General features: G+C 44.8%; 2 long non-coding RNA genes across 2 annotated transcripts; both read left to right on the forward strand.

Moving 5' to 3' along the window:
• Positions 1 to 10,002: 10,002 nt before the first annotated feature.
• Positions 10,003 to 11,597, forward strand: LOC146871049 (uncharacterized). The gene is made up of 3 exons (XR_014959493.1): positions 10,003 to 10,119; positions 10,476 to 10,631; positions 11,220 to 11,597. It is a non-coding gene; the product is annotated as an uncharacterized LOC146871049 (long non-coding RNA).
• A 12,781-nt stretch (positions 11,598 to 24,378) lies between these two features.
• LOC146871050 (uncharacterized) lies at positions 24,379 to 37,249 on the forward strand. Its single transcript, XR_014959494.1, has 3 exons — positions 24,379 to 24,671; positions 36,039 to 36,158; positions 36,715 to 37,249. It is a non-coding gene; the product is annotated as an uncharacterized LOC146871050 (long non-coding RNA).
• The last annotated feature ends 34,840 nt before the right edge of the window (positions 37,250 to 72,089 follow it).

A 72,089-nucleotide genomic window follows, 5' to 3' on the forward strand; every position in this document is an offset into this window, starting at 1 on the left:
GAATAAATGAAGTTTTCTTCTACTCTGCTGTCAAGTGCTTATCCGAATGCAGAGCCTTTGAACCAAATATATATATATATATATATATATATATATATATATATATATATATATATATATATATATATATATATATAATGTAATGAGTTTCGCCTTTCCTGGAAGCTCCGCCCGTGGATCGGTGGCGCGTGAAGCCAGTAAGGCACAGCTGGCAATTTCAGATGAGGTCCGCAAAGCAATAAAGACGCGCTCTCAGGACTCCAAGGAGGATATTTATTGCAGGTACAGGTTACGCGTTTCGGAAGACAAGCTTCCTTGGTCACACGAAGAGCCAAATACACACACCCCTTACATAGTGAGAAAGTACTAAACATAGACATAGGACAGTGTTGCAAAAAGTCAACTTCCGTGATGGAAGTGTGTCGGCCATCTTGTAAGGTCCACAGGTACAACACGTCTATACGAAACTTAGCAAGTAAACAAGTAATTGCATAGTGCACACGACAAGCATGGAAAGTGTCCTAGCTCGTATTCGCCCAGTACAGACAAATACTAATACCTCATAGTGAGAAATAGGGAAAATAACTGCCAAGTGACTCGACGCTACTAAGTGAGAACCCTCAATCTATGCCAATAATGTACCGGGAAGTGGAGTAAGCACAAAAATGGGATTCAAAAGAAAAGCAAATAGCCCATACTAGCGCCAAGTGGCATAATGCTACAGCTGGGGGGGGGAAAAAGTAATCCCAAATGGGTTATAACACTCATACTGCTATTGAGACAATAGAGATAATGCAATGTATAAATGAATCCAGGGCTAGCATTATACTCCATGCAGAAAAAACACTGTCCAATATGATATAAAATAGTGAAAAGAAGAGCTTATCTATACGTGATGATATTCTCTTCAGAGGATAGTGAAGAAAAGGGTAGGTGACCCGTGACGTGCACAGAATACCCAAAGGGCCCCTTCCTTTCCTCCTGTAAAGAAAAGAAAGAGAACATAGTTTAGAATAATAAAATTAAAACATTGCAATTACAGTTATTTGTACATAGATATGCATGCTATATGCAACATTTACGCTTACATGAATATCAGAACATCAAAAACCATTTAATTATGCTCCTAAACAGGAAAGACCCAAAACACAATACTCTCATATCTCAGGGTTCCATGAGATGTGTTGATAACTCCTCATCTATATTGTGTCCTAGCGGGTACTTTGTCTCGAGATTAAGAATCCATTTAGATTCTCTCTTTCTGAGTACCAGCTCCCTGTTACCACCTCTAACACTGCTCAATACCTGTTCAATCACAAAGTACTTCAGTAACGAACTGTTGGATAAATGGTACTCAGCGAAGTGTCTAGCAACTGGATAATGAGAATCTTTGTTGTTAATAGCCCTATGGCAGTTATTTTCCCTATTTCTCACTATGAGGTATTAGTATTTGTCTGTACTGGGCGAATACGAGCTAGGACACTTTCCATGCTTGTCGTGTGCACTATGCAATTACTTGTTTACTTGCTAAGTTTCGTATAGACGTGTTGTACCTGTGGACCTTACAAGATGGCCGACACACTTCCATCACGGAAGTTGACTTTTTGCAACACTGTCCTATGTCTATGTTTAGTACTTTCTCACTATGTAAGGGGTGTGTGTATTTGGCTCTTCGTGTGACCAAGGAAGCTTGTCTTCCGAAACGCGTAACCTGTACCTGCAATAAATATCCTCCTTGGAGTCCTGAGAGCGCGTCTTTATTGCTTTGCGGACCTCATATATATATATATATATATATAGATATATATATATAATCTACTAGCGGTCGCCAGTAGATAGTTATAGTTAGGATCGTGTTTCCATAGGAAATCCGCAACATTCTATTTGGAATAACTTTGGCGCCGATTGAGGAATCCTCGCGAAATTTTCAAAATAGGTGGGGCGCTCCGCTCCGCTCCTTCCCTGAAAGTCTCGGGGGGATTCGTCAAGCGGGGGCTGAGAAAAAGGGGGGGTCCCAAAACGCGTTTTCCCCATGCATTTTTCCATAGGACCTTTAGTCCAAGCTACAGCCCGAACGGCTGAACAGAATTACTTGAAATTTGGCAGAGAGGTAGTCCTCAGGTCAGGGATGTGCCTTTTGCAGGTCTGGTGTAAATCTGTTCAGTATTTCCTGAGAAAATAGCATTTAAAAGCATATATATATCTATAAGCGCGCACCGTGCGCGTACGGTAAAACTTACCGTACGCGCATGCTGCCGTGCGCTAGCGCGATTCTGATTGGTTGTTAGATCTTAGTAAACATTCGAATCGGTCGAAACCAGGAAGTGTCGGCCGCCATTTTGTCTCTCGCAGTCTGAGGGGGGAAAAACAAAGGTGGAGAACGTGAAAAGGGGGCAGGGTGGACAGTTCCTGACCCCCTAGCCTTTGTCAGGGGGTCCCAGAAGGACCCCCAAGGGCCAAAATTTCCTTTAATTTTTTTGCGAAAAATCGCGGAGTACGCGTAGCGTGCGCGTACGGTAGAAACTGAAAAATTCCGCGAACTGCGTAACGTGGGCGCGTGGTGCGAGAAGCGCACCGTGCGCCCACAGCGCGTGCACGGTGCGCGAAGCGCACCGTGCGCGTACGGTACGCGCACGGTGAAAAACCTTAAAAAAAAAAAATATATATATAACTTAGCATTTAAAAAACCGTACAAATTCACTGAAAAAAACCATAGGTTTCACACACTTTATAGTTAGGAATTAGCATTTAAAAAACCTTGCAAATTCACTTAAAAAACTATAGGTTTCACACATGTTATAGTTAGCTGGACATTTCACTTGTGAAAAACCATCGAAATTCCCCCGTTATAGTTAGTGCAGGCAACTATAACTCACGCGACCGCAATCCTCTGCTGATGACGTCAGATATTACATCACTGATGACATATGTGCCTTTCTGAAAAAAAAATATTTGTAATATATGTATAGCTAAAAATTAATCGAAGAAGACATGGGTAAATAAGTGTCTAAATACAGTGATTTAATATCTGACGTCATCAGCAGAGGATTGCGGTCGCGTGAGTTATAGTTGCCTGCACTAACTATAACGGGGTAATTTCAATGGTTTTTCACGAGTGAAATGTCCAGCTAACTATAACATGTGTGAAACCTATGGTTTTTTAAGTGAATATATATATGTATTCATAAAATCAAGATAGCAGTAGGAATTATAACTAATGAACACTGCGGACAACATGAAATTTTACATTGCATTATATTCTAAGAACAAACTACCTCTAGCACAAACTGCACTGCAGGATTAGTGAAACTCCATAAGCAAATGTTCGCAAAATGCAGTTCTGCCATTTCATCATGCAGCTAATTTAATCGTTTCATTTAACTGCATGTTTGGATAAAGGAAATTTCTGTAAAAGTCCATGTAGCTTATTTACAAGCCTCTTGCGCCACTTTTGCGTCATTTTTAACGTGGGAAAAGTGACACAAAAGTGGCGCAAGGGGCTTGTAAATAAGCCCCCATGTATATTGAATTGACTTTTCCATAATACGAGCATGAACAGAAAAGCATCATTCTAGTCTACCCCCACTCACACTTCAGTTTTCTACAAAAGCCAGACCTACCGAGTTTGTCAGTACTTGTTTCGGAATCTACACAGCAACGCGAGGTTGAGACCGACCCGTTGATGGCTGGGTAATTCCTCCACACCTCATTTCCCATTCACTCCCACTCTCATTTGAATTTTACCTCTGGGCATCTCATTGTAGGGTGTAAACACACAAGTGACCAGCTCTGCTCCTTCGCCTTGCAGCGCACAGCCTCCTTTCAGCGCATCTGTCATGCTCAGGACTGAACAAAGCAGCACTGAAAACGCGCTGTGAATTTCCACCATGTCTATGCGCGTGGGAGGTGGGAAAGTTGAAGGGTCAGGATGCTCATAGTCATCAGCCGAACCCAGGGGTGTAACAGAGGCCCCCGCAGCCCCCGTGGAATGGACAAAACTCCTCAATCTTAAAAAGAAATCCAAACGAACCGAAGCTCATGCAGACTTCATGTTGGAATATCTTAAAGCTGGCACCATCCCCATTGGTCTAAGAGTCCGAAACATCCCTGGTCTCTTCATTGAACTGAGACACTTTCTGCAAAAATGGGCGCTAATCTCGAACAGGTGTTCCAGAGATTGGATGATGCTAATTGTTGAAACTACGAGGGAAGTCTTAGCCATTTTAAACAGAGAAATAGAGGAAATTGAAGATAAACTAAAAAAAGAGAATTCAGTTGAAATAGGGAAAAGAAAGCTGGAAGAAATTTCCTTACATCTAGACTCGTTCTCTGAATACCTTCTTAAAAGGAAGACTGATAAATTCAGAAAGGACATCAGGCTCTTCTCTCAGGAGCGGGCCTACCCCTACCTTACACCTAATTTTTATACTACCGCGGAGGATGTTAATTCAGGCTACTCCAACTATGCCGCCCCCGCCCGATGGTGTAATAGGCGCATTGTTACCTTTTCAGACACCACGGACTCAGACAGTGAAGACCCTTCTAATTACAACCCTAACTATAACCATACCTATCAGCCCAGACAGGAAATATTTGAGAGGACCACCACCCAAATCGTTTTTAGGGAACCGCAGAGGGAACTTTCGTCCCAGGAACCGGAACCCCAGACAGAGGGATTTCCGTCAGGATCAAAGTCAACCCCAGATGTATATACAAACAAGACAGCAACAGTACTGGAAAACCTAAATACTATTCCAGTGTTTAATCTATCCGCCATTACCATTAATTTGGAAACGACCACCCTGTTATCCAGGGGCTTATCTTTTGTCCCCTCTGCGAACTTTAATAAATTTTAATTCATGAAGGAACTTCATTCCTTCTTTCGAAAAATAAGACTTAAACATTTTTTCCTAACCAGACCTTTCCCTGAGACCACCAACAACCGGTCTGGATTAAGACCCCCCTCCGAATTCACTCCCACCTTCGATTCATTAGGACCAGAAGTCCAAATCTTTGAGAAGGCAGTACTCTCTAGAATTCAAAAAACTCTAAAATATGTCCCTAAACCTGTTTGTAACCTTCCTAAAGAAGAAAATAATGCCCTCAATCTACTGAGAGACAATGAACGACTCACTATAAAACCATGTGACAAGGGAGGGGGTATTGTCATCTCTGATACCCCGCTATATATTGAAAAAATGGAGAATCTATTATTGGCTACTAGACACTACAGGCGCATTACCATGAATCCTGAACCTGCATTAAAACATCAAATTTTGACTATGGTGCGAACGGCTGTTGATGACGGATTTTTATGCCCTAAGGAAGCTGAATTTCTTACACCTTCCTATACCAGACTACCCATTATCTATGGGGTTCCTAAGACCCACAAAAATGTTTTGGACCCCCGATTAAGACCTATTGTATCCACTATTGGTTCGGCCACTGAGCCGTTATCCAAATATGTGGACCAATTTTTAAAACCCCTTGTATGCAACCTGGAGTCGTATGTCAAATACACTGGCCATTTTATCTCTAAGATTGAGAAGATGCCCTACTTGAGTGATAGGGAACTCCTAGTCACTCTGGACGTGGAATCCCTATACACCAACCACCCCAGGAGGGAGCTATGTCTGCACTTCAAGAAATCTTACTCTCTGAACCTGATATCACCAATTCTACCTTTATTCTTCAATGTCTTAAGGTTATACTAATGGAGAACTATTTTGAGTTCAATAATAGATATTTTCAACAAATCCAGGGAGTTAGCATGGGGGCCGCATGTACCCCGAGTGTAGCTTGCCTATACATGGGCACATTTGAGAAAATCATCATCTACAATTAAATGACCCCCTTCTATGAGAATGTCTGTGCCTGGTCCCGCTTCATTGATGATATTTTTTTCATTTGGAAGGGGGACCAGAAATCTCTAAATGATTTCATCCAATGGATCAATCTGGCTGATGAGAACCTCAAATTTACTGTCCATTCCAGCAACTGCAAGCTTGAATTTCTCGATGTATGGATTGAGCACAAAGATAACAAACTGTTTGTCTCCCTATACACTAAACCTACTGCGAGAAATATCTTGCTTCAATTTGAAAGCTATCACCCCCGCTGTCAAAGGGAAGGCATACCCTTCAGCCAAATCCTCCATCTCCGGAGAAATTGTTCTGAGATGAAGGACTTCCTCATACAGGCGGATATTCTGAAGGACAAGCTCCTAAATAGGGGGTATCCACCTAAACTGGTCAAGAGTTCCTTTAAGATGGCTAGGTATAATAATCGTGAGTCTATGTTCTTGCAGAAGGAGGAAAAGCATCTGGATCGCTTGGTCTGTGTGACCAAGCACTCCAATATCAATCACAAAATACGGCAAACCATAAACTCACTTTGGTACCTATTGAACATTGATGATGACAACAAATTGTCCAAACCCCTCTTTGCCTTTAGAAGGAACAAAAACCTTAAAAATCATCTGTTTAGAGGAAAAATTACAAGCAATCCCCCTCCCCGCCAAATCTCTATCACTGGACTTTCACCTATTAAAGGTAACCACCGCTGTGGTTCCTGTCAAGCCTGCCCCAATGCTATTGTAGGGGACACCATTAACATCAATAAACGAGCCATTAACCTGACTGAAATGACCAATTACCGTACCTCCAATATCATCTATGCCATCCTCTGCCCCTGTGATCTGGTTTATATTGGTGAATCGGGCAGAGAATGTAGAATTAGAGTGGGAGAGCATAAATCCAATATTCGTATTAATAAACTTTCGGCCACCCTTGTCTTCCATTGGACTGAATGTGGCCACACAGAGTATGATCTTAAATGGTCCATGTAGGAAGGTGGATATCTGACTATGGTTACCCCCAACTTTTTGCCTAGTGTCTAGCTGGTTTTTCGACTTAGTTGGCCTGAGATCCTGCCATTCAGGGTCTCAGGCTGTCTGCTCTCTCTTTAAAATGGACTCCATGTACCCTAGGTACATAACCAATTGGTAAGGATCACCTTATTGGACCCTGTACAGTGTACCCTAGGTACCCAGGGCATAGGTGTACCCTAGGCCTCCCAGGGGCTGCAGCATGTATTATGCCACCCCTGGTCTGGCCTTCCAATCAGACACAACTGGCTGATCACTCAGCTGGGGCAAGGTTGTGTAATCACCCCTTGCTTAGATATAGTATGCCTATATCTACCCTTATATATAGACACATGTGTACCTATCAGTCACTCCTATGGCAGGCCTTAACAATCCTGGAGGCAGAGTGCTTGGTAACATGTGAGATGGTGCTCTAGCATGAGCTGAGCCTGTCTGCAGCTTTCGGAACCAAGTCCTTATAGCTGTTCTATGATATAGCCTACCATATACTCTTAAAGTGCCTTATAATCTTAAACGGTTATGGTAACTATGGTTTGGCTTTATCAAAACATGTCGTGTAAGGTGTCTAACACTTTGGAATAATACCCCCATACCATTTCTGGTGATGAGGATATTATTCCTCCCTTCTAGAGGGAGAGACATGTTAAAATCCTACTTTGCTGTTGAACTCTAACCAAAGCCTCAGCATCACAAAATGGATGCTGCTGCCACAGACACAATTCTGACCTCCTGCTGCTTCGAGTGATCCCAGCCAGGGAGGCCTGGACAATAGGTTTCCTGCTTGGGGAGGTGCTAGCACCTCCCCAGACAGCCTTTAGTGTATTGGGGCAGGGTGGGCTGAAAGGAATGAGACATGCCTGGGGCACACAAGGTGTTCCTTGCATAGTCCAGTTCAAACCGGCGCTGGGGCACTCCAGCCCCAGCTCTGGCGCGAAACTGGACAAAGGGAAGTGGGTGTAACCACCCCCTCCCAGGTCCCACCCATAAGGCGTGACCTAGCAGGTATCCCAGCCCCCCAGATTAGTATAAGAGTGGGAGTTGGGCCTCAAGACTTTAGATTATCCTGAACCTGCAAAACTGAACAGAAACTCTGGACCTTCGACATTCGACGAAAGAAGAAGACTGAAGAATCTCCCTTGTAGCCAAGGAGTGGCTACCCTGTGCAAACAGGCACCATCAAGAGACTACCCTTTGCTTTTCCCACGTTCTACGAGGAACCGACTGCAGAGCCTGACCAGAGCCTTGACTTCCAGACTTCTCCGACCCTGATCCACATCGACAGCAAAGCTGAGATCCGTGGAGGCGACGAGCGACGTGGGACCGGCTACCTGGAAAAAGTGGCTAGTAACTTAAAGCGCAGCTTCTGAGGTACCCTCAAAGTTGTGCACCGGGGATTGAGAAGCCCCAACCCCAAGCACCATCTGCACCGAAGATCAGCCCCCCACACTCCACGAGTCCTGCGTGGGGCCCTTCAGCATTTTCCTGCTTGCCGCGTCTGTCCGGTTGCTTGCCCGCTGGCTAGTGGCCTTTGTGACGACGCACCCTGAAATCTTCTACGCTGGTTTGGCTCCTCCAGACTGGCTCCCACTTCTCTGCAAAGAAGAAGCACCCCAGACCTTCCTGGTCTGCACCAGAAGCAAGTCCTTCGTTCTTCGTGGGTTCCGCTTGCCAAGGCTTGGTGAGTCCTAGTCCAACTTCGACGCCGCCGACAGCAAGAGCCTTCGTGGGACAGCTCGCCTCCTGGTCCTGGTCGTCTTCGACGCTTCCTGGTCCTCCTGGCTGCAGCGACAAGCTTCACCTTCACCTGCAATCTTCACGACATCGCCTGGTTCCTTCCTGGTTCCACGTGGTCACTGGCTAGTGACCTTGACTCTGTCCCTTCTGCTTGCAGGTTTCTTCTCTTCTTGATCCCAGCCTTGGGATCCACCGGACACTCTTCACTGACTGCCTGTCAGCATCTTTCTTCAGGCATCCATAGGAGTCGACGACGAAAACGACGCATCTTCACCCCTATGCACCCGCAGCCTGTGGGCTAGGTAACTTGGGTACTCCGGTGCTCATCAGGATAGTGACTATCCTAGTGTCTAGTTTTCAAGTCTCAACTTCCTAGCTACTCCGGAAGTGTCCTAAATCTACCGTTTTCTAAACTGTACTATTGCTATTGACTTTTACGCATTACGCGTGAGTGTTTCCACTCTGCACACGAATCCCGTGGGCCTCCCACTTCCTAACTAACGCTAGTGTAGGGTAGCCCCAGCGATTCCCTAGGCCTAGGCCTATTCTATTTCCGTGACAGTGGTTCTTATACCACTTATTTAGTATATGGTTTGCGTGGCCCCTAGGGCCTAACTGTATTACTTACCTGTGTGACTTACTGTATGCATTAATAAGACTGTGTTGTACTTACCTCGAATCTCATAAAGAGTGCTGAGGGTTTGCTTAGAATAAATACACTTTATTTTATATATATATCTGTTGTGGTGTCCTTTCATTTGGTATTCAAGGGATTATATATGGTATCACAGCTGGCTTCACATGCCATTCAGAGTTTAGCCTAAGACTGCTCTTGTCCATGCTACCACTAGGATAGCTGGTCTATAAGGTTGACTTTACAACCAATCACCATAAGGGTATTTGGACTGATATAAGGTGTACACTAGAACTAGTGACATCATACATCAGGCCAACTTCTCACAGTCCATTTTGGAAAATACATACCCCTACTGGTAAGGACCCTACCATCATCAGAAAAAAGAGGGAAGTCTTCTGGATTTACTTTCTAAATGCGGTAGCCCAAGGTCTTAATGAAATCTGCCCCTGGGAAAACGCCATTATTTGAACTCATTACATATTTTGTAATGATTCCTATTTCTCTTCTGACTAGATCGATTTTGGCCATATTTGGCTAATAAACTCTGTTGTTCACCGGTGATTTTGATGCCTCTCCTTTAACTTAGGATATCTTCCCCTTTATCTCCTATGATCAGCCCTTTTTGGTTTTCTTTTCCAATATGGCCGCCGCCTCTCTTTTCATCAGGCGCGCGGAATGGATGCCCTATCTCTATTTTTGTTTCGCGTTACCAACAAGCTCTCGCGAGACCCTCCATCGTACTTATTAAGGACGTAAAGTAGTCCTTAACTGTTGGTGTCCGGTGATGTGTACACGAAAGTACTAGTTCCTGACCTGGTGATCCGGCCCCTCTATCCTTCGCTATGATCTAAGATGACTAAAGGTAAGACCCTTTGCCTTTACGATCTGGCCATTTGTGCTGACTTCCCGGGTTGGCTTTGTCTTTTTCGCTGTCCATCCAACCCTCTATATATGCTTCTCAGTTAATCAAGTGCCAGGGATGCCGGCTTAATTATTCTAGTACATGCAGTCGGCTCGCTAGGTAACTGTTTTGCACGTGTCTCAGTTTATCATAAACTCATATCATTTCTTCGCGCAATCTATATTCTAGACCTGTTGACCCCAGCAGTTTGTCAGGCCAAAACATGTATTTATGTAACTATGCAATCTTTTATCTTTTTTCTTCTTTTTTCTTTATCCTTCCTCATTACCTTATTTCACCATTTCCGTGCTGTATAGGAATCAGCTAAATACTAACTGATCGGCGGATTTGACACGCCCGTTGAAACTTTTCATCGGAGATGTATCTCGACGTTTCCCTCTTATCCTTTATGCGCAACCTGGCCCTCTATATGTTGAACGAGCTATAAGCCTGCTGCATTATCAATCCTCTGGGTAAGCAATATTCAATAATACACCTATCACGATATATATCTTTCCCTATGATTCCCATCCCTGATTTCCTCCTATTTGTATTGTTACCACTGCTATAGAACCCTATTCCTACGAGCCTCCTGAGGCCCTGACTCCCTCTTTAATTAGAGGTTGATATTAAGGCCCTACATCCTATCAAGCTATTAATTCTCCTCTCCATCTGGGTTAGTTGGAACCTACTTTATCATCCTATGTTCTTATCTGGTCTTTCCTGCACCCTTTGTTATTATTGTTTTTCCTATGTATCACGGGTGTTGCGTTGAATTCTATACTTTTATCACATCTTGGCTTTTTATTCACGTGAAGGTCACTGTTGGTGCACTTCGTTCTATTAATTATGGGTTAATCCCCCCCCTATCATCTCTTCGTATTTGGACCCCACCTCGACTGACACTGGTTTTAAATAATTATAACAAAGCCTTTTGGATTACTAGTTTATCAATGTAACTACTGTTTGATATGCTAGACAGTGACTAGTGATTCATCAAAGTACATATACAGTTAATGTGTTATCTAAGTTTTCCTTTTCTATACTTTTATTGTTTTTAGGTGCTATTTGTGTGTCCCACACGATTGTAACATCTACTGCCCTGATGAAGGTGTAGCCCCCGTGGGCTCAACACCGAAATGTGCGTTGGCCTTCACTGTCTCGTGTATATTTGGAGACCCTGTCTCCCCATACTACTGGGAGAACACGAGTATTGGAACTGTTATCCCTTGGATCTCGATTGTTTTTAACCTATCTATGAACCAATTTGTTTTGATTATGTGTTTGTTGAATATATGAGTATGCTGTGGGAATGAATGTAAGTATGACTGTTTTGTTTAGTGTGGGACTTATATATTTCTATTTTTGTGAAATTAATGATTTCTATTGATCATTATCCTGATTTGTCATATGAAAATAAATTGATACTGTGTATTTCACAGAGGCTCTTTTCTAATCCCCTATTGTCAGTCTTGGTGTGTGGTTGCATATTTAACCTTGACCCATTTTTTGGCTTATCTATATCCCTATGCTGTAGGCAGCTGGTATCTTTTGTTGATATTGTGGTAAACACACAAGTGACCAGCTCTGCTCCTTCACCCTGCAGCGCACAGCCTCCTTTCAGCGCATCTGTCATGCTCAGGACCGAACAAAGCAGCACTGAAAACGCGCTGTGAATTTCCACCAAGTCTATGCGCGTGGGAGGTGGGAAAGTTGAAGGGTCAGGATGCTGATAGTCATCAGCCGAACCCAGGGGCATAACAGAGGCCCCCGCAGCCCCCGTGGTGCGGGGGGCCCCTGCACCCTAGAGGTCAGAGGGGCCCCCCTATAGATCCAGCTGGAAAAAAAAAGCTACAGAGGCTGGCTGGGGGTCTATCATTAGTGGCAGAGGTGAATAGAAAAAAAACAAGCATTGGCATATCCAATAGGTCTCACTTTTGGGACCTTATACGTTTTTAGTTATGCAGCACAATATCCTTGGTGCAACAACAACTGTTGCATGGCAAAACACTTATAAGGTCCCAAAGGCGAGACCTATTGGCTATGCCAATGCTTGTTGCTGTTTTTGTGGTACTGCAATATATAGGGATGTTATTTGTCACAGTTTACAGTTTGGATTAGATCATTGATGACACTATTGTTCATAGGATCACGATGTCTCCAGTGACAACTTCTTGCTGCCCAGGTCGTGCCAAGGGGTTCCTTTTCCGGTGGTTCTGCTGTCCTGATCGAGCCGAAGTTCCTGCTGCAGTTGTCTCCTCCCTTTGTGTGTGTGGTTGTGGTTGTGTGTGTGGTTGTGTTTGTGTGTGTGGTTGTGTGTGTGGTTGTGGGTGTGGGTGTGACTGTGGGTGTGGGTGTGGTTGTGGGTGTGGGTGTGGTTGTGTGTGGTTGCGTGTGTGGTTGTGTGTGGTTGTGTGTGTATGTGTTGTTGTGTGTGTGTGAGTGTGTGTGGTTGTGTGTGTGGTTGTGTGTGTGGTTGTGTGTGTGTGTGGTTGTGTGGTTGTGTGATTGTGTGTGTGGTTGTGTGTGTGGTTGTGTGTGTGTGTGGTTTTGTGTGTGGTTGTGTGTGTGGTTGTGTGTGTGTGGTTGTGTGTGTGGTTGTGTGTGTGTGGTTGAGTATGTGTGTGGTTGAGTGTGTGTGTGGTTGAGTGTGTGTGTGGTTGAGTGTGTGTGTTGTTGTGGGTGTGTGGTTTTGTGTGTGGTTGTGTGTGTGGTTGTGTGTGTGTGGTTGTGTGTGTGTGTGGTTGTGTGTGGTTGTGTGTGTGTGGTTGTGTGTGTGGTTGTGTGTTTGGTTGTGTGTGCTTGTGGTTGTGTGTGTGGTTGTGTGTGTGGTTGTGTGTGTGGTTGGGTGGTTGGTTGTGGTTGTCTGTGTGTATGTGGTTGTGTGTGTGTGTGTGTGTGGTTGTGTGTGTGGTTGTGTGTGTGTGTTTTGGTTGTTTGGGTTTGGTTGGGTGTGGTTGTGGTTGTGTGTTTGCAAAACGTAAACCGGCAATCATAACCTTTTTTGACATCTTAGCTCATAAAGACTCTCAAGCTTTGTGCTGCTCTACACACATCTTACCCTCCTCCATCGCTCAAGTCGGTCCGTTTTCCTTTCCCTAGCCTTAGTGCTCCCTGCGACTGTGAGCAACGTAGGATGCCTATGGCGTTGCCATAGTCACATTACAGCGGCCTCTTACCCGAAAGTGGAAAACGTGACGTCCCGGCAAGGTTGCTAAATCTGGAGGGGGCGGATTCTGCCGGCATGGGAACCCGTGGCAGATAAGCACATGGAAGTTTGTGATAGAAGTCTGCAATGGAAAGAGCGTAGGTGGGCAGCAAGGTAACAGCTTAGCAGTCTGTAAGTGTGACTACCCCAGCGGCAGGCTGTTATGTAGCCTCGGCGACAAAGTTATCCTCTTTGTTTGTAACCAATTGAAGAAAGCTCCTCCCATTCGCTTACGTAGTGGATCCCAGTCCTTGGCAACCTACGTAAGGAGGAAGCTGTTTTTGGCACTTTTATATAGCGTGAACTCGATCTGGATGTATTGAGGCGCTTTACATGATATTACATTTTCTCTACACTATCCCAATGTAGGATAAGTGATGATTGATGTTTGTTTTATTTGCCCCGCTTTAACATTTGGACCAGTTATTTTTGTATACGGTTTTGTACAGCAATGTGACATCTTACGGCCTCCCATAGTAAAAATAGCATTTAGGAAATCAGTGCATAGGGTTCCTGCGTCACAGTGCCCCTGGGTTGCTAGAACGTATGTATCAGGGACCCATGCGTCAGGAAGTATCTAGGTCGTAGTCTATATTCGCCAATCATAGTCTCCGAGGAGATGTTTCCTGACATGTAGCAGCCCCACAACATGACTGTTTTCATGACTGACCACTGTGGCATTTGTCTGTCCGTGAACAATATTCCCCCAGGAAGAAGGATCGCCAGTTGCAGTGCCGAGGCATCTAATGGCAATTATGTTGTACGTACATATTGCCAAGTTTTTTGATTCCTTATATAGCATTTCAATGTTTTTAATGTACTTATGAGTGACAATCATACTGCAAAATTTGTTGACACTTAGAATGACTCTTTCTAAACAGTAAAACCAATCAATGACCTGCACGGGAGATGAATATCAGAAATTAAACTTTTTTAAGCAATGTGAAGCTTTATAAATATCTTGAAAATGCAGCTAACCCGTGAAATGGAAGTTCACTTGCCTAATGCCTCTTTTCAGGATGACCATCCACGGCAGCCTCTCTTCTACTATGTGCAGTACATTTTTAAAACAATGGCATACATATTTACAGAGCTTTCAGTTACAGAGTGAGACCTCGTAGCACTATAATACAGAAGGCATTATTCCCCACTGCACCAACCAGGACTTCATTTTGTTTTTCCGAGGTAATGCACAAAACATCTGCAGTGATTGCATTAACCAACTGAGGTTTCAAAACGTAAGAGAGTGCATTTTCCAAGCTGAGAGCTTTAAAGCTGCATGGAACAGAAAATTCCCACACATCATTCATAAAGAATTGCTATTACATATGATTCACTCCCTGCGTGTGGATGGAGTAAGATAACCTATCCCCCAGTATTTTTGTGTCACACTGTCTGAAATATAAATTGGAAACAAGCGCGCGCAAAAAGCATGCCGCGGGGCCAAAGCGAAAGTGATCGCGGGGCAAAATGCTTCCGCCGGCCACTGCTTGCAGTGCAGGTGCGTGAGTGGTGCGTGCGCAGCAGTAATCACGCCATATGGCGCCTCTGCTCAAGCGTGCGCCCGCGCACATGCACTGCATGCTGTAGCCGGCGGTAGCATTTTTTGAAACCCTCACTTAAAGTCTCGGCCAGACCAGCGCAAGCGCTGGGTCAGGCGAGACCTAAAAATCACTGAAGAGTGCCTTTCATTCGAAAGCGAGGGGCTCTTGGTGGGTTAAAATGTTCACTCTTTTCCTGCTGCACATACAGGGCCTCTGCATCTTTAAGACAGGTCAGATGACGGGAGACAAAGCAGCCTGTGAAGATCTTTGTGTGCCCCAAATTTTTCAAGGCACAATAATAACAGAAAGCTAACTCTACTGAATAATATACTTGCTGGATACAACAGTTTTTTGTCTAGTCGTGGTTTTGGCTTATTAAGTACCACAGAAGGGTTAATGAGCCTGCTGCAATTGTGTAACAAGCAGATCACAGATTAGAATTTTGTGGTCATAGCTCAGTAGGCTACTGCTTTTCTCACAGAGAATGTTTTGGTACTTGCAGTTCCTAAGCTATAATCCTCATAATATAGCACAGTGAGCTATGTACCATTATCAAAGAGCTGCATGCAAACTGTAAGGCATAACCCTAGAACCTTATTTTTTTCTCAAACTTTTGTTATTGTAAGGTTGCTAAAAAGGGTTCCTTTGAGTAGTAAAAAACTTCTCATTGATATATACAACCCCAACCACTGTTACATTTTAAATTCTGAGTTTGTGTTTCTCCCGAGAAATCACTCTTAGCATATAGGGCCACATGTAGCATAATTTCAACCAGCAATTACCTAATTGCGATTCTCTGCGAATCGCAATTAGGCAACCGCTATTTGAATGAGTGAAACTCCATGAGTTTCATTTAGTGTTTCCTAAAGGGTCGCAAATCGACCTACCTCATTGATATTAATGAGGCAGGTTGCAATGTGCGACCCATTAAGAATTTAAAAAATCAAAGGGGTGGTGGCCTGCTGGGGTTAGTGATGCTTTCCGTAAAGGAAAACGGGTTGCGTTTAAAAAAGAAAAATGAAAAGTTTTCTTTACATATTTTTAAGAACAGGTATTGGTCCGTGGGACCCCTGCCTGCTCTTAAAAACATTTTTACGAACATTCACAAAGAAGGACATTTGCGAATGGGTTAAAACCTACTTGAAGTAGATGGTAAAATGAGAATGTTTTGCAACTGGATTTCAGTCGCTAACCATTCATACATACCACTGCGATTTAATATTAGGAAGGGACACCCTGAACACGCCACTTACTAAAACTGAATCAGTATGTATTTGCTATTCCAAATTGCGATTCGGTAACATGTTACTGAAGCGCAAATTGGAATTCATACATACCATAAAGCATTTTACTGGTCTCAAACAGCCCGATTCTGTGGATCGGGCCATTTGTGACAGGTAGAATGCATGATACATGTGGCCTATAATGCCTATCAGTGAGGATGACATGATTCTTACATCTTGCTGCTAACATTGTCTTATGTAACATTTCCTAACATTGATTTATACATACATGTCATACTGGGTGCCTCTAATGCGAAACCCAGCCCTGGGAGTTTTTGTAATCTGCCCTGGATTCAGAAAGTGAGACACAGTGCCAATCACCCATCCATATTTCATTTTCCATGGTGCAGAATCCCCTGACTTACCTCTTTACTTAGATCATTATGAACTCTCCAAACTAAGTTTTTTCATGTTCATTTAAAAATGGCCTGAACGGCTGAAAATAATATACAGATAGCAAAAAACACATAGTGAAATGGAACCCAGGCACACCCCATAAGGTAAATTGGAACCATTGGTAAAATAAAAATACATTATCTTTAAAAAGCATATTTGATCCTGCAGGTATCTCTAAAACCTATATATTATAACTCTGAAAGTTACAAGACTTTAAAAAAATGCTTCTTAAATGCATAACCCAAATGCACCTGATATTACACTGAGGTTGTATATTTAATCACATTTTATGATTCATACCTAGCAAATTTGACATAGTGGTGTGTACGCTTTCACTTACACCCACACTTTCCTGCCATCATATGAGAAACCTCAGCTGGTTCTAGCTTTTTATCCAAGATCACTGTGCATTCTGGAACTTGTAATTTTGTGTTTATCTTGGGATCAGAAATCCTTTTTTGCACTTTGCTTTTGGAAAATATGCCAGGAATGACTGCCGGCGCCGCATGTGACATGTTGGCACCTGTGCACACCTATCCCTTCATACTTCATCACATGTTTTGTCACATAGGCTTGCTCTGCTGCTGTGGTGTTTTACCTGTTTGGGTGAGAGATGCTTGCACAGCTGCTGCCACTACAGTACCACTCTAATGAAGGTGGCTGTCATTGCTACGAGTTTCCCATAGTGTATCGCTCTTGTAAGGGATGTTTGCAGTACTCATGTTTCCTGTGCTGTATTTGTTTCTTGAGAGAGACCTCTACAGCTCATGCTCATATTTTTCATGTTTAGTGCGCGAGAAACTTTCGCATCTGCTGTCCATGCTGGACCTGTTTTTCTAGGGAGGCTTGCACTAATGCTCACAGTAACGCATTGATGTGATAGCGATTTGAATGCTGATGTCCACGCTGTACCTTTTCTGTGCGAGAAAAGTTTGCAGTGTTGTTGCTCGTGGCATGCCTGTTCTTTGTGTGAAGGAAGATTGCACTGAAGTTGCCTCTGGTATGCCTATTTTGCATCAGGAAAGCTTGTAGTACATTGCTGTGCTATTTGTCTTTTGTGTGAAGAAAACTTACAGCGGTGCTGCTTGTGCATAACCTGCATGAGGACATTTTCCTCTCCTTTGCAATGCTGCTACCTGCATAGTACCCGCTGTGGGTGTGTGAATGAAGGTTGCACTGCTGCTACCCATGGACAGCTTTTTGTGTGTGTGTGTGTGAGAAACCTGAACTACTCCTGTTGATGCTGTACCTGTTGTTTGAGTAAGAATGTTGCTCTAATGCAGCTTTGGCCATTGAATTCTATTCCAAGTTTTGAAAATAATCCTATACACTTAGGCTGAGGGTCATAAATACCCAGTGTGGAGAAGTATGTGACAAAATTGAGGGTATAGTTTTAGGAGTCAAGCATGGTGACATAGAAATGCTAAGACAATAAGAGTTAAAAGAAAGAAGAGAGAAGAAAAGGAACAGTGAAGGAAAAGGAGCAATCAAGTGGAGGCAAAGGGAGAGACAATGAATGGGGAAATGAAAAGTGAGGGGTTGAAAAAAGAAAAAGAATGAAAAAAACCTCTATGGAAGAGAATGAAAGGAATGGGGATAACACATGAGAAAGAAATCATGTGATAAAGGAAAAGCAAAAGAGATATAAGAAATGGGGTAATAACTAAGAAAAACAAGATGAATAAGAAATCGGAAAGAAAAATGAAGGGGACAAAAATGCACATAAAGAAATGAACTGACAGAAAAAAAAGAGAGATGACACAAGTGTAGAATATGGAATTAAAAAGGGTAAGGAGTAGGGGAAGCTGAAGTTGAGTGAGCTGAAAGGAAAAATCTGAGTAATAAAATTAAGACAGAAACAAGAAGTAAGTAGGTGCATGGGAATGAGAGTGGTATCTATGAAGGAAACAAGTGTGATAGGAGTTTGGAAATAAGCGAAAGGGGTAACGAAGAAGATAGTTTGGAAACTGGGGATGCAGAAGCACGAAAATCAGAGACAGTTCTGAGAGTAACATTGAGAGGTGATAGTGAGAGAATGAGAACAATAAAGTGGAAAGTAAGAAATGAACTGAAGAGAGATATTTAGTGGTCTAAGGTCAAATAAAATGTGAGAGGGAGGGGTAATATAGATATTAGAGAATGTGGTGTGTGCAAGTTGAAGGTAAATATCTGGAAGGAGAGGAGGCTGGGCATAGGGTGGCAGTAAAACTGGGAAAGATAGAGGTGAGTGCGAAAAGTTAGAGGTATAGTTTAGAGAATGAGAGAATCAGAGTTGAAGGTAAGCAGCAAATCGGAAGAGCTAGAGTGAACTAATGAGAGACTGAGGTGCAAAGAAACCCAGGAGGAATAGAGCAGAGGGAGAAATTTTCAGAACAAGTAGGGGAAGTGTGAGGGATCATGACAGCAGCATGAGAATGAGGGACAGAATCTTGTGTTTGAAGAGGAAACTCAAAAAAATTGATGAAACAGGAAGACAGAAGTGGAATTAGGAGGACTGGGAGGGAGAACAGAACAGGAAGGGGGAGAGGGGAAACTGTGAATGATAGAAATAAGAATGGCAAAGGTAAATGACATCAGTGTTAGTGGGAGAGCAGCCTAATTATGCCAGAGAAGGGTAGCAGTGCTGGAAGAATAAGAAATCAGGTGAACTGTTCAAAGCAGAAAAGGTGATGAAAGAATGAGGGCTAAAGATGAGAGACTGACTGGGAAAGATTGAGCAAGAAATGTGAGAGATTAAAATGACCGGTAACATTGTCCATTGGTGCAATGCAAATGGAATGCTCAGTAGCACAAAGGCATCACTTTTGCTCACTACTAAATTTGAAATGCTCGTAGCCCTATGGCTGTGCCCTGGGATCCCTTCATGTCACCAAGCATTTCCCCTTTTTCCCCCTATAGCTCAATTTTGTAACTCAATAACACCAAAAAGCAGTTTTTATATACCCTAATGTCTCCCTGACTACAGAACTTGTTGATTTCCTTGAAGCCATTTGTATCAGTGAAAACCTTGCTGCTAGCTTTGAGGTAGGTTATGAGGGTGAGGTGCTTTAAACCAGCGGGTGGTAGACTGATCGAATAAGGGGGCCCCCTTGCAGTATATTGCAGGGGGGGGCCCTAAGGTTTTGTTATGCCGCAGGCCGAACCACTGACTGAGATGTATCTCAATGCAATAAGGACAGGTGACGGCCATGAATAGTCCTTTGGATTGCAAGGCGTTGTAATCCTTGGGCTCTCCCTATTCAAATGGAGAGGCGGACATGGGGAGGGCCCTGAGTGCCAGCAGTAATCTCTCCTCCCCCCTCCACCCCACACACACCCCTCGCCTCCCTTGGCAGTCACTTCTATAGCTTTCTATTAACATGTGAATCCTGGCGCCCTGCTTGGAAAGACCGAGCCTGGCCTACTTAAAGCAGGTCTCCGAGTTTTCCAATCATTTGATTCTGCATAACAGCTAAATAATGCCTCTCTGCTTGAATGTAAATTTCTTGAGCGCCAAGAAGAAGGGGCAGATGGCGCGCCCTCTCAAGGGTGCTGCTGCTGCCGAAAGCTACATCGCCAACATTTCCAAATTCCAGAACTTGTAAATATATGGAAATATCCCCACATACTGACACGCACCAGACTTTGTGCCAGAGCCTTGCTAGGAGCAGGCCTGTCTCTGTCTCATAAAGTATATTCCTCTTTTGACTTAGCATTAACAATCACTAAACTTTTCAGTTGTATATGAGCTAGAGTATTCCACTTTTCAGCACTAGGTTCTTTTCTCATTGCTTAACTGAGGCAAATGCCGTTATGATGAGAAACAAGCTGTCTCCGTGGTGCCGACGGGGGAGGGAAAGTCATTTACTGATGGATTAGCAAAGCCAAGTGATACGACTTGGCTTGAAAGTAGCATGCTGGGCTGGAGGAATGCTGCCGTTCTATCGCAAACACGGGGAGCGCGTCTGTCAAAATAAATTAACAAACGCGGCGTGAGAAACAGATGGAACACTGCAGGCAATTAAAACAAGTGCGAGTGGAGCAGACGAAAACTGTACTTAGGCGCCGCTGCTTCGGAACTACACGGAAGTAACTAGAGGATCAACAGCCAACTGAAAGCATGAAAACAAGATCAATGCCTCAGGTAAACCAATCACAAGCGGAAAAACAAATTAGACAAAGTTTCAGCCAACATACTGATTACTTTAGGTCTCGCTGAGACAACGTATGCGCTGCCAAGACGAGACCTAATAAAAATAACATATGACCACTATGCATGGATTGATATTGTTTCTGATGATTTCCAATTGGAAGTAATTAATTTAATAGTAATAGAGATAAGAAGATTAAAAAGTATAGACTGGGGCTCCAATAGGGTAAATGATAGTACGTAAGATTTACCAATAAGTATGTTGTGTAAGTTAGAGACTCAGAATTAGGAAGTATTTTAACAATGATATCCCAAACCTTTTTCCAGAATCTAGCTATTATATTACATTCAAAAAGCATATGTTTCAAAGTACCATCATAACATTTGCAGTTCCAACAAAGTGGTGAGTCTATAAGTTTAGCCTTAAACAATTTATAGGGAGTCCATAGACAATTGAACAAAATAAAGGCGTTGGTTTGGGATAATGATAAAGGAAACCATCCTGAAATATTGATGGCCCATATTTGTCTCCACTCTTCTAACGAAAGATTCAGGGAAAGTTCTGCATTCCAAAAAGTGGATAAAAAGATAAAGTTAGTAGCATTTGTACAATGATATTGTTTATAAAATTTAGAGACAGTATGTTGGGAAGCTGAAAATGTTTTAATACAACATACCGGATCTGGAGTCTTAATTTGGGGAAGCACATTTGGAAAGGTGTTAAGCAGTGTGTTACAAAGAAAGTTCATATTTAATGGCTTCGGTATTAGGTAACATTAATCTGGCGTGTAGTTCAGAAAAGGATAATAAAGCCATCTCTTCATAAATATCCTGGAGAAAGAAAATGCCAGCCGAAATCCATAATTTACAGAATGTGATTGTACAATTACATTTTAATGCAGGATTATGCCAAAGGGAGTTCATAGTAGAATCTGAAATTTGTGATGAAAAGGATGCGTCAACATCATTAATAATCAGTTTAGTGGATTCAATAATGGGGTAGGATTTAAAAAGTGTATTTGAATTAGACATGGACAAATGTGATGGGAGAGGAAATGGTGATACTAAATTGCGCTCAATCAATAACCATTTAGGATAATAGTTAGGGTCCAGGCACGAGAACCAAAGTTAACCTTGCTTTAAAATAAATGCTTTATGATATTTGAAAAAATCAGGCATACCAAATCCTCCATTCAGTTTAGACAGTTTAAGTTTACTGTAAGCAATACGAGGAGATTTGTGATTCCAAATAAATTTAGAAATAAGCTTATCAAATTTTTTGTAGACTGAGAGGGGCAATCTTATAGGGATCATAGACAAGGTATAGAAAATAATTGTAGCTAATACCATTTTGACGTTTCAAGTTTCCCCCAACATGATAAGTGTAAGGTGAACTATTGACAAAATATTTCTGCAATTTTGGTAAATAAAGAGTCACAGTTCAGAGTAACAGAGTGCTTTAAAGGAAGTGAAAAGACTATACCTAAATATTGAATTTCCTCTTTTTGCCAAATAATTTTAGTATTGTCCAGTATTGAGGGTGTACAGTGCACGTTCAGGGGACAAAATTCTGTTTTATGAGTATTCAAGATATAACCAGAAACAGTAGAATATTTGTGTATGACATTTAAAACAGCCAATAGAGATGTGGCCGGATTGCTAAAATATAATAGGACATCATCTGCATAGACAGATGTTTTAAGATTAACATTCGCTAACATAATTCCTTCAATATCAACAGAATTTTGAATGTGGGAGAGAAAGGGTTTGTTTGACAATAAAAAAAGAAGAGGTGACAATGGGCAGCCTTGCCGGGTATCTCTATAAAGAGAAAAGGGATTTGAAAATTGACCATTAATAAAAAGTCAGGCAGAAGGGGAGCCATATAGAGTTGATATCATTTTTGTAAGTTATTACCAAAATTAAAAGAAGAAAGTGTTCGAAAGAGAAATTGCCAGTGAACCTTTTCAAACTCTTTCTCCCCGTCTAAAGCTAGTAAGCCAGCAGGAGAAGTGAGGATAGAGGCCTTGTCAATAAAACTGTGTGGATTGGAGAAAAATGTGAATTCTTTCTGGGTGGGGAAATGTAATCCCCAGACATCAACCAATTTAGTGTTTTTAAATAACGTTCTGAGGGAATGAAATGCTTTAAGAGGAGTGTATTTGGTGGAAGATAATCTATCTAAAAGGGGGTCACAAATCAAATTAAAATCGCCCCCCAAAATTAAGCAAACTTTCCCAAGTTGAAGAATCTCAAGACCAAAAATTAGGGTCATCTGCTGTTGTTCCATTGATATTAATTAGGTGTAAAATCATATCTCCAATTTTAACTTTGACTAAAAGAAATCTACCATCTGAATCAGATTTTTTGTCAAGAACTTGCAGCTGAAGGGGTTTTGATAAAAGAATAGCAACGCCATTCTTTTTACCTCGCGCAGGGGAGGAGATAATCTGGCCAACCCACTTCTTTTATATATATGTTAAAATGGTGTAATCGATGTGGGTTTCTTGTAGAAAACACATATCAGCTTTTTGCCTATGTAAATTGTCTAAAATATTTAATCTATTAACTGGATGACGTAAACCTTTGACATTCAGTGAAACAACTTTAACTTTAGGAGAACTATTCATAGATTATGAGGTGAAAAAGAAGGAGAATAGAGAAAGAGAGGAAGAATGACAATATACAACAGGAGTAGTATAAGAGACCTGAGAAGTAGCCAATGGACATGGAGGACATAAAAACAAAAAGACAAATATAAATACAAAGTAGGAAAACATACATATACAAAGATGGGACACACACGTGCATCCAAGAGGAGATAAAGGAGGAGGGCGGTACACCCGTACTAAAAGGACTATCATAATAATACCAGGAGCATTACTAGTTGGATTTCAAATATGCCTATGAGTTATCACAGCAATAAGAAAGCATAAGAAGTAGCACCAATAGAATAACTTCAAGTTGGAGAAACATGTGTATCCATTGATAGAGGAGAATGGTTGTCAAGAAAAGCTTGAAGGTCAACTCAACGCTCAACGCTGCAAAATCTCTTCGCACCACAACCGTTTCCTTGGCAAAGTCCTGATGGATGAAAATCTTCAAGCCATTAACTAGAAGAGAAGGAATCTCACGACTTTCCTTCCTGATAAGGACGAGGTGATGATGGCGTAGAACCTTGAAGATGAATTGCCTGGGTTTAGTTTGACCTGGTTTAGGGTGAGATGGAATACGATGTGCTTTATCCATCTCAAATTTTTCTGAGAACTTCACATTCAATAAATTAGGAAGCAGATTCTCTAAATATCGCTTACAATCATTCCCTTCAATATCTTCAAGCAAATTAAAAATACGTAAGTTATATTGCCTATTCCTTTTCTCTAACTCAAGCAATCTGGTACTTATGAAAGGGATTTTTGTAACCATTGGATAAATCTGATCTGTTTTCGTTATAACGTCATGCAGCTTGATCTCATTATCTGCAACCTTCATTGAAAGACTGGCCAAGTCTTTGCGTAAATTTTTAATTTCTATGGCAATATTGTCAGTGTTTGATCTAACTGTCTTTAATTCCTCCAGAATAGTAATAAGAGAAGGTTCCGATGAGTCAACTATTTTTGACTTCAAAGGAGGAGGAGAAACCGTTTGTTTACATTTATTTGCTGTAACCTTGCTTTCCATTCTCAAGAAAATAAAGAAAACCAGGTAAAAGTTGTCAAAATTGCAGTAGAAATAAAGATAAATAATTCAAACTGGTGCAGCAGCTAAAATTGGCTGTGGGAGGAAACCAAGGTCGAAGCTGCGCCCTCTCTTGGTGTAGAACTTCGCCATCCTGACAGGAACCCCGGAGCAAGCTAAAGGGAGCCTCGGTGGAGAAGAGCCTGCAGCTGGAGGTGATCTAGAAATTGACAAAATCGCAGAAAAAAGCCAAAGAAATGCTCTCCTTTGAGCAGGTAAGATGTGCTAATAGCAGGAAATGCTTATATCCTGCAATTCCAGCTTAATTAACCTTGTCGTATGGATGAGTGAGTCAGAGCTTATTTCTGAGCGGCCATCTTGTTTTGCGCGCTCACGCGTCTCCATATTTAAATGTTTCTAATATCTGCAACACATATCTAACATGTTTTTGATGTGTTCAATTTTGCACTAGAGGTTATATTTGTATTCTTCATGTTTGCAAACGCTCTAGCTCTTTCATGTGAAAGAGCTTATCAACAAGGTTTTAAATGGTTTGTGGGAAAGGTGATGGTGTGACCATGTATTATATGGGATAACATACCCCTTAGAGAACATGATAAGAATATTGCATGTTACCTTGGAGGTCTATAACCTTGTAAAGGAACTTGGCCTTCAGCCTCATTCCTCTATATGGTTATGGATCTCTTCCATAACTTGCAATATCCTTGTAATTTAAGGCAGGGGATACTTTATCACTGTTATATATCTGGATGCGCAAGAAACAAAAACTCAGAGAGGATCCAAAATACAGTGTGGGTGGTACACTATGGGAGTTACAGAAATGTTTATGTGGTTAATGCACACCCTGAATTACATAGGTTGTGTCTCTATTAGAGACACCCCACACCACTTTTACTATCCCTCTTACAGTTCTGATACAGACTCATGTTTCTGATAGAGGTGTTGCCGCTGCACTGGCCCAACTCAGTTTAAAAGTGACTGGAGCATTCAGTTGTTGTCATTATCAGTCCCAGAGTCATCCAGAGAGCAACTCTGTGCTGGTGATGAGAATCTCGTAATTATCATGGCATCGAAGTGCTGTAGGCTCATCTTCTGCTCCAGATTCCATCTATCAACCCTGAGGAGGCTGACTGCAATGAGGGTTGTACATACTTCTGTGCTGGTCCATTCCCTGCAAGGGATGGGTGTTATCATCGAGCCCAAGGCAGGGATGGGGAAAACTGTGTTTACAACGCTGCCGGTACAACGCGGTTCCTTTACAACACGGTTGTTACAACGTTTCAACGACTTGCTGTAGGGGGCGCGCTGGTGTTGGATTTACAATCCAACACCTTCCCTGCTATTGCACAAACTGGAGTAGGAATAGTAAATAATACTATTCCTAAGTCCAGCGTGCCCCCTACAGCAAGTCGTTGAAACTACTTGTGATGTAATGGTTCGCGTTGAAACAACACGGTTGTTGTAACGACCACGTTGTAATGGAATAGCTGAAAAGCGCATTTGTTTTAAAGAGTCCTATTCCAGGGATGTCACACGTCAGCTGGTTTCATACATGTTTGCTGCCATCACTGGTCTGGGAGGCTCCTGGAGAGGTGTGGCCTCTGTACACACGATGTGGATGGGACTTTTCTAGGGACCAAGCCACTTGGATCATGGTGGAGGCACTGCTACTCTGCCACCTACAGTTTTTTTTGCAGCAGCAGCACAGTGGTTCGTGCTGATCTTTCACAACAGAGCACTAGTGAGATGAGATGCTGCCCACGTGTACCAGTGCACGAGGGTGGCTGCTGCATCCTCATGTGTGACTGCAGCCACTCGGGGGTAGTAGGTTGGTTGTTGTCTTTTGCTCAAAGAAAAGTCAAAGTGAACTAGCGTTAATGCTGAATTTTCGATTCCTTGATTTCACTTCACTGTCTTTAGGGGGGGCTTCTGGAGTGGGGTTTCAGATTGGCTCCTATCAGTTAGCAGAGTCTGACTGTACAGACTAATAAGACAAACTGCCAATTTTGGATCAGGAGAACAGAACCAAGGGGCATATATACAAGCCCCTATCGTCACCACAACGCCACCACAACATCACTTGTACTGAAAGTGGCTTAACGCTGCCTTGTAAATAAGGCACCAGCGTGAATGGGGCGCGCAATGGGTGTTGTGGAGGGCGTTCCACTGCAACACTTATTGATTTTGACGCTGCCCCCTATTTACAAAAGCAGCGTAAATAGGAAGCAGCACCAAAATTAAGACCAGGGAAAACCTGGTCTTAAACAGGCGAAACAAGGAGAAATACATTATTTCTCCTCGTTTTTGCTGTTTCCATGTGTGCTGCCTTTTGCAGCACACATGGAACCAACAAATTGCCATTGGTTGTTTATGCACAGGAAGGTGACCCTTCCTGCACATAAACAAATAAAAAAAAGATGTTTTGCAACTTCAATGTGTGCTGCATTAAGAGATTGTATTTACATAGTGATGATATATTGATGATTGAATGCATGTTTGTGCACTGGAAATCCTTGGGAAAATAAAATATAACAAGCATTTCTAAGTACACCGCAAATCACCCTCTCCTGTCCTGTTGATGTTTCGAAACACTTGGTATATGACTGAAACATATTGAACTAGTATGGCTGAAATCATTAAAAGTTTGTCAGCATCTGTAGGCGCATGTGTACTCGATTTTGTAACATATAATCTTTGTTACAAATTTACAATCAGATATTTTCTGTTTAATATGTATTATATTGTGAACACTGTATTTGTATGTTACACTATTGCAGCACTTATAATATAGAACCATATGCTTATGTTTTTTTCTAGGTGGGCAAAATAAAAATCCCTATTTATTTAGATCAGTTTCAGATTACATTTGCTATACTGCAGATATTAACTACTCTGAGAAGTTATCTTAAACAGAACAATTGATTAACCCCAGGAACCCATAGTGCATAAATATACAGCTGCTGCTTGGGGCTCAGGCTCTTTGCCAGTATCACTGGAAGGGGAAGGGAATTGTACACTGTCCAGTCTAGCAAGGCCACTAATGACAAGAGCTTATTAGCTGATTTTTTGCACTACACATGAAAAAAATGAAATCTGATCCATTTTCGGGAGCCCAGGCCTAACCCAGCCCTCAGTCAGGTTCAAAACGTTATTTTCCTCTACACATTCATCCACAGCTATCAGCAGAATTCAGCAGCAGATCTTAAAGTGTCTGTCAAATATTCGTATTGGCCTATGATGTATCACGTGTTTGTGAGAGCATTTTTTGTATAGTGAACCACTAAGCTGGTGTTCCATGAAGCTGGGAACTATCGTAAAAGATGGAACATTTCCGGAACCATTAGACGAAAGCAGGTGACCACCAATCTGTAAAATATCTTTAAAATTAATAGGTTTATACTGTCATACCTGGTGGCTTGACTTTACAGGCTCCTCGGTAAAAAGACAACAACTTTTAATTGGTACAGTCTGGAAATGTAATTTTAGAAAGCAATCTAATCTAACAAAAGCTCCAAAATTAATCCCACCAAAGTGGAGACTCACGGAAGATTCTGCTGTAGTGGTCCATACAATACACTTATATATTTACTTCCATGGACTCATTTGTGGTCCCTACAGAACCTGACACACATTTCCACAGGTATATGTGATTCTTACTCTCCCTGTTTACACCATTTGTTTCCATCTTTCTTCATAAAACGATTACAGTTTTGCAGACTGGTAATATCACCATAGAATGCAATGTCTTCGCTAACTGAAATGATCGTTCTCGTTTTTTGAGAGCGTGTTTACTGTTCAATTCGTTTAAAAAGTCCTCTGCATTATTGAATTTCTTTTCTGGTCAGGTTTTCTCCTCTTTTACCAGAGACCCAAGCTAGGGCATTATCTTCATAAGTGTAAGGTGGACCATTTTCCTTTCAATTCAATTCAAATAAAACTTTATTTCTGTCAGTATGGCCTTAAAAGTGCAAATGACAATACATACAGATTTTTTCAGAGCTAAATAAAACAAAAAGACGTTGAAATAAAAGACAGTTGATAAAACAAGAGTGCACATAACTTGGCACACATATTTGTTGATAAAGATTGCCTAACACAGTTTTAAGATATCCTCTACTCAGTTTACTTCACCAGAAAAAATGATCGCTTCGAGTATGGCAGTGGATTGGTCAGGACAGGAGGCAGTGCTCACATTTGAAAGTGCATAGTGCGAAATGAATAAATAATTTAAAATATCAATTTATCCTAAAACATAGTCTCAGATACTGCACAAAAAGGATTTAATTAAAACAGTTATGGGCATTATATGTGGCAAATGTTTGTAAAAAAAGTATTGCCTGCCATCATTCTGAGGTGCCCTCATTTCGGGTTATTTCACCAAGAAATAATCACATCTGGTATGACAATAAATTAATCAGGGCGAAAAACAGTACTGGCATTTAAAAGTGCATAATGCATGGTAGATAAATAGTTAAAACAAATGATTGATTAAAAAGTCAGTTTCTCCAGACACGTGATATCAAACACTGATTACGTAACTCATGTACAGCTAGTGATTGGACAATAGGGCCTAGGGGCAGAATGGGTCCATAGATGCGTACTTTTTACAGATGGCCGGTAATATAAGGGGGTCCTAAGAAGAAACCCCATTTCCTTTGTGCAGAGCCATGGTCTGTACTATTTAAGATACTTTTAAAAGTGCTCTGCGGGTACTCCACATGGAAAAAAGGAATCCTGCTACTGAGTATACTATCGGGGTGCTACAGTCATGTTTCAGAATCCTGACGACCTCAGAGCAGCTCCAGGTTCCCAAGTTTCTGCAAATCTGTACCAACCAGCGCTTTCTTGCCTTATGATATACGGGGCAACTAAAAAACACGTGAAGGACTGTCTCCGCGGGGCAGTCGCATGCCGGGCATTTCAAAGCTTGGAAAAAAGGAATCCTGCTACTGAGTATACTATCGGGGTGCTACAGTCATGTTTCAGAATCCTGACGACCTCAGAGCAGCTCCTGGTTCCCAAGTTTCTGCAAATCTGTACCAACCAGCGCTTTCTTGCCTTATGATATACGGGGCAACTAAAAAACACGTGAAGGACTGTCTCCGCGGGGCAGTCGCATGCCGGGCATTTCAAAGCTTGCAGACCCCTCCATTTGTGTGTAAAAGAGAGAAGAGGCAGGGACCCATATCTAAATTGTAGAAAAAGCTTTCTTGCAGCTGCCGGCTTGATATCATCCAAGGCCGGCTCAAAGCTATATCTATCGTTAATTTCTACAAAAGCTGAGGTCAACTTGCCTATTAGGGGGTTACGGTGGAGCTGTGCTAGATTGAACTCCCCGTAGTGGACCTTTAATGCTTTCCTTGAAAGTGAGGAGCAGGCGAGCTCCGGGTCGCCCCAGAGGTCATCCCGCCCCAAATTAGCTGTCATGTGCTGTATGTACGCAAGCCACGGGAGCTTACCCCCTCCCCGTAAATTCATCACCTCTTTTAGTTCCTCCCTGTATACAGCAAGTTCTGGAGTGACCCACAGGCGCCGCCAATATAAAAGAGGTCTAAGATTAGATTCTTCGGCGATTGCCCTTACACCCAGATCTAATCGGAGCGGGGTGAGAGGGGTGCTCTGTGGGAGGTTGAATAACTGTCTAAGAAAGTTGTTTGCTATCCGGGTGAGGCTCTTAGAGCTACAATGGCCGCATAATTCAGCACCATATAACACCCTCCCATTGCTTGAACCTTATATATTTCGATAGCAGGGCTCACCGGTTTGTGGCTGGACTTGCGGAAAACCTTCATTAGGCCGCCCGACGATTGTGCCAATTTCAGAGTTGATTTTTTAATTTGCGCCCCCCAATCCATGGTCTCTGTAATGGTGAGGCCGAGATAATCGAAAGAGGAAACTCTCTCGAGGGGTATCCCGTTTAGAGTAGGATTTGCTCGGGTACTTTTAGTGATGTTAAATGCCATAAATTTGATTTTCTGTAGATTGATTTCTAATCCTCTCTCACTCCAGAACACTTCAAATTTATTGAGTACCCTCTGGATCCCCATAGGTGATTTGGAGACTAATAAGGTATCGTCGGCAAACATCATTGCAGGGATTTTGCGTGATGCCAACTTAGGGGCATCAAGATCTTTCTCTGCAAGCAGAAACTCTACTAGACCATTAATATAGAGGCTAAAAAGAATGGGGGCCAGCACACAACCCTGTCGAACGCCACGGTTTATCGGGATGGGAGCTGTTAACTTTCCCTCCCTGCCAAACCTGATTTGGGCATAATTGTCCTCGTGGAGCCACTTTATAACTTGGGATAGGTATGGTGGAACCCCCATCTCATGAAGAACTGCACACAGCTTTTCTCTAGGGACCAAATCAAAAGCTGACCTCAGGTCTACAAATATTAAGTAGAGGCTTCCACCCTCCAAACATACTTCCAGTGTAATATTTGTAGCCTGAGGATTTGGTCCAGTGTGGAAATGTTTACTCGAAACCCTGCCTGTAGGGGGGTGAGTATCTTCTGTTCCTCCATCCAGCTATGCAGCTTAAGCAGCAACACCCGCGCACATTTTTTTTGAGTGATGTTAATGAGGCTAATTGGCCTATAATTGGTTGGCAGCAACGGTGAGCCCTTTTTGTGGATGGGGATTATATCGGCCCCAGCCCAACTGGCAGGGATCTTCATGCCTTGGAGTATGGCGTTGAATAACACCCAGAGGTATGGTGCCCATATAGTCGGTTCGCTACGAAATAAATCCCCAGGGATCTTATCTAGTCCAGGGGCTTTGCCTGGGGCTATTTTAGAAAGAGCACCGCTAATCTCATTTAGAGTTATACTGGGGATTTCACCATCGTTATCATTGGAGAGCTCTCCTCTGTTTTCCTTTTGAATCCCTCATCTCTCCATCTGGTCACCACCCACCCAAATGAGATTTCCAGATTTTCCATTTTCTTTATCTGTATTAGTTTGGTTACATGTAGGCTCGCCATTGAGACCTGATCTTCCCTGCCACTTCCAAGTCAGTTTCTGCCATATGAAACACAGAGTCTGTGATCGTCATTGGTGCTATCTGTCATGGATTATGGCCGCTCTCAAGCAGGGCTAGTTCTAGGACTTTTGGGGCCCCGGGCAGAAAGGAATGTGTGAGGTCCCTCTAATTTCCATACAGCGAGAAATCACAGGAAATGATATCACAAGAAGTACCATCAGATGACTATTTTACCCCCTTCCGAAGTAAGCCGTGAGTGCTTTCACTTACTAACCCTACGAATTCAAGTGTACAAAGGGGGTGTCTTGGCTATCTAATTGGAGCGCAACCGTGCCTCGGCCTGCCCTGCTCTCAAGTTTTGAGAACCTTGAGAATATCAAGTTTATTCCAGTCCTCGTCTGTTATCAGGAAATAGTCTGTTGCTGAGATTATGCTGTGTGTACTGTAAGCAGCCAGTCATGGTTTACCTGCTGACTGTGCCATAGGCCTCAAGCTGCACCCTACTGATGAACCCAAACAGACCGAAACTGGTCTGGGATTGCTTATGTTCCTATTCAGCAGGGATGTGGCCCAGTATTTCAACTGGGATGTTCCTACTGGAGCACGACCAAGACTTATTTCCATATGGCTGGTTCATAGCTGAGGTGGTATGGTGGATTGCAGTCCAGAATGATTACAAGCATGAGTAATAGTCAAGCAATTCATACATCCCCTTTTTGCTGGTTTACTTAGTGCATTGTAAGTTTAGACATTTTGATCACAGGTGTCAAATAAATTACAGGGTCGGATCAATGCTTCCTCACTGCAACAACTTCCGACTTCTTCCATGGTGATAGTTGTTGTGAGAAGCATGTCTCATAGCGCAACTCACACAGTTTCTCTCGGCTTTGCCAGGGTAGCCATTGTTCCATTCACCTAGGTTGGCATAACATCTCCACAAATATTAATGGTGGGAGTGTTGAGAGCCTCTAGTGGATGCTGCATCAGTTCTCTCCGTTCATTTAACAACTGTTCAAAGCCATAGTCACTTCGATTAGGTATCTGCATTGATTGAGCTTCAGAATGAGTCAAGTAGTGTAGTCTCCTTTCGCAAACACTGAGGGGACAATTCACAATGGGACTTACAACTCGTTAAGTTTTGTACTCGTGGTGCAATCTCCACACTGCAGTGTTCAGTGCGGAGGTTTCACTCGGAGTCGGAGTGCTCAGACTACGCTCTTGTGGGGTTCCTACCGGACTGGAGTAGTGGGGCGGAGAGGGGGACATAAAAAGATTATTTTTTACAACACACTTATCTGTCTACGGCCAGCCAGGCGGCCTCCGCTTCTCCTTGATCCTCTTCATCTCCAGCCGGCCGTTGCCTTTCCCTACGTCCTATTCATCTCAAGTCTGGCAGTCAGTGTTGTGATTGGTCTGAGGGCTGTGGCTTGGCACTCAGTCAGGCAGTGGGAGCCTGGGCATGTTGTCCACCCTGGTTGTACTGCAGCCTGGGTGGAGGACATGCAAAGTGCACATGAGGCTTTGGACGGCCCGAGAAGGCCAGCCAAAGCGTCTTGCGCACTTACAGAGTGTGCCCACCACTCCTCGCCCTTCAGTGCTCTGGCATCACTTAGGCCAGCTCTGCCACACATAACCAACTGAGCCACTGCAGTAGGAAAAATAAAATGATAACGCTGCAGTGTTATCATTTTATTTTTCCTTCTTGAACTGCTAGGAGAGCAGTGGGGCACCGCTCCTCTGCCTTAGCGTCGGAGCCGCCGCTGGATTTAGGAGTCAGTCAGTCATAAGTCTCTTTGGGAATCCGGCCCTGAACTGGTTCCTGAGCAAAAAAACAATGTTCACAAGGAACTCATTTATCATAGCAATACAGTATGTGCAAGCTATGGTAACTTGCTCAGATTTAATCTAAATCACACATTTCCAATTCAGACCTTCCTAATTAGGTCACAGTAGAGATACCAGAGAGTATATATACATTACACAGTATCGTATGAGAATTCTTTAAAAAGCCCAACACAACAATTAGTCAAGATAGTGCTTACTTCAGCCGAAGTAAGTAAGATTTATTCTGCAGTCACAGTCTTTACCACAGATGTATTTCCTTATACATTAAAGACTTGAAAGGTTTGCATTATCAGTAGGGGTGGGCGGAATTTGCGAAATCCACTTTTGCAAATTATCGCGAAAATGTTAAAAATGATCACAAACACGCGGAAATATCGCGAAGATGCAGAAGTTTTTTTCCCACATGTTCGCAAGATTTTCTGCATGGTTGCGGCTCGCCAACTTACCCATGTGGTTGCTTGCGGGCACGGCCATCTTGTTTTCCGTTGTCTCGCGGTGCATGATCACGAGAAGAAAGACGTGATCGCGCGACGCATGACGTCACTGCGGGCGCGAACTGTCGCGAGACAGCGCAAAATGCTAAAAACAATACAACATCTCATGGAGAACGCGACCGGATCAAGAAAACTTGTCGGCGAACGCAGGGATTCAGGTAAGGCAATCGCGCGCGCGTGAGAATGTATTATTTTACAGCGCGAGCAAGAAACAAATTATCGCCAAGCTGCGGAATGCGGAAATTTTGAAATTTTCGCGCTTTCCGCGGAACGCGAAAATGTCAAATCATTGCAATTTCCGCGAACGGAACGAAATTTTAGCCCAGGCCTAATTATCAGCACACCAGAAGTGATTTCTGAGCCCCAGTGAAGTGACCATAACCTATCTTGGTGAGTACTAAGTGAAAACATGTGAAAAGCAGGGGAACAGGTTATTGGTAAAAATCTAAAGGACGAGCTGTACACAATGGATAATGTATCATTCAGGCTCTCTTTTGTTAGTGTCGACGACATTTCGACCCTCGATACGGGGTCTCTTCAGGACAGCGTTTAAGGGGACTATTGAAGGGAAATTGAAATTAGGGTGGTGGAAATACAGTGTGGTGGTGAGAAGGGCTAAGCCTAATGGGCGCACTATGGCTTACCAGTACAGCACAAGGCGTCTATCTCTTAGGTATATCCTGGAGGTAAGAAGGAGTACCGGGTGATGAATGGGGAACAGACACACAGGAACAGCAGAATTACAGATCCTGCAATCAAGGGAATGTCATGGGTGAATGTTAACTGATCAATACTAGCGTCCTGCACCATGGAAGTAAGATGATGCAGGCAAACTCAACATTCAGGTTAGTTCCAAACAAAGTAGTGGTCAGGATTACAGGATTGCATCGAGGGTTAACGGCAGAAACCCGATGCTAATCCTCTGCATGATATTAATCACATGATGCAGTACTTAAGTTAATAAACAGGTGCCAAAATATATACAGTGCATGTGAATCTATGTACAGTAGCTACGGCGGCCATTTTATAGTGGTCCTAGTGTAAGAATAATCTATTATTAATTCTTATCAAGGCTCATAGCATATTTGAGCAGACAGGTGCATACCATTGTCTCCTCTGCATGATATTGATTACATGAAACACTACTTTAGTTAATGAACACGTAGCATTTTCGACAATTCCCACCAGCAAAATGCACAACCAGATATTTTACTATTTTTGATAGGATAGGACATACTACTACTGTTGTAGGGATTCTGCACATACAGAACTATGCACACGAAAATAGGACGTTGGTGATAGGAGGTTGGACCTTCCTCACACCTCACCCACAATCCCCTGACCGACTAGCTATAGTGTCTCATTAGCTCCCCGAACTCCCCGAAGATACCCAATGATTAGACAACCTAGAGCATAACACTCCCGACCTCTCAGAGTTGTGGAAGCAATGCACACCCTTTCACTCACTCACTCGTGTAAGTCCACACCAAATACCACAGAGTCTAGGTAAGTTCAAAAGGTTTCTTTTCAACTAAAATGCTCTGTACGTTGTTCTATAATGCAGTATACGAGCCAGCACCAACAGCAAAATGCATAAGATTAAACCAATAAACATTGTTACAACTACAAGTCCATAGAAGACAAAAGGGGAAATCAATCATGATAACTGAACAGTGGTGGAAGAACCACCCTCCCCTTGGTAGGAATATAATTTATATAAAATTATAAATGAAGCTCTCTGAGTAAATTCTGGGGGACCCCTCACCTTAGAAGAACCTAGAAGTACTGGTTACATCATAAACTCTGCAAAGCTCTGGTTCGTAGAAGGGAATCTTCCATCTGTTATGAGAAAAATGGTGCGCGTTAGTATATTGCAAGCATTTCTCAGTCGTGCCAAAAAGTGTATCATGTTATGGCTAAGCGATACAGACTGACAACCAGAACTCCAGAACAAAGTGGCTTGTTTTTTGACCTTGTACGCAGCGCTCAAACAATAGCAGTATGACCTCATGTGGGCTCAAAGGCATTTTACACAACAAGCTGCGAGGTAGCATGCGCAAAAATAAAAGACACAAAGCTAAAATAGTTGCATGGCTCAGGCTAACTTAGCACAGACTAAAATGACCCTAGGGACCATGATATAACACTACTAGTGTCTACTGTACTCTAGAACCGGATTTGTACTAGTGATGTATGTTGTATATGTATGTATTAACTTTTTTTTCAATTTTGCTAATGAAAAAGAATAAATGGGGGGAGGGGTATAAGGCATCTAAAAAATGTGTAATGTTTTTTCTAGGCGTACTACCGACCACCAGTGCCGGGGCCAGCGGCGATGGCGACGCGGCCACTGAGGGAGCAGGAAATGCAGCAGTTGCAGGAGCTGCAGGGGGTGAACCAGCAGCAGTGACGGGCGGTGGTAAGTTATATACCTTACTTATTGACATTACACACGCTGCAATGGTGTACACTGTACTGTCGAGACTTCATAAGTAAGAAGTTGTTGTGAACCATTGGAGAAGACACCCTTTACTTAGCCTTAGCAATAGCATTAGCGGCGGGAGTGTTGAGTAACCAATGGCCTCTTCTAGCTGACTTCAACTCAGCTGTGAAAGTTTTATGGAGAAGACTAAAAGTCAGATCAGATGACCTTGATGGATGGGTTGAACGAAAAGAGAAAGAAGGGTGAAAGGAGGAAGGATGGGCGAGATGTAATATTTATGACTGAGAGAGAAGAGAAGGATACATGGGATGAATGCATAGGTGGCTGATAGGAATTAGATGCATGGGTGGTTGAATGTCTGAAACTCCCACAAATGTTAGAGGCTGAGGAAGTGGGAGGATAGATACATACCACAAATGTTATGTACTGTGCTTGCTAGTGCTACTGTGCCACTATGTGTAGAATTAATTTGTCTTACTGTTTTGCTAAGAGTATATTGGTACAATAGTCTTGTTTTTTCTTCTTGATATAGCTACTCCTCCCAAAGGGAAACCAGACAGGAAGGAGTTGGCAGCCACTGCCCGGCGTCGGAAGCTGGAGGCCATACAGACTGCATACCGGCGGCTGGTGGTTCTGGCGGAGTAGGAGGTGGCAGCAGCTGCAGCCTCCTCCAATGTCCCGGGCCCTAGCCAGGCCCCTCCAGTGTTACAGCGCCCCCATCTGGCAGCCGCCCGCCGCCACTCTTCTTTATCCAGCACAGCTGCCTCCCCCCTGTGGATGCAATTGTCGCGCATTGAAGCGCGGCGTGGCCCACCTAGAGGAGCGTATTAAGGTCCTGGAGAAGCAGGGCCCCCGATGAGTTGAGACCCTGTTGGATTGCCACTTTCTTATTGCTTCTTTTGGTGGGTGGGAATTGGGCATTGGGGTTTATGGACATGGACAATTGGTTGGACTCTTTCGTTTCGGACATTGGTTTGGGTTACGGAGAGGGGTGGGTCAGGTGTTGTTGTGGGATTTTTTACATAGTTTATTTTTGTCAGGGGATTCAATTATATTTATACTTTACGTACGATGTTGTTAATGTTTTGTGGGGGTGTTATTGTTTTACGTCACACTGTTTCCTTGTTGCTGCAGGGCCACAGCCAGTGTTTGATTTAAATAATTGGCTGACTTTGTAAGACACAAACAGATAGATGCGGTACCCCTCACTGAGTGACTTGTCCTACTAGTACTGTCAGTCTATCCTCCTAGTCTATGCATTCTGCAACAGGACTCAAGGGGTGTTTGAATTAATCAATTATTTAATTTCCATGATTAATTATGCCTCCCCCAAACCTCTTCTCTTACCTATGCTTGATGTTTAACTTAGGCACAGCAAGGGCTGCATGGTGATGATGGTTTGGTTTCCCAACATGCCATGGTTGTGGTGGTAGTAGTAGACACTGGCAGTAGCATTTGCAAACAAAGAAAATGAGACAGTCATTCGCCTGAGAGAGACTGTGGGAGGAGTAGTAGGACAAAGTACAGTACAGTACACAACTTACTGCCAAACAATAATATGCTAAAGTAAAATAAAACATAATGGTGGCGGGGATAGCCTAGTACAACAAGTTACAAACTGTAATTGTGTCGAGTCACTCGACTAGGCCTACACTCGACACAAGTGTAACCTTTAGTGCTGTGTAGGAGGATGACAAATCCAATCGATGCTGGCAATTAATGATGATGGATTAGGTTCCTTTGGAAAAAAATAATTACCTTGCAAATATATTGATCATGTGTGGGCAAGCAGAAGAAGATCCTCGCCCTGCCTTGAAATTGAATTAGGGTTGCTTTCGCCACATCCGCCCCAGCAAGCGTGTGATCAATTATTGGTGTACATTTAATTTAGTCACACCTCAATAAATCAGACAGCCCGGGGAAGGAGGGTTAGGGTTTGATGAATGGTTGGGAAGGGGGGTTTGGGGAAAGGTTTGACAAAGAAAAACACTACGCATGGACAAACAACAAAGCACAATCTTGGCAGACGACCATATCCATAAATCTGTTAAGGGAGAAAAAGGAAATGCATGCATGATAATGATAACATGATTGTTAATGATAAGTAGTACTTACTAACTACTAGTAGACAATTAGACAGTACAGGGCAGCAGTATTTTATGCAATTTGCCTTGCCTGTCTGCCCTCAGAGAGACCCAAATTACATACAGTTTCTGTTCTGTTGTACCGGGCTTTCTTTTAAAGATACTAAAGAAAATTAAAAAATAGCTGTAGGGATTAATTATAAGCAGAGCGCAAACATAATAGCAACAACACACAGTCGTAATAATTGAAGATAAACAATTAACCAAATTATTTAAAAGATGATGAATGTTGATACTGTTACTGTATGTTATCCTGGTCAAATTGGGGAGTTGCATCTCGCCATTCCTCTTGGTCCTCCCTTCCATGGATGCTCCGTCCATAAATCTTGGGTGATGCCACTGCCTGCCTGGCAGATGTGGATTGGTAAGGTAAGTGTGAGTTGTTTTTCCCAGTATAGCACAGGGTAAGGGCGGGCCTGTAATTGTAGATGGAAAAACAAAAGGGATATTGAAAAATCAAGGAGAAAAGAAAGCATAAATTACAGTGGAGTGCAACAGGAACACTTTCAGTGGGGGCATGGATACATCATGTCTACTCTGTTTCCAGCATTAACCTACAACAACAACAGGACAGAGCAGGCCCACGGCACCCGTGACCCATCCTCTATTTAGGGTATATTTTTTGACAGAGGCAGACAAAGCATATATACAGCAACATAGCGTTTTACAAATTAAGTGACTAAATCAATGAACCGCTGTCAGTCATACCACTACACTTGGTTCCACCACTACACAGACATGTAGGTCTGCTGTAGTTGTTGTTGACTTCTTTACATTTCATACCACTCATGAAACGCCCTGACTTATTCCATCAATCATCTCCGGTCCTACTGAGTCACTGCGAAGATATTATGTCACTGTGGTCATCATAATGGTGTTGTCCAACTCAGTGTGCAGTGTACAAAGTGAGTACACATTCCATATTCAAAATGCAATGGATCGGCCTGCAACAGAAGTACAATTTTGTTATTAAAAAACAAGAAGGGAAACATTGACCTGAGTTACTTTTAGTGTGTAGATTAAATAATACTACACATGCACACCAACCAACAACATAAATCGCTCAGTCAGCGTCCAATGCATGCCATCATTCATTACCTGTTCCTTCTCATCTTAAGTTAAGGGGCAGTCTCTCTCGGTTTAGAAAGGAGGATAGCTATAGTAGTCGTCATGTTCCACTTTTTTTGGAGGGACTCAACGAGGCAATATTTTCTTTTTTCTTCTATTCTACATCCAATCATCATCTGGCTTGAGGGAAATTGATTTAGGGTGAGTCAGGAGGATGGAGGAGCAGGACTCGGAGGAATGGACTTCAGTGAAATGCAGACAGCTGCAACTCCAATATGGCAATAAAAAGACTAGAAGGCGGTGGTGATGGATTTGATGTGATTCGAAGTTTCGAACCAGAAAGACAGACACACACAAATAAAAGTAAATAAGGGAGGATGAAAGTAAGAAGTTCAAGCCTAGTTGTCAGGGAAGTATTGCTCGTCCTCAAACTCTGGGGGTGCAACCAGAAGTAGGTAATCCTCATCTAACACACTACTTCCATCACCTAAATTGCTGTCCTTATCTTCCTGCGTTTATTCTTGTATTGTATAATCCAGTAGTATAAAGTGTTGATTCATTTTGATCATGGTTAACCTCTCCACGTTTTTGGGCGAGAGACTGGTCCTTTTCATTGTTACAATGGCACCAGCAGCACTGAAAACACGTTCAGAAAAGACACTTGCGAAAGGGCAAGTCAGATAGTTTATCGCCAGCCTGCTGAGCACTGGCCATTGGTTCCTTTTCCCATACCAATACCGCAATGGGTTTTGATCAATGTAGACCTCTGTTGGGTCATCCAGATAGACCTGGACCATCCGCTCAATGTTCAGGGGTGCAACACTTAGTTTGGCCTCTTTTGTCTTTGCATCAGCATTGGACCTAGCAATCACTTTCTGTAAATACCAATCCTGAACCGATTTTACAAGGGCTGATGATCCGGTTCTTGCTGTTGTTGTCGATAGTGTTGGTGACCGCTCTGAGCCAAATGCACTGCCCTCAGGCTCTGAAGTGGAACTTGACGCCGGATGCCCTGCTGCAGTACTTGTTGTGGGTTTGAGTGGCGGGCCTTTAATTACCAGCCGTTCATTTTCAAAGTGACTGACTACCTCAGCTATCCAACTTTTGTATCGGGCAACGTCCACTTCTGAAAAAGGAATTGATGTCTTACTGTTCAGTGCCGATTTGTACCGTGGATCCAGAATTGTGGCACAAATGTAATGTTTTCTGACACAATCTTAGTTTGCAGCCTTGTATTTTCAGCTAAGCGACGGGATAAGCTCTCCACCAACTACTATGCTTCATTTTATTCCTCCACATCTATGTACGCTTCAGACACCTCCTTCAGCTGTTGCTGTAGCATGTGCAACAATGGGATAGCTTGGCCCATAGTACAGTCCTCCTGCTGACTGTCAGGCATTTAACTAGGCACCATTGGTCCATCTGAAGGGTCATGCCTTTCACATTAGCATCCCCTCTTTGCATGACATATTCATTGATTGGTCTGTACTGCTCAAACAGACGGTCAAGCATGTAATAAGTTGAGTTCCAACGTGTTACCACCTCCTGGATGAGTCCTTTCACTGGCATTCTATATTCACCTTGAATGATCCTCAGCTGCTTCTTGGCTTTAAAAGAATGGCTGAAATGTGTGCATATTCTTCGGCAGGTGGTCAGTAAGTAGCTTCTTTTTTCAGAAAGTCTTGAACAATAATGTTAATGCAGTGCTCCAAACACGGGACCCTGAAATAGGCACCATACTCCTTGGCCTGAAGTACATTACTGCCATTATCCGTGGCAACAAAATCAATTTTGGGCACAGCCATTCAAAGACCTTGCTTTTAAACTCTTCCAAAATGTTTGCAGCAGTATGAGATTTCTTCATGGCGAACATGGCTACAGTCGCATGTTTCTGAGTAGCATTAAAAGTCAACAGCACCTACTTCAGATATCTTTTCTCTAACCCCCACAAAAGAGATCCAGTGTGCAGTGATGCACATGTAATCAGTGGCTTGGCAACTGGTCCACATGTGTGTTGTCAGATGGATATTGTGAACAGCACTCTGCTGCAAAGCTTGTCCAAGCAATTCCAGCACATCGTGATGTAGTGCTGAAACAGCAACTCTGGCAAAATAGGACTGGCTGGGAACCTTCCATTTAGGGCAGATGGCTGACACAAATTCAAGGAAACCCACCCCTTCCATAAAAGAAAAATGGAGAAGGTCCAGCGCTAACATTTTAGCCAGCTCGCATTGTAAAAACATGCCATTGGGTGGTTGCGTTCGCACTGCCCCTCCGACCTAAGCATGCTGTCAATGGTAGACTGGATTATTTTCTTTTGTGGTGCAGATGTCTTCTTGAACCCAGTTAGGCTCAAAAACGCACTTTTTCTCATTGCAGTACTTGGTTGCCTTGGTGTCTCTGTCTGACTCTGAGTTCTTACTACAGTGCCACTGAGATGTGGCTGAGGATGTGGGCAGTACCACTACACTGCTGGGGATATGGATAGAAATATCTCCATCTTGTTCACCTTCCACCGCGATCATATCTTCTTCTACTTCTTCATCCCCACCAACAGCAATGGGTGCAGTTTTACTTTTTTTGTAAGCAAAGTAGGTGAGCCTCCTACTGGATCATGTGGTGTTTTTTTAGATGACTTGTTTGGCCTCCGGTACCATAGTTTGTACCAAGCTTACCCCGCCTAACAGCGTGTTGATAAATTGAGCATATAGCAATGTTCTCCTCCATACTGCTAACCGAAAAGAAGTCCTAAATTGGGGAGGTGTACTTTCTGGTGCTGCTGGAGGTGCCACTTTCAATGCCAGATGAACTGGAGGGTGGGCATGGAATTTGACTCTGTGCACTTACAGTACCACTACCTACTGAGGTGGTGGTTAAGCTAGATGTATGTCCCTGCCGGGCCTTACCAAATGCAAATATGGAAGCTGGAGGTGGTGTTACCTGTTTTGGTGGCATCCATGCTACATCCCTCGCAGCGATTTTGGATAGGGTAATAATGTTGGTGTCCATCTCCTATAGGCCAGGAGTGATGTTCAAGATGACTGGCTCGTCATCATCATAATCCCCCTCTTCTACATCTACCTCCATAACTCTAGGGCTTTCTGGAACCTTCCTTTTCACTAGCCTTGTCTTGTGGCGTGCATCACTCTCAGACTGAGCTGGTGGATTCCAACTGGCATCTAGATCATCAGAAGCGGGGCTTGAAGAAGAAGTTGATGGACTAACCCTCCTTTTCCTTGCTGGGAATCTGGAAGACAATGGATCTTCTGAAAGAGTGGCTTGCTCCTCTTCGTCTGCAGGAAGCTCGATTTCCTGAACTGCCCCTACTTCAGGAGGAACAACTACTATTGTGGGCTGTTGTTGCCCACTTATCTGCTGAGTTTCCGCCTGTGTTAATTGGGTACTACTTTGCGATAATGACATTTTAACATCACTGCTCGTTAGTAGACTGGCTACCTCTGCGACACTTATGGGCTTGGGCCTAGGTTGGTGGGGTGGTCTTGCTGAAGCGGAGGTGCTGTTCCCAGCTTGGTCCCCGGACACAGCTGCTGCAGGCCTAATTTTTTGTTTCTCATAAAACATCGTGGGTGGCACACCAGTCTTGGTAAGTGCCACTTCCTTCTTCTGTTCCTTCTTCTCACTGGCAACTTTCTTGGTACTGGAGGACCTGGTAACTTTCTTTGAGGCCATCTTCTTCTTTTGTGCACCTAAAAGCAAAGAAGCCAGAAGAAGAACATCAGTGAAATGTTGCATTTGTTGTTGTGGTTCAATTACTACTAGTACAAACAAACAAATATAATATATAACTTAGTTTGTGGTGGTCACACTTGTTAGTGTTATATCATTACATTTTATTAACTCAGTTTAAGTTATAAAAATAAGACATAACAGTGTAGTCATTTGTGAGACTTTGACAGCAAGGGCTTTCATGGTATACTGTGTACACTCAGGAAGGATAGGAAAGAAGAACAAAAACAAATATGCAAATGTAATGGAAGTGGAACCTGTTTGTTTGGCATTAAATTATTTGCTCATCACGTCATTCAGGGAGCTGCAGCTCGCAAAGGGGATGGATGGAAGCAGTAAGCCAAGAGGAACATACGAAATACATGCAGGCATATATTGCAAAAGCAGCACACTACTAAAGTACCACCACAAAATTGCCACGAGCCACATGGACACTCACAGTCACAAGCAACAAGCAGGAGGCCTGGAGAACAATGAACTGAAACAGGCCTATAATAGCCAGGCAAAGGAGGCATGCTAAACAACACTGCTTTATTGCAATAAAATGCAAAAACGAAAGTCCACTGGGCTAAACAAGGCATTCAAGTTACACAACAAACACACCACACACAACAAAGGCATTTATTTAACACAAACCAAAAAAGTGAAATACCCCAAAAAACACACATTTTGCAATTCAATCCAATGCCATCCATGCCCTAAATGATGTTTAAATTCAACAGAACACACAGAAACAGTTGTTTCATGTACCCATGACTACCTCTGAGCCTATTGGATGTAAGGCCTGTTGGCAGACTAGGCCACAAGCTTGCAGGCCTATGGCAAAAGCACACTGCCTGGCTTCAAAATGGCCACCAGCCACATGGCCTGGCCCCCAACAACAACAAGAAAGCGAAGACAGACAATTCAGGCCTATGGCAAAAGCACACTGCCTGGCTTCAAAATGGCTGTCAGCCACATGGCCAGGCCCACAACAACAATAAGTCTAGGCCAAAAAGGAACAAAGGAAACACATGCAGGCCTATATGGCAAAAGCAGCACACTTATATCTACCATAAATGGCCACCAGCCACATGGACACTCACAGTCACAAGCAACAAGCAGGAGGCCTGGAAAACAATGAACTGAAACAGGCCTATAATAGCCAGGCAAAGAAGGCATGCTAAACAACACAGCTTTGATGCAATACAAAGCAAAAATGAAAATCCACAGAGCTAAACAAGGTGTGCAAGGTACACAACACACTCCACACACAACAAAGGCATGTATTTAACACACACGAAAAAAAACTGAAATACCCCAAAAAATACACATTTCACAATTCAATCCAATGCCATCCATGCCCTAAATGATGTTTAAAATGAATTAAACACACACCAAAGGAACAGTTGTTTCATGCACCCATGACTAGCTCTGGGCCTACTGGCTACCCACAATAATTTTTTTTTTAATTATGAAAAGTAAAATTGTAGTTGCAGCAACTGCAACGCCCCAATCAAACAAACAACAACAACAACTTACTTGTAAAATCTCAAATCCAAAAGTCCTCAAATCCAACGATATATGATGCAGCAGACACAAAGAGTGATCCTTCCAGCTCCAAATCCAAATGAAAAATGAACAGGAGATGGACATAGCAATGGGAGGAGCCTGCTGGACAGGAACAGGAAGTTGGGGAATCTGTGGCACTTCCTTACTCTCCAAAAAAAAAGTTTTTAAAGAAAAGGACTCCTTGCACAAAAAAGTACAGCCAAATGTTAATCTGTGGAGTTTTTTCATCCAAATCATCATTTTAGAGAAGGTTTTATGCTGCTCGAGATATTAGTCTTCTCCAGATTGCACATTTTGCGTGTTCGGCATCGCGAGCTTCACCAAACTTCCGCCAGATGTCCGATGGCGCGTCCGAATGACGTGTTCGCGATCACACACTTTCGCAGTGTCCATTGTCCCAGCGAATTACGTGTTCGCGCGGCTGGCTACCAAAATCTCATGGCACATGCGAACGGATAGGAAAACTCTTCGGCGAATGCAGGGATCCCGGTAAGTCACTATTGCGCGCGTGAAAACACATTTTTAAAGCGCGAACAAGGAAATTATTACACTACGCCGCGGATCGCGGAATTTGTGGTATTTCCGCGTTCTCCACAGGACGCGGATTTGCCAAAATTTCACAAATTCCACGAGCGAAGCGGATTTTACCGCCCAGGGTTAACTAGGACCACTATAAGATGGTCGCCGTAGCTACTGTATATAGATTCACATGCACTGTATATATTTTGGCACCTGTTTTGTACTATTCAATGCTACGTGTTTATTAACTTAAGTACTGCATCATGTGATTAATATCATGTAGAGGAGACACATTATGCACCTCTCTGCTCAAGTAAGTTATGGTCCTCGAAAAGACATAACAATAAGGTTAATCGTACACTTGGACCACTATAAGATGGCCGCCGTAGCTACTGTCTTAATCATCCCGGCTGCGCTCGTGCTGGTGTGACAAATTTCCGGCACACACACTTCCCTATTTAAATCACTCATCAGTCGGCGTCCCAGTCCCGGAACAACCGCTCCATTGAGAGGTCCGACATGGTGACGCTTAAGTAAGTAACCTTAATGCTCCTGGCATGAGGCAGGCGTGCTTGCTGTACCATTATTTACCCTCCTTACACCATTATAATTGATTTCTTACAGTTCGTCCCGGCACTTTTACGAGTGATTAGCATCGGGTTTCTACCGTTAAGCCTCGATGCAATCCAGTAATCCTGACCACTACTTTGTTTGGAACTAACCTGAATGGCGAGTTCACCTGCATTATCTTACTTCCATGGTGCACAACGCTAGGATTGATCAGTTAACACTCACCCGTGGCATTCCCTTGATTGCAGGATCCGTAATTCTGCTATTCCTGTGCGTCTGTTCCCCATTCATCACCCAGTACTCCTTCTTACCTCCAGGATATACCTAAGAAATAGACGCCTTGTGCTGTACTGGTAAGCCACAGTGCGCCCATTAGGCTTAGCCCTTCTCACCACCACGCTGTATTTTCACCACCCTAATTTCAATTTCCCTTCATTAGTCCCCAGAAACGCTGTCCTGATGAGACCCCGTATCGAGAGAGGGTCGAAACGTCATCGACACTAACAAAAGAGAGAGTCTGAATGATACATTATTCATTGTGTACAGCTCTTCCTTTTGATTTTTACCAATATCCCGTTCCCCCTGCTTTTCACATGTTTTCACTTAGTACTCACCTTCGCTGGAACATTCTTACTCCTGGACTCATTACCATTCATCTTTTCAAAAAAACTTCTACAAGGTACTGTTGATGAAAGTTCTTATATTTATTTTAATTTTTGCTGTTACCTACCACTGCGGTATACAGTTATAATTGCCACTGCGGTGTACAGCTAGGATTGGGTTAGCGCTATAATTTTAAGTGCTCTCCCTTTTCCTTCTGCTATTTTGAGCCTTCACTTTGCTTTTTCGTTGCTTTGCTACTTAATGCTTCGTCTTTACAAGTAATTCAAGAGTCATTGTTCTATTTTAAAAAATGCTTCTTACCGGAGGAATGTTGAGCGAAGATTCTGCAATCTCTCCATTCCTCTTGATGTTCGCTGTGGAATGACATCATCGTAATTGAGTGTAAGTCACGCAAATCACGTCTACGTATGACGTTTTGAGTACGTGCTACCATTTTGAATTTTTTCTTATCCTCCAGCGTACTTTGCTTCAAGTCTACCACGCGTATTTCTCATACGCGCAACGTTATATCTGCATTTCAGTCATATGCGTGAAGCTGTGCTAACGCTCTAATTTATTTCCTTAACGAGCTCAAACGTTTCTTTTCTGGAATTGCTTCGTGGATATCTTCGATTCTCAATTTGTGAGTACTATTTTCACCAATAACTTTCTTTTCATTTATAGTTATTGTGTTTTCATCCTCTGGAACTCAGACTTCATATTTATGCTACGCCTGCAATTTTAATTCATCAATGATTTTCCTTTAAAATGGCTACACAACATTTTTCTATTCAACCTCCACAAGCCTTTTGGCCAGCAGGAAGTGAACCTTGCATGAAGTGGTTACAATGGAAAGCTTATTTCTTGAACTTTATTGAACCTATTGATGAGGATAGTAAAATGAAACCATAAAGAAAGAAAAAACAGTTTTTGCATTCCATAGGTGCTGGTGGTTTAAAAATGTATGATGAAATGACGAAAACATCTGGTGGGGGTGAATCTAATGTATTTTTAGATGTTCTAAAAGATTTTGATAATCACTTTTCTCCTAAAGTGTTTATTGGTATAACGAGATATAATTTCTTTCACGGGAAACAAGAACCAGGTGAGACTGTAGATATATATGTTGCCACTCTTAAAAATATTGCTGAAGATTGCAAATTTGATCATCTTCAAGAGCAATTTATTAGGGACCAGTTTGTAATGCACACTCATGATCCAGCAATTCAGGATATACTCTGGATTAACAGAGATGCTGATCTTAAGGCTGTTTTAGCCATAGTTAGGAAGGCTGACCTTTCAAGTAGAAGTGCTAAAGCATTTAAGAATGATAATAAATCTGTGCATGAACAAGTAGTGTTTAAAGTTCAAAGCAAACCTAATTTCAAACAAAGACTCCAACCTCAAACCAAAACCTTTGAATTTAAAAAAAAAGATGATTTCAAATGTTACCGATGTGGTAGTAATGTTCATTTAGCCAATAACAAACTATGCCCAGCTATCAAAGAAAAATGTACTAATTGTGGTTTAATAGGTCACTATTCTGAAGCTTGTAGAAGAAAGATAAGTCAAAAAGTTAAATTTATTTATGAAAGTGCTTCTAGTGATGAGGAATCTGTTATTAAAAAAATTAGCCATTGTTCTGTTATGGATAACTCGAGTGATACACAAAAGGAAGAACACTTCAGTCTTAACATAAAGGAAACCACAACCAATGATGTTAAAAAAAGAACAATTTTTAACATGTTGATTGGGGGTGTTGCTATTGAAATGTATGCTGATTCAGGTTCACATTACACTATAGTTAGTGAAGATGTTTGGAATACAAATTTTTTACATCATTTAGGAAGCAAATTGTACACCCCTGATATTTCCCCAGAAGGATATTCTGGAGAAAAGATAGACTTGATTGGTTTTAGACCTCTCAATTTCATGTTTAAAGGAAGAGAGTCTTTAGGAAAATTATATGTTGCCAAACGTGGACCATCTGTGCTTGGGTGGAGGGATCAAGGAAATCTTAATATTATTCTAGATCCCAATAGTTTGGATCCTCGTACTTGTTGTAGATGATAGTGGAGTGATTGAGAATGTTATGTGATCTAAATTCTCAAAAGTTTCAGTGGAGAAATAGATAGTTTCAAGGGGTTTGAACACCGTATAGTTCTTAAAGATTATGCTAATCCTAAAATCCACAAAGCCAGAGACATCCCTATTCTGATACGCAGTGAGGTGGAAAAGGACTTAGATAAACTTGTTAATGAGGAGATCATAGAGCCAATAGAGTCCTCGGACTGGATTTCTCCCATTGTCGTGGCCAGACGGTCCAACTGAAAGGGGTAACCCGATAGACCACTGGACTCGCGTTAATAGTGGTGCAAAAAGAAATAATCACAGTGGAAATTGTTCACAAGATAACAACATCAAATTCATGATTCACATACCCGAAAGGATTAGGACAACACCAAATCTTGTCATACAATCAAAGAGAATAATTTTAATCGATTGATCGTCAATAGATCAAAGATTCACACATACATCTCTATTACGCATTTTGAAACTTTCAAATGTAAGTGCAATTGAGGTGACAAGTGCTAAAGGTGGGATCAGTGCAAGTGGTAGTGCAAGGGAAAGGTTGTGCATATATATACATCAATATACAATAGTAAAAAACCTAACCAGCCAAATAATTTGCACAGTCAATAAATGAAAAATCATAAACAACTGCCGCAGTTAATTAATCACTGTCATCCAGGTATTGATACACAATGAAAGAAAAGTCAATGTTTCGACCCCTTGGTGGTCCAGCCAACTGAGAGTCTTGGAGGTGGGGTCTTCTTCAGGACGGGTGAGTAAGTGTAGGGGACGGGGAGCACCAGCAACTGCAGGGTTCACTCCTGCCGGAGATTAGAATTGTGGGCCTGATGGGCTCAAAGTAGGATTAAAGATGTGGCACATAGAGTCTGAGTACACTATGAGGAACTGAATCTAGCAGTATTAAGGCAATAGGCAATAGGTTCAGTAGTAACCTATACCTCTCGGGGAAGCGTCGAAGAATCTGACAGCTAACTAGTCACCCGTCCTGAAGAAGACCCCACCTCCAAGACTCTCAGTTGGCTGGACCACCAAGGGGTCATAACGTTGACTTTTCTTTCATTATGTATCAATACCTGGATGACAGTGATTAATTAACTGCGGCAGTTGTTTATAATTTTTCATTTATTGTCTGTGCCAATTATTTGGCTGGTTAGGTTTTTTACTATTGTATATTGATGTATATATATGCACAACCTTTCCCTTGCACTATCACTTGCACTGATCCCACCTTTAGCACTTGTCACCTCAATTGCACCTACATTTGAAAGTTGCAAAATGCGTAATAGAGATGTATCTGTGAATCTTTGATCTATTGACGATCAATCGATTATAATTATTCTCTTTGATTGTATGACAAGATTTGGGGTTGACCTAATCCTTTCTGGTATTTGAATCATGGATTTGATAAAATTGATTCAGCCACTGTTATACAATTGATTGATAAAGTTTTCATTGAAGAAGGTCTTCCTGTCCAAATCATAAGTGATAATGGAGTACAATTTGTGTCCAAGTTAGCAAAAGCTTATTTTGAGAGAGAGGGTGTAAAACACAGATCCACTTCATTGTATAATTCTAGCGGGAATGGCATGTGCGAGAGATTTAACAGAGTATTAAAAAATGCTATTCAAATCGCCGTCATGAAAGGGGCTGATTGGGAATTGCAAGTGTACAAAGCAGTTTGGACATATAGAACCAATGTTCATGAGGCATTAAAAATATCTCCTTTTGAAATTATGAGAGGTTGCACTGCTAGAACCAAATGCAATCTGGATTGGTTACTCAAAAGTTCTAGTCATGATATTTGCATGAATTCCATCAAAAATAATATTTTGGAAAAACATTTACAATATAAACGCATGTTTGATGATAAATATGGTTCAGGTTTGGTTGACATTAAATCTGGAATGTGGGTCAAGGTTAAAAAACCTTGGAAAGTTTGTAAAGGAGAATCTCAATTTTCTAAACCTTTGTTGGTTAAGAAAGTTTTACGTAATGTTGTACTTTTGAGTGATGGCAAAGTTTGGAATGTCAGAAGGATTGCCAATTACAGAGGCAAGGAGGATCAAAAAATTTCAAAACCTGCGTTGTCTTTTGGAACTATTGATGACATTGATAGTCAAGCCACCACTTCAAACTCGTTGGATTCCAATCTAGATCAAATTGTGGAAAACAATATTGTTGGGGAGGAACGCGGTGGAGATATTGGAACCTTGGAAAATGTTGAACCTGTAATTGTTGATCCTGCTGAACTAGTTGAAGATGAAATTACTGAACCTGTTGAACCTGTAGTAGATGAAATTTCTGTTAAGAAAAGAGTATGCTCCAAACCCAAGTAGATGGAAGATTTTGTATGTTACATATGTGAATAATTTCATTACATTATTATATTTTTTTTAGTATTCTCTTAAGGGGGAAGATGTGTCATGTTCTTTCCTTTAAAACTGTTTTCTTCTAAACCTTCTGTTTTCCACAAGCTCTCTGTTACAAAGCTCTAGATCTTTGTGGGAGCTCTGGGAAGACAGTTGCTGAAGAAGAAGACCTGTGCAGGTTGCGTCCTGCCTTGCTCCTGTGTTTCAACTATTAAACAACTTAATTACTTAATTTCTGCGTGAAGTCGAACTTGACACTGTGACTGCAGAATAAATCTTACTTACTTCGGCTGAAGTAAGCACTATCTTGACTAATTGCTGTGTTGGGCTTTTTAAAGAATTCTCATAAGATACTGTGTAATGTATATATACTCTCAGGTATCTCTACTGTGACCTAATTAGTAAGGTCGTAATTGGAAATTTATGATTTAGATTAAATATGAGCAAGTTACCTTAGCTTCCACATACTGTATTGCTTTGATAAATGAGTTCCTTGTGAACATTGGTTTTTTGCTCAAATGCAACACCCAGCTCTCAAGGATGTATGGGTCACTCTTGATTTTTTGAAATACTGAACTGGTTCCTGAGCCTCACTTCTGGCCTTCTATGAATCTCTCTTTCCCAGGTGGTGGAAACTCGGGTGTCCATGTCCAATGCCGCCACATCTCTCCCCACTGTCACTACTTGTGTCAGCGGCTCCACTTTCTTGCGTGCAGGCCTATGCTTCCAGGCAACAAGCCCTGGTCGGACATTGAATGTATTCCATGTGATTACTTGTGTTTCGCAGTATCTGACCTCCATTTTACCACCTCCAGTAAACCACTTACTACCTCTAGGAATTCAAGTGTACAAAGGGAGTGTCTTGGTTATTCAAATGGAGCATGTAACATGCTGTGACCCTTCCCTGTCTTGTCCCTTCCCAGCCCCCGTCCTGTCCTGCTGTGTCCGTGCGCGTGTTCCCGGAGCCTGTTTATAATGTTGTGGGGACTTGTGCGTAAGCCGTTATTCCAACGGCATTCCATATCTCCTATTCAATAAAGCTGATTGCTTACTTCTCTTTCGTCCCGTCATTACATTGTAATTTTGGCGACGATCACGGGATCAAGACCTGTCACTGGATCATGGCAGATCACCAGAGGCTCCTGACGTCCTGTACACTCTCCCACAGAGTGTTTTGTGAGGCGGACTTACTCTCTTCTCTCCGCTTCTGTGTGACGCCCAATAACCCCTCCGCCTCACACCATTTGCCTTCCTTCAACCTTGTCAACACGGGGCAGGAGCTGCAACGAAACATGAGTGAAGTGAAATTTCTGTCTGCCAACTTAAAAAATACCATAAACGGCCACCGGAGGGAGCCTGACGCCTTCTTAATCCTTGCTTCATGAGATTTAAAGCATCTTCATAACTAATACTTGCACTGTGTCAGAATGACTGGAGTAATGAATGCGGTGGCATTGCCCAGCACCTTCCTAGACGTCCCTGGGCCACCCACGGAAAATTGGACACAGTGGGTAAAATGTTTTGAGAAACATTTGGAGGCAATTGATGGGACTGAATATAATCCTACACGAAAACAAGCAATGATGTACAATTGTTTGGGGGCAGAAGGAAGGAGATTATTCGACCACATAACTCCAATGAAAAAGAGGAAGGGGATGAAGAATGGGATGTATTTAAGGAGGCCAAATTGAAAATGAAATACTATTTTGACACCACTATGAGCGTGATAATGGAGAGATATAACTTCTACTACAGGTACCAAGCACCAGGTGAGGCGATTGAGACTTACGTTGCAAAATTGAGAATGTTAGCTACAACGTGTGCATTCAAAGATGCAGATGAGATGATACGGGATCAGGTAGTGATGCGTACCACGTGCGTGAAGGCGCAGGAGAAATTGTTATGCCACAAGAATCCTAACTTAGAAAAAGTGGTTTCTACCATCAAAAGCATGGAAAGATCGGCCAAAGGTATTGAATTGCTGCGCAAACCAGATAATCAACAAGTGAGTGTCAATCTTTTGCGAAAGGAGGAGGAGTCCGCATCCAAGAAATCACGCAAAAATTTCACTTGGCCTAGAAACCCCAGTACCCATGTTGGAAGGCCGAATTGTTATCGTTGCGGATCAAACGCGCATATGGCAACTAGCAAAGAATGTCCTGCGAGGGGCAGGATCTGTCAAGGATGTGGAAAAATTGGACATTTCCTTAAGGTTTGCAGAACTTCACGCTCTAAGACAAATTTACACGGTAAGCGAGTCAAAGACCGATGTAGACTCAGATGAGAGTGAGCTACTGGAGAACCTGGTGCTGCTGGTCGCCATCATCAACGGTGAAGATGTACAAAACCAACCCAAGTGTGATGTTGGTGTGAATGGTGAAGATGCCGAGATGTTGGTGGATACCGGGTCAAGAATAACAATTCTGTCTAAGGACACATACAGCGGACTCAAGTACAAGACACCGTTGGCATCTAGCAGAATCATTTCAGGTGCATATTGCGGATACAAGATAAAATTAGAAGGGGTCTTCAAGGCGGATGTGTGGTTTAAGGGAAAGAACACCTCCACAAAGGTTTTTGTAGTGGACTACAATGTGAACATTCTGGGTTGGCTGGAACAACAAAAACTTAAAATGATGATTAATCCTTGTCAACCACCGTTTGTATTCAGCATTCAAGAGGATGGCCTGGAGACTATTCTCAAGGAATTTGAGGGGATGTTCAACGAACAATTAGGATGCCTCAAGAACTGTGAACATCAGATTATCCTGAAGAGTAAAGCATACCCAGTGAAACAGAAAGTCAGAAATACACCCTTATCAGCCCGCGCCGAAGTCAAGACAACCCTGGAGAATTGGTGCAAGAATGGTATTATTGAACCAATCAACGCATCTGAGTGGTTGTTACCAATGGTTATCGCAAGGAAAAGGAACGGAAAGATCTGTTTGTGCATTGACCTTCGCAAGCTGAACCGCCACGTAGTAGCTGATTGGAAACCTCTGCCTTTGATTAGCGAAATGGTGATGACGTTAGGTCAAGGGAAGATCTTCACAACACTAGACTTCAGCATCGCCTACCATCAAATCCAATTGCAAGATGAATCGAAAAAATACACGGCGTTCATCACACCAGAAGGAGCGTATCAATTCCGCAGGTTGCCCTTTGGATTGTGTACGGCTTCGGCTGTATTTCAACACATAATGAACCAGTTACTCAAAGGCATGGAAGGAGTCAGATCATTCCAGGACGATGTTCTGATTTACAGCAAGACAAAAGAGGAACACCTGGTCATCCTGAGGAAAGTTTTTCAGAGGATTCAGGACAGTGGTCTTACACTGCAAAAAGACAAGTGCAAATTCCTAAAAGAAACTGTAGAGTACTTGGGACATCACATCGATGGAAATGGGGTACGACCAAAACCCTCCTTGATTTCTGCAATTTCCTGTTCACCAAATCCAAAAAATAAGGATGAACTGGCATCTTTCTTGGGCATGTGTGAATTCCATCTAAATTCATACAACATTATGCAGCCAAGGTCGAACCGCTTCGGAAGATGGTAAGGAAGGATGCGGAGTTCATTTGGAATGAAGAAAGTGAACGAAGCATAAAGATCATTAAGATGGAACTTGAGCAAGCACCGTCTCTGCAGTCATTTGACAAGAAGTTGAAAAGCACTGTAACAACAGACGCCAGCCAAGTCGGGTTGGGGGCTATGCTTAGTTAAATGGCTGAGAACGGGGAGAAAATCATCGCATTTGCGTCCAGGAAGCTACGGGTCCCGGAGACAAAGTTCTCAGTAATTGAATGTGAATTATTGGCTTTTGTTTGGGCTGTAACAAAGTTTAAAGTTTCCTGTGGGGCAAGGAATTTACTATCCGCAACGACCACAAACCGCTGGTTAGTATACTTGAGGGAAAAGGTTCTAGCCAGCCTTCGCCAAGAATTGCAAAGTTGGCATGCAAATTGCAGGAGCATCAAGTTAAGGTGGAATACATACCCGGCCGTGTGAATATATCGGCAGATTATTTTTCACGTGCCCCGTGCGAGGATGATTCTGAATGCGAAATGGATAACGATGATGTACTTGTTGCATGCTTATTTGAAGGTCATGATTCAAATGGTACCATTACCAAATAAGAATGGTTAGAAGTTATAAAAGATGACACAGTGTTAGAAACACTTAAAAAATATGTTATCAAAGGTTGGCCACGCAAGAGGGCACTTGATGAAGCACTCAGACCCTACTGGAAAATTAAGGATGATATTGGTGTTGTTGAAGATGTCATTCTCCGGGGTGGAACTTTAAAAGCACCAATGTCTGAGAAGCAGGTTGGTGGCTTTTTCCCACGAAGGGCATGTAGGAATGACAGGCACCAAACAGAGGTTGAGGGAAGGGTACTAGTGGCCCTCCATGGATCGTGACGTCGATATGTTTGTTACTCACTGCTCCATGTGCAATGAAGCTGACAAAACTTTGACGACACGCCATTGCCCCATGACCTCCGTTGAACTACCAGAAGTTCCTTGGATCAAAGTCGGCATTGACTTCATAGGTCCCATGAATGCCTTGAGTCTAGAATTGCATTATGCCATAGTGCTGATTGATTATTTCAGCAAGTGGGTGGAAGTCAAGTTTGTGTCTCAACCCACCACACGTGAGGTAATTGACTTCCTGAAGGAGTTATTTTGCAGAGAAGGTTTTCCCCATCAACTGGTCTCCGACAATGGAGTGCAGTTTGTATCCTCTGAGTTAGTCTCATTCTTAAAAAAAATGGCATAGAGCATGTAAAATCCTCTTTATATCACCACAGGGCAATGGTCAGGTAGAACGGGCCAATCGCCTGATTAAAGAAACCATCCAAATGGCCTTGAAGTCTCAAATTCCTGTTGAGGCAGCACTACGCACCAGGTTGTGGTCATACTGTACCACCCCCCACAGTACCACTGGTAGAATCCCATTTGAACTCATCAGGGGCAGGGCAGCGATCACACGTTTGCAACCACATTGGTCATTGGCTTGGAAAAAATGGGAAAATGAAAACCATAAAGAAAATGAGAGTAAGATGAGAAGTCTCGTAGATGAGCGCCGGAAGCGCATGCGCACAAATTATGACACGAGGAATGCTGTACGAAAGATGTCCGTGAAAGAAGGTGACGTGGTGAGAGTGAAGTATCCCAGGAAGGGGGCCAACATGAGCAAGTATAGTGAACCTAGGCGCGTGGTCAAAACAAAGGGTACTGCCGTTCTCCTAGACAATGGTCAATGGTGGAATGGGTCGAAAGTTGCAAGAAGCAGGATATCTGAGCCTGTGAGCAGGCCCAGTGGCTCACAGGATGATGGTCTGGTGTCCTCTGCTGAGTCGCGCCTGGGTGGAGCATGTGGGGAGAAAACTACTCCTGTGTCAATAGATGATATTCCCAGAGTATCTCTTCCTGGTGTGGCCACTAGTCCTGTTGATACCATTCGTGATAGGAGAACAATTGTTCCGCCCGTAAGATTCAAGGATGACGCAATGTATTAAATCTTCTAGGGAAAGCATAAAAGTATGTGTTTCCTTTGCTTGTTTTGAAACTATGTATTCCAGAGTTACTTATGAAAAACAGGAGAAGATGTAACATGCTGTGACCCTTCCCTGTCTTGTCCCTTCCCCGCCACCGTCCTGCCCTGCTGTGTCTGTGCGCATGTTCCCGGGCACGCACTTAGAATGTTGTGGGGACTTGTGCGTAAGCCGTTATTCCAACAGCATTCCGTATCTCCCATTCAATAAAGCTGGTTGCTTACTTCTCTGTCGGTCCGTCATTACAAGCGCCACCGTCCCCGAGACTCTTGGACAGTGAGGATAAAAAGGACAGGGAATGCAACAACAGATTCTGCCCAGTGGCCTCTGCCTGTTGTGGTGATTGGGCCCCCAGGCCCGCATGCAAATAAGGGATCGACACAGACACAGGATTACTGGTGCAGTAAACTGGCCAGGAGCACGTGCGCTCGGCCCCTTTTATTGTCAGGGTAACCTGACTCGTGACGCCTGTGGTGGGTGGGTGTTCAGTGTGGGTTACAGGGGAAATGGAACACTAGAATGTATCCAGCCGGATACTACATCCCTCCCAAACTTTAATGAAAGTTAAACCAAAATGAAGTCCGAACCTGTGGGAGAAAACACAAGTTCCAAACAAAACATAACTTGGTGATTATGACTTCCACGTAGTCTCTTTGCTGTTGGTCAACTGCCGGCGAGGGTATTCTGGCCGCCAGGACCACTCTGGCTCCTTGGTACGATGTCCAGGTGCTCTACAGATGTGTTCTTTTGGACTTACCCCGTGGAAGTGCGCCTCACAGTCTCTTTCTTGTACTGCCGTCGGTGGAAGTGTGGGTGGAATGATGGTGGACCATTGTTATTCAATTTTCCGCTGTATGCCCCAGTAGAGGTGTTTCCTCCAACTAGTAGTTGTCTTCTTCCAGGACTCACCGTTGCAGGATATCCCTCTCACGGATACCCCTCTCTCGTGGGTGTCCCCTCTCACTGGACGACCCGGAGGCCCTTTGTTGCCAGGTTTCCACTGGAACGGTGGACCGCCGCCTTGTCGCTCCACTCGCGTTGGGGGAGTCGCTACGGGTCCTCTTTCCGTGTCCGAAGCTCCGCCTGAAAAGGGTGCTGTTGGCACTTGGTCCTTTGCGCTCTGCCTCTGTTCTCCCAGGATCTCCAGAGCCAGCTTCAACAGTCCATCTCTTGTCTTGGGGATCCGCTGCCACCGGTGTCGCTGAGGCCTCTGCCCCTTGGATGTCCACGGTCCTGTTTCCGTGACGTCCCAGAGGTGGTTGTTACCAACGGACCGGCCTGCTCGTCTCTGTCGTCCCCGGGTGACCTTCGGGTTTACGCATTGACGTATACTCCCAGTGGTGCTGATGTTGTTTTCCAGGTACTGGGTCTGGGTGTCCATGCACCTTCTCACTTCCCTCGTCGGGTACTCCGCTTCCGGTGTGTGTTGTGTTGATCTGTCACGCACACCTCTTTGCTCTTCTCCTTTCCTCTTCGGGTGTTCCTCTTCTGGTGTGTGTGTTGATCTGTCCCGCACACCTCTTTGCTCTTCTCCTTTCCTCTTCTCTTCCTCCTTCGTCGTGGCGTCATGCCACTCAGGATCTGTCTTCCTTTTCCTTTCTTTGCGACGTGATCCAGTCTTCCGGCCTTCTTGCTCGTCCTTACCAGGCTTCTTCGTGTAGCGTGCACTCTACGCGTTTCCCTCTGGTCTTGTCCCGCCACTAGGACACTGTCTTCCTTTCACTCTGTGACTGGACCGGTCGTCGCGACCTTCTGTCTCATAGTTGCTTCTGATTTCGAGTGATGTTGATGTTGCTGGACCTCTTGTCCTTCTCCTCCTGGTCCTCTTTGCGGACCTCTCATGGGGTCCTCTCCATTGACGTCCCCTAAGACTTCCTCTTCTCTCCGGCTCTGACCCTTGGCAGGTCAGTGTGCTCTCCGACCTCTTGTAGGCCGGCATCCTCCTTGCGACCAACTGGTGGTCAGCGTCGTCCTCCTTGCGACCATCTGGGTGGTTGGCTTCTTCTGTGTGACCATCTGGGTGGTCGGCTTCCTCCGTGCCACCATCTGGGTGGTCGGCTTCTTCCGTGCGACCATCTGGGTCGTGGGCTTCCGTCTTCCGTGCCACCATCTGGGTGGTCGGCTTCCTCCGTGCGACCCTCGGCCGGTCGGCGTCTTCCGTGCCACCCTCTGGGTGGTCGGCTTCCTCCTCCTTGCGACCATCTTGCAGGTCGGCTTCTTCCTCCTTGCGACCATCTTGCTGGTCGGCTTCTTCCTCCTTGCGACCATCGGCCGGTCGGCTTCTGGTGGTCGTGCAACCACTCCTTTCCTTGTCTAACCGTGGCAGTGCTTCAGCGCGCTTCTGACTGCGCCCTTTGGTCGCTTCGTCAGACTCCCTTACTGCGAACTCTCTTCAGTGCTTGCCTTTCTGGAGCAGTAGCCGCTGTCTCTGTGCTGTTGCCTGCTTGGTGCTGGGTCCCTGAACCGCCTTTTGTCATTCTGATGATGCTCTTGTCTTTCCCTGCTGCTGCGACTACCTGTGGCCACCAGGTGCCGCTGCGCTTCGTTCTTGCGGTGTTTAGGGCTCCCTTTTGCGCATATCCGTCTTCATCCTCAAAGCTGTGTGGTAACCTGGCACCACTCTGGCACATTAGCTCGCCTCCCAGACCACCAGCTCCTTCAATGTATTGCATGTGCCCTTACTGTAGCAGTCTTTAATGTAGCGGGCGTAATACTGCACTTTGGCCACTGGATGGCAGTGCTACATTCTTTTCCTTGAAACCTCGGCAGCTCCTCGCACACTGCAGGCTTCGTGGGCTTTCACTTTTTCCCAGACTGGGCACCGGGCACATTGAGGCTTGCCCCCCGGACTCCTGACAGTCCCTCATTCTTCACCCCCGGGGCGGGCACATCCTTGGACGGCCGCCCTGCGGCAGGACCCCCTGTGACCTTGGAGAGAGTCCTTTGCTCCTTTCGTTTCCTTTTTTTTCCAGGCCACGCCCGCACTGTCCCTGGGGGCGGGGCACTACCCCCTACGGTTGCTCCTCACACACCCTGGCCGCACCGATGCACACCGCGCTTCATGGGGCACACAGAGGCAGCTAGGCGCTACACGAGGACTCCCGCCTCGCCATGGTAAGCGTCTCCTTTATCTCCTCCCTTTCCCGTCTCTTGCAGCACTCTGCCTTTCACGGGCTGCTGGGGGGCACCTCGCGCTTCCTTTCAGTTTGACTCCGCGCTTTCATTTAATCATTTCCCGCCCCCTGCAGCAGCCTTCACTCTTCACGGGCCACGCGGGGGGAGAAAGGGGTGCTAGTGTCGCTCTTTTCTGGCGGCGGGCCGGGTACTTCCTTACTCCTTCTCACCCCGCCGCAGCAGTCACACCTCCTATACGCTGCGCGGCGGGGAGAGGTGCTGGTGTCCTCGCATGACTGCTAGGTGGGTCGCTTTCCGGACTGTCCCGCCCCCCCCGCAGCAGAACAAAGAACTAACTTCTACACTTTTGGCATCCACTTAGTTCATTACTGCCTCCTTGTTTCACGGAGGGGGGTGCTGCTCTCCTCCGGCCATGGGCCGGGTACTTTCTTTATTCTTCTCGCCCCCCGCCGCCGCAGCCTTACCTTCATACGCTGTGCGGCGGGGTGCTGGTGCAGGTGCTCCACTCCGGGTGAGCTCCGTCGATGCGGGGTGGGCTCCCGCGGACCTTGACACGCTCCGCCAGGCCACACTCAGTCGCGGGAAAATGAAGGCGCGGGGTGGGCTCCCACGGACTTCGGCCGTTCCTTCTCGTCGCGGCTCACCTCCTTGGGCTTCACTGTCCCTCCTTCCCGCGGGTGGGCTCCGCGCGGTTCACTCTACTCGCGGGGATCGTGGCCGATGCGGGTGGGCTCCGACCGGACCACTCTTCACCACCGGCACGGCGGCACCCGACCTCCTCCTGCAAGGTCACGGCGTCGCGGCCGATGCAGGTGGGCACCGCACGGCTCGCACTTCACGGGGCACAGCGACAGGCTTGGCGGGGTCCGGGCGGGCACCAGACTTCGTCGCTTACACTCTGGGGCACAGCGTCCGCCCGCAGGTCTTCGCGGTGGTGCGGGGTGGGCTGCAGGTCACCGTCTTCGCGCCTGGGGCCCTGCCCATGCCCGCAGGCTATCCGGCGCTTCTCGCCTGCTGGGGGCCTTCACACCGGCAGCTCTCTCTCCCCCTTTTCGTATTGCTGGGCTGCTGCATGCCAGGGCACAGCCCCCTCATCGCCAATGTGGTGATTGGGCCCTCAGGCCCGCATGCAAATAAGGGATGGACACAGACACAGGATTACTGGTGCAGTAAACTGGCCAGGAGCACGTGCGCTCGGCCCCTTTTATTGTCAGGGTCACCTGACTCGTGACGCCTGTGGTGGGTGGGTGTTCAGTGTGGGTTACAGGGGAAATGGAACACTAGAATGTTTCCAGCCGGATACTACACCTGTCACAGACCTATAGGACAGGATGTACATTTGCCTCCTCCTGTTCATCTGCCCACTTTTGTAGAAGTGTGTACGAGCTCCTGTCTGTGCAGAATTACCTCCGTCAGCCTCTGCACCTGTTCAGTCTGTAAACCCGTCTGCCAGCCGGTTAATCTGTCTCTACCTGTACCCCAGCGACAATCTTGATATCTGTCTTTCCATATGCCCCTCTCAGCTATGGCACTGTTCTTCTTCCCTTTTATTTATGTTGTTTTTGTCTCTCTTACTCACTGCCTCCCTCTCACTACCCTCTTTTGATCTATCAGAGTCTAATAAAACATTTTTAAAAAACACATACCCTAACTGCAGAAATAATAGTGCCGCACTCTCTGTTAGAAATCAAGAAGCTTTATTGCCATAGCAACTGGACAACTTCCTCTCTATAGAAAAATCTGAAATTGCGACTCACGCTGTCAGAGATTCAACGGTTTCCATGACAACGGGAGAAAGCTGTGAAGTGCTCCTGAAGGACTCTGCCACCCGCCTTCGTCTGCATCGGCCCGCCTGCACGTGGCATCTGCTTTAAGCTGCGTGCCATATGCTCAGAGTGTGCAGGCACTCGCCAGGGCAAACCGCCCCCTCCCCTCTCCTCTGGCGAGAGTGCCTCACTCTCTCTGGGGCAGTTATTGCACGTGAGCTGTACACAGATGTGTACGGGTGCCGAGGGCGCCTCATTTATATGCGGCCATATACTTGGATATATGTATAAGAGCACAAAAACGCAGGAGAATTATTTATAGGTGCGCACAGGGCAACGTGCACCCTTCTCGTATATGTCATCCACCACTCAAATTACTTTAATATTTTCACTATCTGAATTCACCACTAATACTTTATGGGTTCCAAAGTGGTGTGCTGCTCGCCGAAAAAGCACTTCAACACCCCAAGTGTAGCAAGTGTTTTATAAATGCAGACTTTTCCCTCTCTGCTATCCCTCCACTATCCTTCTCAATCCAAATACCTGACTAACATATCCATCACTCAAATCACTTTCATATTTCGCTACGCTAATCCTGTATGGGCTCTGGAGTAGCGTGCTACTCGCCGAAAAAGCGATTCAACACCTCATCAGGGGTAGTTAGCGCTAAATGAATGCAATTATAATACAATACAATGTGAGTAGGATCACTCAGGAGACCCAATTTATAGACGAGCATAGGGCACTACGCATTGTTCTCCTGTGTGTTATAACGTGGTGCTGAGAAGACTGTATTTCTACAAGAACTAAAAAAAAAGGCGCAGAAGGAGGTGCTAGGCAGCGGCGTAGCAAGAGCATCATGGACCCTGATGGAAGCTAGGAAATTGGGGCTCCCTGCCCCCTGGTTCTGTAGTAAAAAACAGCCACTGAATGAGACCTTGGGCCCCAGTGTCACAGCACCTGCTGCACTATTGATAGCTCTTATCATGGTGCGTGGTGATCAGCTCCTCTGTGACCCGCTCAGTGCTGTCAGAAACAGAAACAAAAGGAACAAAAAAACACAGAAGGGCAGATTTGCCTGGCGCCTTGCCACTCTGGCACCCTGCTTGAAAACAAGGCCACAGGATTGGGTGGCACATCACCTGCAGCATTGCGCAGGGCACAGAGTAGGAGTGTGCCTCTTTTTCTTTTCCTTAAGTTCACCCAGGGCAAGGCAAGAAGGGAAATGCGGGCACATACTATCCCATCTTTGGGCAGGGTGGCAGAAGTTAAACTGAGCCCCCTTCTTTTTCCTAGGGCATGGCATAGGGTCCATGGAACACGACACATGCTTACCCCACTTTTGTGCAAAGCAGAGACAGTAGTTTTTAAAATAATCCCCCATTTCACCCATGAGAAAGGAGGTGAAGACAGAGGTCTCTAATACTACCCTCAGGCTTTATATTAACACCCCCTAAATATTTTTTTAATCACTCGCGATGTTCGCTAACTTCGGGAGATATTTAATAAAATAAATAGAGCCTGGGTTTCAGAGCTATGTCGTTTGTATTCCTGCTCTTTTTTGTGCACGCACACCATGTATACTTGTGAGGCTTAGTGCTCTCACCTGTCTTGGTTCTTTGCTCCAGAGGATTTTCCTTCAGTGTGTCTTTTCAAGGGTCTTGCGGTTTGTGCTGGGGGGTGCCGTCTTGTAGTCACACATTCCTCAAAGAGCCAGGCACCCAGGAATTACCTAGGTCCTGCCGCAGCAACTGCCACTGGTAATGCATGACCCTTAAAAAGACGCAGGCCCCAGACCCGACCGGGCTCACAAAGAGGGCCGAAACATGTTGGCACAGAAACTAAGGGAATAATTGCATTTAATAGAACCCACAAATTTCACGTTTTTATCCATACCCCAGGTACCCTACTAATGAAGTAAAACCTTTGGATATACCTTGAGGTATTTTTAATGCATCAATTTTCTGGATCCCTTCTTATCCAGTTTGCTTTATCTAAGAACACTCAATTCCACATATGGTTGCATCTGCCCTTGTAGTACCACCTTACCAGGGTGTGGATAGGCGCGATGATGAAGCGTCACGACAAGTGAGTGAGGCATCTACTCCAATATCTTTGGATACCCCCTAAATATTTTGGACTAAGCAGAGGTAACACCTGACATCCTGACACAATAGAGAACCGGATGTTTCCCCATAAGAATCCCTGATTAATCAGTTGCTTGTGTGTGTTTGTGTGTGCATGGATTGTGTCTGTTACATATGGCTGTAGCCACAAAGGAATCCATTTTGAGGTCCTAAATCCAAGTGGTACCCAAGATGGATGGTGAAGAGAGCTCAGACAGCAATCAATCAATCGATCAATCAAACAGCATTTGTAGAGTGCAATACTGTCACCAATATGGGTATCTGGGCACTGTGTCTCCGTTGAAGAGCCAGGTCTTGAGTCTCTTTCTGAAGTATGCCAGCGAGAGGGCTGTGCGGAGATGGAGGGGAAGGTCATTCCACATCTTGGCAGCGCTGTAGGAGAAGGAGTGGCCACTGATGCGACGGATGTTGGGGCGTGTGTGAGCACAAGTAAGAAGGGCGCAGATGTCTGGCGGGTTGGTGAAAGTTCAGTCGATAATTGAGTCAGGCTGGTCTTAGGTCGTGGAGGGCTTTGTAGGCATGTGTGAAGAACTAGAACTGGCATCTTTTCTAGATGGGGACCTAGTGGAGGTCTCTCAGGTGGGGGGAGATGTGGGTTCATTTGGGGAGGTGCAGGATGAGTCTGGCTGCAGCATTCTGTATGGTCTGGAGTCTTCTGAGGAGCAGGGTCGAGATGCCGGCATAAACAGCGTTGCTGGTGTTGGTTGGAATGCATCTAAAGATTCTGCGGAGCATGCGAAGTGTGTGGAAGCAGGAGAAGTGACTGTGTTACCTTGTCTTTTCATAGTCAGTTGGCTGTCAAGAATGATGCTGAGGGTGAATGCATGGACGGTCAATGGGGGGGTGGGTCCAAGGTCTGCAGGCAATCAGCTCTGGTCCCAAGCGGAGGTGTTCTTCCCGAAGATCAGTACTTCAGTTTTGTCGGAGTTGAGTTGGAGGCAGTTGTCTCTCCATTGGCTGTGTTGGTCATGGCATTGCAGAAGTTTTGGCATTTGAGGGTCCTTCGTGAGTAAGAGGATCAGTTGAGTGTTATCTGTGTAAGCAATAATGTGTGTCCTGTGAGGAAGGGGGAGATCCACTTGAGGCCATCTTGCTGGATTCCTATGTTGTGGAATCTGTTAATGAGGGTGTTGTGGGAGACTGTGTTGAATGCCGTGGAGAGGTCGAGGAGGATCAGGGCCATGGTTTCTCCACGGTGGAGGAGTGTTCTGATGTCAACTGTGGCGGCAATCAGTGTGGTCTCCATGCTGTGGTTGGCACGGAATCCTGATTGAGAGGCTTCCAATAGGCGGTTTTGTTCCAGGAATTTGGTGAGCTGCTGGTTGATGACTTTCTCGAGAACTAATTTTTGAGATCTTTGGGGTTAGCATCGGCTTTCTTTAGGATAGGTCTGATATCTGCTTGTTTCCATCTGTCCAGAAAGGTTGCTGCGGAGATGGAGGTGTTGAGGATGCTGGTGAGTTGTGAGCTGACTGAGTTCCTTGCGAGGTTCTAGAGGTGGTGGGCGCCCCAGAGTGGATTGAAGACATGATGGCTGCGGCGGTCAGGGTGGTGAGCAGTGACTAGGTGTTGATGGTTTGGCTGCTGTTCGCAGGTTGGTTAAGGTGGTTGAGGGTGGCGGTTTGGATGTTGAAATTGTAGATGTTGGTGATCTTGCTGTGGAAGTAGGCTGGGAGGGTGTTGTAGAGTTCTTGGGTGGGGTGGATGCTGTTCTCTATGGCTGTCGGGTTGAAGAATTCTTTGACTATTATGAAGAGTTCCTTTGTGTGGTTGGCTGTGGAGTCAATGCGGGTGGTGATGGCTGCTTTCTTGCCTTCCTTGATGTTCCGGTGATAGATGCTCATTTGTGAGCTGCTCTGCCAGTGGGGTTCTTGGTGGCACGCCATTGTTTCTTCAGTTGGTGGCAGTTGCTCTTGGTGCCCTGAGTTTTTGAGTGTGCCAGCTGGCATGTTTGGGGATCTTGTAGGTTTCAGTGGGGCAACTCTATCGGTGATCCAGGCGGCAAAGTTCTGGACGGCCTGGTTAAGGTCTGTTGAGGCCTCAGGTTGGCAGGTGCTAAGGGCCTGGTGCCACTGAGGTTTGGTGACCTCTCTCCAGCTGTGGTGGGAGGGTATCTGACGCCTAGTGATGGTATGCTGGAAATCGGTGATGGAGAATTGTGGTCAGTCCAGGTGAGTTCTGTGGTATGGCTGAATTTGATTCTGTCGCTGGAGATGAAAATGGGGTTGAGTATGTGTACGGATTTGTTTGTGGGTTTGATGCCCAGTTGGGTGAGGCCGATGTTGCTCAGTTTCTCCAGGAGGGTGATGGAGTTGGTGTCCTTGGGGTCACCGATGTGAAAGTTGAGGTCGCCGAGCAGGACGTAGTGGTAAGAGTTGATTGCTAGGGGGGCGATGAGTTTGGGGATGGTGTGGCAGAATGTTGCTCAGGGTCCCAGGGGTCTGTAGGAGAGGGTGACTCTTATTGTAGTCCTTGCGTCAGTTTGTTGTAGGAAGTTGAGGTGTTTCATGAGAGGTGTGGGGTCGTTGTTGGTGATGGTGCATCTGATGGTTTCCTTGAAGGTGATGGCGATGCCTCCACATTGTTTGTTGGCGTGGTCATGGTCTATCATCTTGTACCCTTCTGGAGTGGCAGCAGTGATGTTGGGGTTTGAGGAGGGGGTGAGGTGTTTCGGTGACGAAGGCAACATCTGTGGATAGGGTGGTGATTGTGTCCCAGATTGTCGTGGCATGTTTGCAAAGTGAGTGGGTGTTGAGTAGGATGCAATGGAGTGGTTGCGGGATGTTCTTTGTGTTGTGGGCAGAAGTGGAGTGGGATCTTTCGTAGGTCGTGTCGCAAGAAAAGTGGCAGTGGCAACCAGAGAAGTGACAGTGTCAGCTGGTGAAGGGTCCCTGGTTGATCATGTGGAGGAGGAGATGAGGCTGTTGTCTCGGCATCCGGGGTCCTGAAGTTCCTTGGTGGTGTATCATCAGGTGGCGGGAGGGCCAAGGGTCCTGGCGCTGGGCGTTGTCCAACCGACATTACAATGGCGGCCCGCCCATTGTGCGCGTCTGCTGCGTGGTCGTGCAGCGGCCTCCATTAGTGGTTCTGGTAGGTGGTCAAAGTGTAGGTATCGCAGAGAGAGCAGGCAGCGCAGGGACAGTAGGCAGCACAGGGGCAGCAGGCAATACAAGGGCAGGGACAACAGGCAATGCAGGGAGCGCAGGGGCAGGGACAGCAGGAAGTGCAGAGACAGCAGGCAACGCAGGGACAGCAAGCAGTGCAGGGGGATGCGCGGGCAGTGCAGGGGAAGCAGGCAGCGCAGGGGCAGCAGGCACCACAGAGATAGCAGGCAGTGCAGGGATAGCAGGCAGCACAGGGACAGCCGGCAGTGCAGGGACAGCAGACAGCACAGAGACAACAGGCAGCACAGGGATAGCAGGCAGTGCAGGGATAGCAGGCAGCAGAGGGGCTGGGACAGCAGGCAGCGCAGGGACAACACGCAGCGCAGGAGCAGCAGGCAGCGTGAGAGTGGCAGGCAGCGCGGGACAAGGGAAGGGAGTACAGTACACAGCAGACCTTTATCCCGTGCTGAGAGACGCGAAAGTGAAACTACCAGCTGGGCCCGCCTCCGGGGCTGCTGGTCAATGCAATCCAGTTCGGTCTGCTCCGACTGTCTGGTGAAGTCTGGTGGTGGGAAGGGGGTCTTTGGGAGCTCTGTGTGCTGGAGCAGGTAGCAAACAAGAGGGGAGACACATCCAGCTAAGAAGGCGGAAGGCAACTGGCAATTGCAAAGTTCCTCTAGAGTATTCAAGGGTATTTCCTACAGTGTGGAGGACATGAGTGAACGTTCATACTCAGGGAAATCCCCCTGGCATTTCCTGTGTCTTTATTTACTGGAAGAGCTATCACCCGCTGACTCTGCCCTTGTTGTGAGTCTCCCCTGACAGGAGACTTCTAGCTCCATTCCATCTTCCTGCTGAAACCTGACGACAAAGATAATTTTGATATTTACTGATTAAAATCCATACTAGAGGAACAGAAAAGGCGGTTTCCCCCCAGTCACCATGACCTGTTTTTGAGATACCAGTGCAATACATACGATGTCCTCTGAATTTTTGGGAAGTATTGCATTGTGTCCAAGGGCAATTCTCTCTTTTATAAGTAAAAATACTAGCTAGACCTTGATTTATGGATAGTAATTAGATAGTCTGATGAGTTTTGGGTTCCACACCACTTCCCCGAGTAACTCTTAGACTGCTCAACTTCGCTAGCTTTAGGCTAAAGAGAGGCCCTGGTATTCAGTGGTTGTACTGGTGCTCAGAGGGTGCACTGGTGTTCGGAGGGTGCACTGGTGCTCAGGGGGTGCACTGGTGCTCAGAGGGTGCACTGGTGCTCAGAGGGTGCACTGGTGCTCAGCTGTTGTAATGGTGCTCAGAGGGTGCACTGGTGCTCATAGGGTGCACTGGTCCTCAGCTGTTGTACTGGTGCTCAGAGGGTGCACTGGTGCTCAGCGGTTGTACTGGTGCTCAGCAGTTGTAATGGTGCTCAGATGGTGCACTGGTGCTCAGCGGTAGTACTGGTGCTCAGAGGGTGTACTGGTGCTCAGCGGTTGTACTGGTGCTCAGCAGTTGTAATGGTGCTCAGAGGGTGAACTGGTGCTCAGCGGTTGTACTGGTGCTTAGAGGGTACACTGGTGCTCAGCGGTTGTACTGGTGCTCAGCAGTTGTAATGGTGCTCAGAGCGTGAACTGGTGCTCAGCGGTTGTACTGGTGTTCAGCGGTTGTACTGGTGCTCAGCAGTTGTAATGGTGCTCAGAGCGTGCACTGGTGCTCAGCGGTTGTACTGGTGCTCAGCGGTTGTGCTGGTACTCAGAGGGTACACTGGTGCTCAGCGGTTGTACTGCTGCTCAGCGGTCGTAATAGTGCTCAGAGGGTGCCCTGGTGCTCAGCGGTTGTACTCGTGCTCAGCGGTTGTAATAGTGCTCAAAGGGTGCACTGGTGCTCAGCGGTTGTACTGGTGCTTAGAGGGTACACTGGTGCTCAGCGGTTGAACTGGTGCTCAGCAGTTGGAATGGTGCTCAGAGGGTGCACTGGTGCTCAGCGGTTGTACTGGTGCTCAGTGGTTGTGCTGGTACTCAGAGGGTACACTGGTGCTCAGCGATTGTACTGCTGCTCAGCAGTCGTAATAGTGCTCAGAGGGTGCCCAGGTGCTCAGTGGTTGTACTGGTGCTCAAAGGGTGCACTGCTGCTCAGCGGTTGTGCTGGTGCTCAGTGGCTGTGCTGGTGCTCAGCGGATGTACTGGTGTGCTTAGAGGGTGCAGTGGTGCTCAGAGTTTGCACTGGTGCTCAGTGGTTGTACTGGTGATAAGCGGTTGTAAAGGTGCTTAGGGTGTGCACTGGTGCTCAGAGGGCGCATTGGTGCTCAGCGGTTGTGCTGGTACTCAGAGGGTGCACTGGTGCTCAGCGGTTGTACTGCTGCTCACGGGTCGCAATAGTGCTCAGAGGGTGCCCTGGTGCTCAGTGGTTGTACTGGTGTTACAGGTGCATTGTCCCATGCACGTCTCCGTCCCTGTCCACCCTGATTTGAACACATATCAGCAGAAACAGAGTAAATGGTAATATAACACTGGTATCTTGTAGAAGGCATCCTGTTAATGTATGGATTTCTTCCATTTCAAATCATGGAATACCATCCTGTTCATATATGTGTTTACTGTAAATTATGTTCATGTATTACGTCATGTACTTAAACTGTGGCTCTATTATGCCATAAGTAATAGAATAATGTGTAGTTATTCTGTGCAAACCCTGGGCATGAAAAACAGTTGGGCCACATCCAGGACCACACCCAGTAATCCCTGGGACTGAAAGACAGTTGGAAGCCACACCCAGTTTGCCACAAACTCTGGGCCTGAAAGACAGTTGGGCCACACCCAGGACCTCACCCAGCACCTGCTTAGGAGCCTATTTAAACCACTCCTCTTCACTATTCAGTGCTTGGCCTCGTTGCTTCAACACACTTACCTGGCTCCAGCTTTTCCGATCGGCATCTCCTGCTTGACAGCCTTGCATCAGCAATTTCCTTGCTTCCTGGTTCCGGGCTGAGTCTCCAGTCCAACGTCTTCTTCCGTGTCGTGTTTCCTGAAAAGAAGCGCACAGAGAAAACATGCTTTAAGGTATTTTTTGGAAGACAACTATCCCACGGTGAGTCTGCTTACATTAGAACTTGGAACATTGTTTTTAGAACTTGGAACATTGCTCTTTGAACTGCGCAAATTATCAGAACTATATTTCTTGGACAGAAGGAAAACACTTCATCTCGAGTGTTACGGCGAGTTTTCCCATAGTACCCAGAAACTATTGACATTTATAAAACAAAGAAGATTGTGCCTTTTTAAAAGTCTGAAAATAGTTATCGCAAGCAAAGTTAGCCTTAAGAATCACAACAGCACAGATGTGGTTTTGACTACTATTATTTTGTATGCAGTATTTTGTTCCTTTATGGCAGAAGGTTGTTTTGGCAGCATTTGAACTTCTGTGCACTCAAGGCATCTGATCCTAAGCTGGGCATATAAGGATTCAGGTACCTATGCTGATGAACATAACTAAATGCTATCATGATTGTTAAACTTATTTGACAGTATGTTTATGATTGTATTGTTTATTGCAGATTACATAAATCGACAAGTAGATTGTTAGATCAACCCAAAATTCTGTTGAAACCTACGTAGTCTGTAGGTAAGAATTATTGGAGACTTTTGGTTACAAGTTTATGATAACTGTAAGAAGATACTGCCTCACAGATATACACATTGTTTATCTTCTGTGTTTTGTACTTAGGAGTCTAGTAGAAAACTCAAGCCACTATCCAGTGACATTCCTGTTTATTGTATCCTGTGAATACTCAAGCCCCTTAAAGCCCTGGTCCCCCTAAAAGAAGACCGCTGGAATCTTCTTGTTTCTCTTCTCTTGTCATCCCAACCCCAACCCCTTTTCCCCCCTGAGACTACCGGACTGATCCTAAGTTATATCTTGGTATCGCGCTAGCTAGAGGGATTGGGGACCTGTCCTCACATCGTCATCAAGGTGAAACAATCTGGAGCACAGGTGAGTGCCTCGTAACAACTGGTGCTCAGAGGGTGCACTGGTGCTCAGCGGTTGTGCTGGTGCTCAATGGTTGTGCTGGTGCTCAGCGGATGTACTGGTGGTTAGAGGGTGCACTGGTGCTCAGAGTGTGCACTGTTGCACAGAGTGTGCACTGGGGCTCAGGAGTTGTGCTGGTGCTCAGAGGATGCACTGGTGCTCGGCGGCTGTGATGGTTCTTAGAAGGGACACTGGTGCTCAGCAGTTTTGCTGGTGCTGAGAGGGTGCACTGTTACTCAGCGGTTGTGCAGGTGCTCAGCAGTTGTGCTGGTGCTCAGCAGTTGTACTGGTGCTCAGAGGGTACACTGGTGCTCAGCAGTTGTGCTGGTGCTGAGAGGGTGCACTGTTGCTCAGTGATTGTTCAGGTGCTCAGTGGTTGTGCTGGTGCTCAGCAGTTGTACTGGTGCTCAGAGGGTGCACTGGTGCTCAGAGGGTACAATGGTGCTCAGCAGTTGTGCTGGTGCTGAGAGGGTGCACTGTTGCTCCGTGGTTGTGCAGGTGCTCAGCGGTTGTGCTGGTGCTCAGCAGTTGTACTAGTGCTCAGAGGGTGCACAGGTGCTCAGAGGCTGCATTGGTGCTCAGCAGTTGTACTAGTGCTCAGAGGGTGCACTGGTGCTCAGCAGTTGTACTGGTGCTCAGAGGGTGTACTGGTGCTCAGAGGGTGCACTGGTGCCCAGAGGGTGCACTGGTGATCAGCTGTTGTACTGGTGCTCAGCGGTTGTACTGGTGCTCAGCGTTTGTACTGGTGCTCAGAGGGTGCACTGGTATTCAGCGGTTGTGCTGGTGCTTAGAGGGTGCACTGGTGCTCAGAGCATACACTGGTGCTCAGCAGTTGTGCTGGTGCTGAGAGGGTGCACTGTTGCTCAGCGTTTGTGCAGGTGCTCAGCGGTTGTGCAGGTGCTCATCAGTTGTGCTGGTGCTCAGCAGTTGTACTGGTGTTCAGAGTGTGCACTGTTGCTCAGCAGTTGTGCTGGTGCTGAGAGGGTGCACTGTTGCTCAGCGGTTGTGCAGGTGCTCAGCGGTTGTGCAGTTGCTCAGAGGGTACACTGGCGCTCAGCAGATGAAATGAGGTTCAGATTTGAACTCATTAGTAAGGTTCAACTCCATGACCCCAGAGGTAGAAGGCTCGGATTGTTACAACCTGAACCCAGTAACCGTTGTCTGCCCTGAAAACGTTTTCATGTGTGTTATCAGTGGCTTTAGCATAACAACTAAAAAGTAATAAAAATGAACGTGTCACGGTGCTGCCCTCCCCTCAGATCCCAACCACATGATTCAAAGTCAGCTTAACACCTACCCTTTAACACCCTTGTGGCTTTTCATTTTAAAGGGAAGATATGTGGGAGGCAACAACTGAGAAGATGTTGTCTTCAGAATTAGAAACAGGCCCCAGTTACCTTTGCAGGCTGAGGCAGATGAGCAGAGCAAGAAATAGGCGCAGAGCGAGCTTTACAGGCCGAGGAAGTTGTAAAAAAAAACTAGAAACAGGCAGTGTGGCCTCTGCAGGATGAG

Source organism: Triturus cristatus, chromosome 1_1 (assembly GCF_964204655.1).
Source record: "Triturus cristatus chromosome 1_1, aTriCri1.1, whole genome shotgun sequence".
Classification (NCBI taxonomy): Eukaryota; Metazoa; Chordata; class Amphibia; order Caudata; family Salamandridae; genus Triturus; species Triturus cristatus.